The sequence below is a fragment of the Pipistrellus kuhlii genome, unplaced genomic scaffold (assembly GCF_014108245.1).
Source record: "Pipistrellus kuhlii isolate mPipKuh1 unplaced genomic scaffold, mPipKuh1.p scaffold_m20_p_2, whole genome shotgun sequence".
Lineage (NCBI taxonomy): Eukaryota > Metazoa > Chordata > Mammalia > Chiroptera > Vespertilionidae > Pipistrellus > Pipistrellus kuhlii.
In genome coordinates, this window is record NW_023425515.1 from 160,107,526 (window position 1) to 160,168,473 (window position 60,948).

Sequence of the window (60,948 nt, forward strand, 5' to 3'; positions counted from 1 at the left end):
TTCTGTGGCCAGGCTGAAGCAAGAGACTGGGGTATTCCTGGACCTTAAATTCCACAGAAACCAGTCAGTAGATACAAAATGGAACGAAGTTGAGCTGAAGTCCAGAGAGAAAATCCAGGTCAAGAGCCTAAAACAAAGACCCCCTGTAGGGCTTCCAGCAACATCTTGTTTCAGACCTTCAGACTCCCACTCTGTGGATCTCGTAGCCAAGAGCCGTGGCCAGGTGAATGCAGGTCTGACATCTCCAGCACGTGGTTTATTTCTGGTTTAGACCCAGGAGGGCTCTGAAATCCGGATGGCAGGCAGGAAGGGGGTGGAGGGCGGGGGGCACAGGGCAGGGGGCAGCCCCTCAGCTCTCCCCAGTCCCCCGGGCCCCTGGCTTCAGCTTCTCCAAGGTTCTGCTCACAGTGGCCAGGCTGCTTCGGACTCCTGGGGGAGAGACCAGGATGGGGCTGCCTGAGTAGACAGATCGCTGGGTCAGAGCTACCCAGAGGGACCTGAAGCAGAGTGGGATAGACTAGGGAGGGGGTGGGGGAGGCCCAGGAGGCAGTTTCAGCCCCCTTCATAGAGGTGTGGATGGCCAGAACAGCCCTTCAAGAGGACTGCAGCCTGGTGTGGGGTCAGAGGCAGGAACTGGGGCCTGACTGCCTGGGCTCAGTTCTAGCCCCACTACTTCCAAGCTCTGTCACTTAACTTTCCTGTGCCCATATATAAAGTGGGGCTAATTTCAGCACCTTCCTCATATGGTTGTTCTGAGAATGGGATGAATTAATATATGTAAAGTGATTGGAACAGTGTCTGGCATGGCACCTATGCTGAGCTGAGGCATCCTCCCGCTGGTGCCAGGCACTGAGGGCTGGGCCGTCTTAGAGAGTCCTGCCTGGAATTTTCCAGTGTGTGGAGATGGGGCAGGAGGAAGGTGCCCAGTTTCAGGTACCAGCTCTGAGAGTTGGATTCTACAGTGGGAGAGTGAGAAAATGAACTGGGGCATGGGATGGAGGCGGGGAGGAGGAGCAAGGTGCTGACTATCCCAGGTCCTGAGGACAAACAAGAGGAGCTAAGCTCAGCTGGGAGCAAGAAGGGTTTTGACTAAACCTATGGAAGAACTACCCAACTCTGCGGGCTCTCTGGGGCTGGGGAGACCCCTTCTGCATGCCCCTCAAGGTTTCTCGTGGTTCCCACAGAGCTGCTCAGCCAGAGGGGAGAGGTGGAAGAAGGATTCTGGAATTTCTGGTACTTACCCTCTTTATTGCCATTGGCGTTGGATCTTCCCTCCCCCTGGTCTGGCGCTGGATGGGGGTGGACTCTCAGGTTCCCTGTAGGATGAGACCACCCCAAGTTCCCTGGTCAATAGGCCAGTTTTGGAAAGAGAAGTCCTTCCTGTTGTCTAATCTCCATTCCTGCTGCTGTTTTTGCTCCATTCTGTTCTTTTAGATCTTCTACACTCTCTGGGCTGGTGTGGATGGGGTGGAGATGGGGAAAGGGCCTTGAAGGAGAAGATAGTAGAGAACTGGGGATATATAAAGCCCCACAGGATTGATGGAGATGGGAGGGTGTATCTGGGGAGGTAAGATGAAGTGGGGGTTATATAAGGGTGCTGAGGTCTTGAGGGAGAAAGATGGTTTATGGTGGCTCAGGGATGAAGTGGGGAGATCTGGAGATTTTGGAGGTTTGGGGGAGATGGAAAGTCTATCAGGGGAGATGGGAGTTTTAGGTGCTCTGAGCTACTTTAGGCATTTTTACAGCAGGCTAGAATCTGCTGTACTATAGTCATAGCAATGCCTGTACCACATACCCAAACACCCCAAACACACACACACACACACACACACACACACAAGCAGGAGCAGTCACACATGTGGGGTCTGTTCCCTGCACAGTGGGCCACAGACTTACATACAAAGGGTCTCGCACAGACTTTGGCAGAGACTGCTGGGGACGGGGAGAGGACTCACCTAAGTTGGGCAGGAGGTGTTCCAGGTTGAACCGAGCCTTCAGGAAGGGGTAGGCCAACATCAGGAGCCCTGAAAAGAGAGACACAGGGGTTCTGTGATGGGGAGGGACCTGGGCGGGTGGGAGCTGCATGAAGCTGTGGGCAGGCTGTGAGCCCAGGGTGGTTTACCAGGGTGATACTGGACTGGCATGGAGGAGTGTGCAGGTTGGGGCTGTGGGTGTGTCAACATGAGCCTGTGAGTATGTGCACGGGGCCGTTTTCTAACAGTGGATCCCAGGAGGAGCAGAGAGCAGTGCCTATCTGGGGAAGGGGCTACAGGCCGCACCCAACCACTGGAAATAGGCTCAGCTGCCACAACCACCACCAAATCCCCCAGGGTAGGCTGGAAGGCTCCTCAGTATGCTCATTTCCACCCAGACCTGAAGAAGGGGTAGCAGAAGAACCCTGCCATTCCCACTTTATCCCCAGACCAAGTGTCCATGACCCTTGGCTGGAGTTTGCAGACATAGATGTCCAGAGCCCACAAGCCTAGGGCTTCTGGTTCTGTTTGGCCCAGGGTGGTGGAGTGGGGGTAAGAGATGGTATTCAGCGTCACTGTGGGCACATCAGTGGGACTGGCCCGGATAGACAGATGAACAGATGCCTGGACAGACAGATGTGCTGCTGAGACATACGGAGGAAAAAAGGAAACCCTTTGTCTGAGCTACATTCTGTCTTGGCTCAAGGAGGGTTCACTGGGAACTCTGTCTCCTTTTATCTGCTCCCATCAACCCACCAGTAGGCTCATGAATCCTACCATAAGCCCAAGCGCCCAGGCCTGAGACTGGAGAGCCATAGGGGGGTGGCCAGAGAGGAATGGGGCACAGCTCCTTTCCTGGAAGTCCATGGAGGGAACCTCCCCCCAACCTTCCTCTCCCTCCCTGTACCCTCCCCCCCCCCCAAAGCTTGCCTTGCTCTAGCTTCCACCCTCTCCTGTTGTCCCAGCTCTTCCCTTCGCTTCCTGTTCACCTGCCCATGCCCATGCCCCTCTCTGAGCCCAGCACCTGCTCACCCAGACCAGCAGCGCCAATAAAGATACCACCCAGAGCAGCCACAGCTTTGGTCACGGAGACACCGATGATGATGCTGCCGGCCACCAGGCCAAGGGCCACGCATGCCAGCTGCAGGCAGTGGAAGTCTCTGCTGCTGACGGGGATGTCCATGCAGGCCTACCCAGGGCACTGAGGTCAGCCGACAGGGCCTGTTCCCAGCAAAGTCCTGGAGGTCTTGGTCCTCTTGGCTGTCCCTTGTCGGAGCTCCACTTTCAGGGTGGGAGTTTCTGGGCAGTAAGATCCTGGGCTTGTCACCCTTAGATTTATCTGCAACCCTATCCCACAGCTCTCCTCGGTGTTCCCCACCTTGACCTACGGTCTCTTCCAGGTCACGCCAGCTTATTGTTCCTCCTCTAAAGGCCTCTGAAGCTGGGGGCCATTTTGGGGACTCCTGCCTGGCCACCCTCAGTGCTGGCTGCCTGAGTTCTGGAGAGCGGGGCCTGCCCCATGAGGTCCTCCACTGCCAGCCTCCGCCTGGGAGAGCTCAGCCCAAGCTCCCCTGCCCAGGTCATCCTGCCCCAGCTCCCAGGAGCTGCTCAGCTGCCACTGAGCCTTGGCCCATTAAAGTTTAAAGAAGTAGGGAGGGGGTGGGTCCAGGGGCCAGGTTCCTCTGAGATGCAGGCAGCAGGGAGGTGCTGAGTTATTCATGAGGTTGCAATGTGAGCTGCTGCCTGGGTCCCAGTGGCCTCTAGGGCAGTCAGCCCAGGTTCCACTGCTGGTCCCTGACAGGGCAGGATGAGCTACTGGCTTCATGTGGGATTCAGGAGTCAGGGGTGTGAGGAGACTCCCTGGCCACAAACTCAGGGCTCACTCTGCTGTCCCTTTGGCTTGGAGGTGTGTTTGGGACTCAGAGACAGAGCGAGGGAAGGAGACCTGGAGGAGACTCAAGAGACAGGAACAGCAACTAGGACAGAAGGAGGAGGAGAAGTGTCCCTTCCAACCCACTCTGTATGCCTGCCCTCCCTCCCTTCCCCCCTCCACCCCATCCTGCAACCTCTGGTTGTAGGCAGGCCTGAGGAGTCCTAGCTTATCCCCCCCCCCTTCCCCTTCTCCTCAATTAGGCTTGGTACTCACTCCCCTTTAGTTTTCAGTGGGCTGAGAGAGTGAGCCCTTCTAGCCTCCTGGGAACCCTGGCCGGGAGCTGACAGGGGACAGCTGTGGTGGGGGCCCCGGGGGCTAGGGCTGGGAGAGGAATTTGGATTGGAATCAGCTCAGGAGGGGGCTAGTGTCCGTGGCCTGAGTCAGGAGACTGGGACATGGATGGCGCCATCCGACCTCTGGCCCGAGTTCCTCTGTCCAGCCTATCTGACCTACTGGCAGGATCCACCAATTTGAGGTCAGGCAGCGCTCACCCAGCCCAGGCAGCCCAGCCCTGTCACCCCTACCCCACTCCAGTTCTAGCCCTCATCATGGATGGTATTCTGTGGCCCTATATGGACCAGAGGCTCCCTGGTCCCAGAATATGGCCCTAACCTTAGCCTTGGACCTACATACCTGGGCATAGTACCCAGGTTTCATCCCAGCCCACTGGTTTCTCTTCCCATCTCTCCCACCACACTTGTAGTCTACCACAGCTGGGCCCATGGTCTCTGTCTCCAAGGCTGCCTCCGGCCCTAGTCCCTTCCCTTCTCCTCGGCTGCCCTCCTGCTGAGTATCCGCCTGGCTCCTGCAGTCTAGTGAATACCTCCTCATCCTTAGGGACCCTGCTCAGCCAGCCCCCACTCTATGAAGCCATTTCTGACACTGCCTGAGTGGATGGGCTGCCTGTCACTGCTGCCATGTCCCAAAGTGCCCACCATCAGTCCTCATTCTCTCTGTGACCCTCTGCAGCCTGTGAGCCCTTGAGGGCAGTTGCAGAGAATGAGCTCCACAGAATGCCACAGCCAGAGGACACCAGAGCTCAGGGAAGGCATGGACCCTCACAACCACCTCAAGTGGGCATAGAGGAGGGCTGAGGGCACTATAGGACCTCTGTCTCTAACACGGGCTCTCCTTGGTGGGGGTGGGGGGCTTAAGAAGGCCAGAGTCACCTGACTGAGCTACAGCCCCGGGAAGGCATGCTCGAGAGATGATGGAGAGAGGCCTGGGTGGGGACAGGTATGAACTCAAATTGGTGTAGAGAGGAGAGGTGCCTGCAGAGCACCCATGGGCTCCCTGGGCCATGATCCTGGCTCACAGGGAGAAAGCCCCTGGAGGTGGACATTGCTCAGCCTCAGCCATTACTGCCAGTATCCCCTGTGCCTCTCACCAGGACGAGGTCTGATTATTCCTCTAATTAGGCATCAAATGACAGACCATGTTTCTGTTACACGTAATTGATCCCCCACTGACTAGTTTCAGAAGGAGCCGCAAAATAATTGTCCATGAAAACGTTCCTGAGATGAGGAGCATTGGGAATCTGAACATCCTCCACAGAGCCCTCGCCTCCATAATGTGTTTGCATAGCCCCGATGGGCAGGACCTGTGCTGGCTCCCCTCATGCTGTAAGGCTGAGGGGAGCTGCCAGGTCCATCAGCAAGACAGGGGCTCTGAGGCCATGTCTCCCATCTGGAATTGTGGGACGTGGGCCAGCCACGCCTCTGCCTAAGTCCTGCTTTGCTCATCTTGTGAATGGGAAGGGGGATGGCAGAGGCTGAAGACAGGGATGCCTGTGCGTCACGAGTTTCCGATTCCAGAACATTCTGACCTCTAAACACTGGAGACCAAATAACAAATTAGAGTTTTTAAATCCCTCAGGGCCCAGACAGGAGGAGGAAATATGGAGGAGAGACACACTGAGCCATTATCAGTTCCGACATCACAGAGAGCCCTGGCCAGTAGCTCAGTTGGTGAGCGCATCATCTCGATACACCAAGACTGTGGGGTTGACTCCTGGTCAGGGCACATCCAAGAATTAACTAATGAATGCATGAATACGTGGAACAACAAATGGATGTTTCCCTTTAGTAACGCTCTGAGATCCAGACCTACCAAAAGATGCTGGCTGCTTTGAAGACAGCTTCTAGGTGTTTTTCATTGAGTTTTGTTACATGTCTGTCCCCAACTCAAATCCCATTTCTCAAGGGTCAGCATTTCCCATAGAAAAAACATATACCTTTCCTCAGCTTCCCTATTAGGGCTGCAGAAAGAGGCACTGTGAGCTCTTTTAGGGTTTGTAAGCTGAAAGATCAGTCCAGCCTGCACCTTTCCCCTCATCACAGAAGAGCGTCATTAAGGGACTTTTCTGATGCCTGCTCCTCCATTGATTACACATGTAGAGAGGAAGGCTTGCCAGTTCTCATCTCCAAACAGGCTGTATCATCTCTGAAATGCATATCTGTCCTTGGACAATATGCTTACTACAACAGGTAAGTAACATGGAAGTGCAAGGCACTAGAGCCGGACCACTCACCATGCCCCACCCCACAAGCTTCAGAGCCCTCTTCCCTGAAGCCTGGGTCCTCGAGACCCACATTCGGTGTGGTGAGGCCATGGGTCACCACTCAGTTCCATCACAGTCTTCTGGTGAGACAAGCCCTGGAGGGAGCCTGCCTTGAACTTCCCTTCCAGACCCAAAGGTGGTGTAGGGGTGGGAAGAGTGGGCAAAAATGCCCGGGTTTCGTTTAGTTCTGTTTATTTTCCTGGAGGGGTGAGGACCCTGGAAAAGAGCATGATTAATTCACTGTTCCCCTGGGGGACGGGCAGCTTTCCGGGCTGTTTGGAAGCTGAAGTTGGGAAGCAGCTTCCAAGGCAACAGCTACCATGGCAACGACAGTGCCAGCCATGAGGGAACCTTGCTCCTCCATTTCTTCCAGACCTAAGTAGCTGGAACAGTTGGCACAGGACCCAGGCATTGCTATTCTTGGAGCTGAGTTAGGTGAGGGGCAGCCAAGAGGGAGGGAGGAGGGCCCTAGAGCTCAGGCAGGTGGGGACCTGGCGAGAGAAACAACTGGTCCCTGTGCCCGGGCCCCAGATGGAGCTCATACAGGAGTGGTTTGGGCTAGGAAATCGGGCCTATGCTGAGCCTTGGCCTAACCTTATGCTGAGGCCTGAGGTCTGGCACACGCCACTGTCTGGAACCAGCTCTCTCCTAAGGTCCAACCTAAGTGTGAATCCTAGAGCCTGGGAACCAGCTGCCATAGTTTTAGGCCTCAAAGCCTCCCCCAGTGTGCCTGCCACATCTGCCTCTGCCAGCAGAGCCAGGCACATGGCCTGGTCCTCAGAAAGAGTAAAGCCCTTCCTATGGTTGCCTAGCAACCTTCCTAGTTGCTTGGTGAACAGAGGCAGAGGAAGGACTAGAATTCAGGGCCTTGTCACCTGCCGCTGCCCCTTGGGAACAGGAACCTCAGAGGGGAAGAGCAGCCTGTCAGCAGAGGATCCCCTAAAGGGCAGGTTACCCGGCTCAGGTGGAAAGCCCAGACCCAGCTCCACCCACAGCCTAGGAAGGGGGGGAAGCTCGTCTCCGTCCCTGGGACCCAGCTGAGTAATTTTGCAACCAGAGGTAATAATAATAATAATAACCAAAACGATCATAGCTAACAATTGTTGAGTACTAGCATTTTCTGTGTGTGCCCGAAATGGCCTAAATGCTCTACATTTGTTAATTTGTAATTCACAACAGCCTGCCCAATTTTTGGTGAAAGAAACTGAGACCCTCAGAAATGAAACAACTTACCCAAGACCTAAAGCTAGTAAGTGGCAGAGCTGGGATTGAACCCTGCAGCCCAGTTCTGGGTCCCAAGTCTCTCTGGAAAGAATTCCAGTTCCACCTTCTTAGCTGTACAGCCCTGGGAAAGCGATATTTTCCCTTTTTCTGCTTGGTTTTTCATAAGTAGGGTAAAATAATAGTACCTTTCCGAATAGGACTACTGTGAGAATTAAATGTGATAATGCCTTAAGCTTCTCAGAGAGAACTTGCACATTAAAGTTAGCAAACCAGAGTAGGCACAGTAGCATTTACAGAGAGGAGTGGAGGATGGGGGGCCAGCAGGTGGTCTGGGGTGGGAGGTGGGTGGTGAGGGTACAGCTTGGGCACAAGCTCAGCAGCAGGAGGGACCAGCTGGAGCTGCGTGCAGGGCAGGGTGGGGCTGGGCGCAGGGAGTGTGTGATCCAGGAAACCCCTGGAAGTCACCTCCCTGCTGGGCCAACCTGAAGGACTGACCAGGTTGGGGCTGGAGTCCAGAAACAAAACTCATACCCTGACCCTGAATCCTGAGGCATTGGGAGACTTGGAGCGAAAAGACTCAGATGGTGCAGCCTGATTTCTTAGCCCAACCTACTCTGAGCAGATGGAGATGGGATGTGAAGGTGGTGATGGTCCTGCAGAGAGAAGACTGCCAGTAGATGTGTTGTCATCCCTTGGAGGCACTCACAGGACAGGGCAGCTGTGGCTGGGCCCATCACCACAGCTGCCCTAGTGAAGAGCCCCTAGTCCCCACTCCAGCTCTACTCTGCCAGTCCACTGTCCTGACACTCAGCTCTCCCTCCTGTCACCTCCTTGGGGACTTATAAAGGCCCTGCCTTAGTCCTTTCCAGCCTGGCTCTGAGATTACAGGGGACACGCACACAAGAGCCCTCTGCGTGGTGAACACGCAGGCTGTGGATGGGAGGCGCCATTTTTCTTGGTTGCCAACTCGGCACACAATGGGTCTTCAAGAAGGGCTGCTTTAGACAGAGGGGAACTTTGCTCCCACCCGGGAGGTGGGCCGAGCTGTGTGGAGGGTGCATCGGTGAAAGCATGCTTTGAAGCCAGCCTGCCAACAGCACCTTTTCCTTGATGGGGAGACCCTGAAAGACAGAGGCTATTTCTTACTCATTGCTGGGTCATGGCACAGACTAGGAGATGGACAAATGTTTGATGACCCTCATTTCCTCACCTGAAAAGGAAAAGCAATCGTGTCTCCTTCACCTTGTTTTGTGAATCCAATGCAGTCCGTTCTCCTCCTCAGGTTTGCAGGTGAAGAAAGGATTACCAGGAAGGCCACAGCTTCAATTTAAAAGTTTTATTCAAACAAGCACAATGTATAACAGCATCATGGTGTAGTATAAATGTCTGCCTGAGATATGCATATCAACTTTCTTTAGTTAACTCAGCAGCTCAGCTCATCTGATGCCAGGTTCACCTTCACACTCCCTGGCAGGCAGCAAGCACCACATCACTCAGACCGGGCAGCTGGGCTGCCTCAGGCCCCAGACCTGTGCTACCTTCCACATCAGGCCTGAGAGGCAGCAGCAGACTTGGACTCTAAGTCACTTAAAACCAATTAAAATAATAGAAAACAGCTGGTTAAAACCTTTCACACGCATGGGCATTCAGGAAAAGAAGAGCCCCCGCGTACTCTAGTTAGTCCATGGGCTTGCAAGTGGGAGTTTTAACTCCCATCTTTACTGGAAGACAAGGTTAAAAAAAAAAAAAAACTTTTTAAAAATGAAATAATACTGACTTTAGCAGCAATCCCAAACAAGGAAGAGGATGATAAATGAGGGACACATTTCGGTCACGGCAAAGAAAGATTATGTGCTTCTCTGTGCTACAGACTGGAAGACTGATCTGGCTCCGGGATGCAGAGCCTCTCTGCCCTTCCCTGAATTGAGAGGACGGCTTTGCTCAGCCCAGGGGGAGGACATCCGGAGGACAGAGGAAGGTGGAAGGACAGACAGAGTGGGGGGTGACTGCGCAGGGAGGGAAGGGCCTCTGTCAACTGATGTTTCTTGAGACTGCCTCCCTGAAGGCTGCAGCCCCAGCCGCCACGCTGCCCATTCTGGAGAGCGGCTGGCAGGCTGATCCAGGATCTGCAGGCGGGTGAGCAGGTGGGCTGGAGCCCAGCAGAGATGTTCCTGCCTCAGGCGATTATGCAAAGTGACAAGTGATTGCTTTCCTTTTCAAAGACAACCCCTTTGGAAAAAGCCTTTTCCTTGAGGTCTCTGGGGAAGATGGGGGGTTGGGTGGGAACCTCAGGGCCTCTGTGGATGAGAAAGTGGCTCCAGCCCCACAGCAGGTCCCTCAGTGGACTCTGCAGACTTTGGCCTCACAGGTTTCCATGAGGCAACACCTGGACAGGCCTAAGGTCTGAAGGTGTGACTGGAGTCAGTTGAGAGCTGTGGGGGTGGGGCATGGCCCCTCGTCCGTACTTCGGCCTGCCTGGGTCAGGGCTCTCCGCCGGGCCAGGCGTGACTTGGAGGGTGGAGAAAGCCTCACGGAGCAGAGGCCTTCGGCCAGGGCCTTGGACTCCTCTGCCAGTTCATTCTCCTCGTGCTGAGACAGCTGGCGGTTAAGGGCGATGGCCTCGGCTGCAAAGAGCGTCAAGTCCATTGTGCTGCTATTTCTGCAGGGACAGAAGGAAAAGCAGAGAAACGAGGGAGGCAGGACTCAATGGCCTCAGCCAGGCCAGCTCCCTGACATCCCCGCCCACTGCTGAAGTCCACACTTCTACCGGGTTTTCCTGAGCGGGCATAAGACTGCTTTCTGCAAAATCGTTCTTACATGGTCTGGAATCTGACTTCACTGAGGCTGGAATGGCTTTAAGTCTCAATTACCGTCCTTGGACTTGAGGGACAAATGCCCCATTCTTTCCACACACCCTCCTCCACAGCTGTGCACAGAGCTCTCCCAGTGAGGGCTGGGCACATGGAATCCACCCATGTGTATCCTTCTCCCGTCAGGGCAGGGAACTCCAAGAGCAGGGCCTGGCCCTTTGTGTCTGTCCCTAGCAGCCAGCTCAGGGCTGGCACATACAGGCACTTGGGGTGTGCTGAATGAAACTGCTAAAGTGGATCTGAGGTTTGGGGCCTCAGAGCATCTGGATACAGCTCCAAAGAATCAGGTAGGACAAGCTGGGCAGTACATTCTAGCTCAAGGGAACTGAGAATATAAAAGTGTAAGACTTCCCTGTGAAACTCCCAGAAACTGGCAGCGAGGTTGGTTCCTGGAGGGATTCCCACAATGCTTTATCCCTGGCCCTTTGGGAACAGGGCAGTGCTCACCAAGAATGTGATTATGTGTTAAAAGGCACTAACATCAAACAGATCCGGGTTCAAAGTTGAACTCCCAAGGCCTTCGATAAGTTAACTTCATCTTTCTATGCCTTAGTTTTCTAAACTATAAGATGGGATAATAGGAATACCTCTCTTTGTACCACATCTGGCATGTGGTATTTATTATACATGGCCATTATTACTGTCTAGTAGTATTTATATCACAATCAATCCTACTGCCTTACAGTATCCAGATTCCTGCTACTTTCACCAAACCACGTGTGGCAGAAGGAAACCTTGTAATAACCCACAGATAAGGTCTGCTTTAGGGGCTGCAAATGGTGATTTCTAGTTAGGGTTCAAGTGTTTGTTTATGCAAAACAGGGTTTTCTCCTGCACAGCACAGGGAGGAGCTATGCTGGAGGACTGGGGGAGCCATCCGGGTGGAGGAAGAGAAGGGGTGAGACATTTACTGCTGGGGGTAAAGAAAGGAAGAGAAGTAGGGAGAAGGCAGGCCAGGAGCCTCTTCAGGTGGATGCCTGAGCCTAGCGATGGGCTCCCCACCCCCACCTCCATCCCATGTGGCTGAGAGCATGAGGAAGTCAAAGCCAAAGAAGGAAGAGTGTTGAGTGTGTGGGAGCATTTACCTCTGGAGGACTTGCGGCGTGGGGAGTCCCCTTTCTGGAGCTTGCTAGAATGGGAAGGATAGATTGTGGGTAAGTGCTGCTCCCTCCTTCAAAAGCTGCCCCACCCATGTTTCCACAGGCTCTGGCCCAGCACAGGGACTTGGCCAGGCCTGCCAAGGAGAGAACAAGCAGGGAACAGCCCGCAGCTCAGTGGCCTCTGCATGGAGAGCCCTCTTTGTCTGGCAAAGTCCTCACCATTTTCCAAGGCCCAGCTTTAAGCCCCTTCCCCTGTGAGACATTCCCCCTTCCCTGCCACGGCCTGTCCTAAGCAGAGGTGGGTCATTGTCCACTGGTGCCCCAAGTGTCTGCCACACTGCCCTGCCATTCAATCCCCTGTTTCCCTCTCCCCACTGGAACATGAAGACAGGGACTGGGTCTAACTCATTCCACTATTGCAAGTGTCTGATGTGGCGAGTACTCAGTAAACACAGCAACTCCTGAGTGGCTGGGAATTAGCCACTGAGAGACACTGGGATTGGGTCCCACCTGTAACATGGGGCTGTCGGAGCCACTGAGGCCGAGATATAATGACTCCCAGGAGGTCTGGCAGACCTCTGGGAGGAGGACAGAAGTCAGGCCCCATCAATAACTAAGGATGGTTAAAAATGATTTCTAGTAGAAACTTTGGATAGTTTGGTGAAAATGTCACCATTTGCCTTTGGAAAAGATGCACCCAGACCCCAGGATCTCAAAGGGACCATATGTGCCCCTCATGCAGCCATAGCAAGCAGGCAGCAAGGCCCTGCTCCTGAGTGCTCTCAGCTAGTGGTCTTCGTACAAGGGGGTGGCACTGTAGGCACCCATTACACCACGCTGCTTCCTGGGCTGGATGCCTCTGCCGAATTCCCCAAAGGCCTCTGTTTGTTCCAGGGAAGCATGGGCCAGCGTGGGCCTCAGTCTGTGACCAAGTGTATGACCAGTTCGGGTGGGACTCAGTCTGGGGCTGGGTTAGGAATCAGTTCATGCTGTGTGCACAGGAATTGAAACTGCTGTACAGTCTCCCTCCAGCTGAAGTTTGAGAGCTTCCTTGTGGCCACACTGCAGCCTGAGGAGGTGGCACGATGCCCCTCCCTGGGTCACTCACCCCCTGCACCCATGGGTGCTGCAGAACTTGGGCGGCGCTCAGTCTCTGCTTCGCATCTCGAACCAGGAGCTTGGAGATGAGGTCTTTGGCCTCACTGGAGATGTGTGCCCAGTCCTTGTCAGGAAATTCATACTTTCCTTCCTGGATGCTCTCAAACAGCTTGTTCTAGGTGAAGAAGATTCCTCTTGAGGTGATACAGGCCAGGCCTGATCACTTTGTGCGCAACTGACTTCAGTTGAAGCCACAGACTCCCTATCCTCTCCCCTAAATCATCAAATGACACAGAATGCCCTTGGCAGGCAGATGGCTATGCTACTTGGCAGGCTGGTGGGTGATGTGTGAGAAATATCAACCATAGAACAAAGCCTGGATCCCCTGGCCCTTAACACAGGGTCCTCCAGGAATGGGCTCCTGGCAACCTCTAAGTTTTCATCTCTCACCACAATCTGCCTTACATGCTACTGTCTTCCCTCTACACATTCAAGCCTCTGTGTCTTTGTAAACCTCCGTGTCTTTGCTTGTGCTGTTCTTCTACTTGTATATCTTGCCCCCTTTCCCCTGAGGCCACACATACTAGCTTTCCTTGCAGACTCAGCTGAGGTATGATCTTCTCTAATTGGCTGGGCTAACTGCCCAGGTATCTCTATTTCACCTGGTGGATGCCCTTGGACAAAAGAGGGCAGGGGCACTATGTACCCCTTTCCAGATCAGGAGCAATCCCCAAACCCAGTCTCACTTGGCATCCCGCAACCCTGCGGGCCCCCAACCCCGCTCTGCAGTGGGTCCTGGGACTGCACTCACCTGGCACACCCTGCAGACCTCTCCCCGGTCCCAGCCACAGTCGGCCCCACAGTGACCTACAAAGGGGGGGTAGCCACTCAGCATGATGTAGAGGACCACGCCCAGGCTCCACAGGTCACAGCGCTTGTCATAAAACGTGGCCTCGTCCGTGAAGACCTCCACCACCTCCGGGGCCATGTATTCTGCAGAGCCACACTGTGGGGGCCAGGGTTGGGGAGAGGGAAGTGACAGAGAAGAAAGAGGCTTAGTCACAGGGAGAGGGGATGGCAAAGAGCAGAATGTAATGGGACTTGAGCAAAAGGAGGGAGCTGCAGATCTGTGAGGAAAGCCAGCCAGAGAGCTCGCCTGATGCCACCAACGCACTTAGAAAAGCTAGGCCAACTGAACATTGGGAAACTGAGTCCTATCATCCCCGTGATCCATGTGACCAGTTCCAGGTCACCTTATCTTTTCTGTTCCTTCTCCAGCAAGCAGAGACCCCTGGCCAAGAAGCTCCAGGAATCGCTCCCTGCCTCAGCTCTCTGTATCCAGTCACTTAATAAGCAGGTGCTTCAATGCACGGCTCTGGGGGAGATCTGTGGAGATCGATTCCATGCAGCAAGAATTTCTTACAAGCGAAGTCCTGCCTAGCTTCCCTGCAAGCTCAGAGCAAGCATGCCCAAGGATTTAGAATTAAGAGACCATCATAGCTAGGAGAACTCTTAGAACAAATCCAGTCTCCCTGCTTCTCCCATTTACAGATGGAAAAAACCAAGCCTTACAATGTGACAGGAAGTTGTTTAAGCACATCAGTGGCAAAGCCTGGAACCAGGATTCCTTCCTCACATCCCTGCATAGAAACTGCTGATAAAAATAAATAATGCTTTTTGTCCCCCTCTTCATTATTTCAGGTTCACCAGGAAACCTCCCCCCCCCCCCCAAACACCTCCAATACACATTCTAATTTGATGGCAAGATGGTAAGTGAAAAAAGGACATTTTCTCTGTTATTGGCAATTAGAGTTAATGCCTTTGAGAACAAAGTAGTTCAGTGTTGTAAAAGCTAATAAACAAACATTGCTAATAATGTTGCTCAGAATAAGACATGGGCATAGTCAAATGCATGTCTTTAATAAAGATTATTAGGAAAATTCATTTACAAGCAAGCAAATCTCCAAAGGATTATAATTACAGAATATCGAGTATGTACAGAGATGTTGTGGGAAGAAGTAGCTCCCAGCAGCACCATCTGGGCATGAAGTGTGAAGTGAGAGAAGCAACAGAACAACTTAGCCGTGTGAGCCTGCATGCAGAGAGCCCGGGACCTCAGCTCTTGCCACAGAGAAGCCACACTCCCCATCCACCATCGCTAGGTGATGCGCCACGACTTTGGCAGAAGGAAGGGGACTCTCAGAGCTTTCATTGAGAGAGCCAAAGGGCTGGCCTGGGGGTGGTGTCTGTCTTTACCTGGGCCGGGATCCAGGGCTCAGCCTATTCTTATAGATGTAATTTGTCTCCTCATTGGCAGAGGACCCACCCCAAGCTAAAAGCTCTAATGTCAGTTTCATTAGCAGTTAAGCACTGGGCAGGGAGGACGGCATCAGGACAAGCAGTGAGCCAGGTGACAACGCAGGCAGCAGGAAGAGGTACAGACATGCTCGCTTTCCTTCCTTAGCCCCCTGTTCTGGACTCCAGAGCTCTGGGTCAGGGGCACTCCAAATGTACAGAAGCTCAGAAGGAGGTGGCACAGAGTGCCCAGTGATACATACCGGAGTGGTCAGCTCTGGTGTAGTTATGGGGGTGCAGGAGTTATTCAATTTCACCCCACTGCCCAAGTCAAAGTCACAGATTTTCACTGGAGACACCTAAAAAGGAAAACAGAGCGTGAAGGTTATAAATATAAGAAACCAATGGCCGTGACGAGACCAACGTGACTATGTGGGTGCACAGTTATGTGGCTGCCACCCTGCAGCCCAGCTTTACCTGTCAAGTCATGCTTACTCTCCTCGGGTTAATTGGGCATCACCTGAGGATTCATCCTACGGTGTCCTCTTCCCCATGCCCTTGCCTATTTCCTGACTAAGAGAAAATGCCTGCACAGCATGGTCAGGCTACTATGAATTGAGTATAAGACAAGAAGCAAACCTATGGAATCCTGCTGACGAACAAAAAGTCAGAGAAGTCAGTATGTATTCCTGACACACTCCTTGCAGACCATTCGGTGGAGGGCAAAGGAATTATGAGTAAAATAACCCTTGACCATCTCAGGTGGCTTAGGGTGACCAACTTGTCTTTGCTTGCTTGGGACTTTGTCGGTTTAAGCACTGTAAGTCCTCCTTCAGGCCAGAGCAAACCACGATGGCTGGCCTGAGACAGTCATCTCTGGAGCCACGCAGGAGGGTGGTTTGTGTGCACACAGGAGAATGGTCTGTGTGGTGGAAGCAGCACAGAATCAAATGTGCTGGTTCTGGGAGTCTCAGATCACACATTTACCTCCTGGGGGAGCCTGGACAAGTCCCAATTGCTCCTTTCCTTCTTTCCTCCCTCTCTTCATTTTCCCCTCCATCCCCTTTCAATCTATCTCATGAGATTTTATAAATATAAAATAGTTAAAAAAAATATTTAGTATATCCACACAGTGCTGGCACACTGTAAGCACACAAATGTTAACTATAACAATTATTAATAATCATAATGATAATAATGATAAATTATATCAATGCCAGAGTCACTGACAGGAAGACACAAGATCGTATTGGAGCTAAAACATTATTATTCCCCACAAAAGTTGTAAGTACTAAGTGTTTACTCAGCCATTCCTCATGTATGAGCTATCCCTTAATTCAGACCAAGACACATGTGTTCATGCATACACACACATACACACAGAGAGAACTATAAATGTGGGCCATCGAAACCATCAGGGCCTAATCCCTTCGTAGCAAACACAGAATCTGTCAAATTCATACATGCTTATGGAAATGCAAACACTTCCATTTACTAGTAAATTGAGTTGACAGAAAGTTTAAAATAGATGGCATTTGTTCAACAACAGGTATAAATGTTTACTTTCTAATGGGCAACAAAAAAAAGAAACAGAAACTCTTTTCAAGAACCTGCTTCCTGCCCTGACTGGTTTGGCTCAGTGGATAGAGCATCGGCCTGCGGACTTAAGGGTTCTAGGTTCAATTCCAGTCAAGGGCATGTACCTTGGTTGCGGGCACATCCCCAGTGGGTAGTGTGCAGGAGGCAGCTGATCGATGTTTCTCTCTCATCGATGTTTCTATCCCTCTCCCTTCCTCTCTGTAAGATATAAATAAAAAAATATATTTTTTAAAAAAAAGAACCTGCTTCCTAATTATCACCTCTAGTGACATCTATACCATGATAGGAACAATATTTATAGGCAGAGATTTGCTTCATGTAAGATTAAGTTATTGTTTATGACTCCCATCAACTGCTCTAAAGGTATGTCCATTGGACTAGAAAACATTCATTTTTGGTAGGTCTCCTATATTTTACAAACTCTCAGGATTAAAGCCAATCACATTGCTGAAACAGCAAAGAAGGGACAAGGAATAAGCCTGGAAACTGCTAATCAAAATTGAAAGCAAGATGGCTCCCCCACATCAGTGTAAACACTGTAACATCCTAAGTACCTTTTCTGAAGATTCACACAATATATTTTCTGGCTTCAGATCTCGGTGAGCAATGCCTGAAATGACAAAGAGCAAGGAAATGGTTAACATATGCACATAATTATCAAACATTCCACACACAATTAATTTTTTCCAAATGCTGCTGTTCGCAGATTAATTCCCAATTATGGTACATTAAAAAGTCAACGAGCTGCAGGAGGCAGAAGTAACCAGAGACAAACCAAAAGCACCGTTGAGTCTGCAAGTCGGTTTGAAGCAGAAGCTTTAGAAGTCGGGCAGGATGAGAAGGGCTAAATCAATCCCAGCCAGCCTACCTCTCAGCACTGTGGGGACAACCAGGAATAAGAAGCCCAACACGACGCAGAGCAAAGAGCTCTGCAAACAGCCATGTTTGGAACAGCAATGCAGAAATAATGAGTGCCTTGTTTAAGAGCATCTCTGGGGGCTGAGACTACTCTACCTCATTTCTTCTTGTGTGGCCGATTTAAAAAAAAGATCCCTTCAGTGGGACCTCCTTAATGTTCAGAGGATCAAGTGTTAGTGAACAATCTCCCAAAGCTTGCCCAATTCCCTTCTCTCCTGCTCCGCATATCCAAGACAGTCCTGCCAGAGCATGGCAGGCCTGATTGGGCCTATGAGTGTTCTTCAGATAAGCCTCTTCCCCCCTGCTTTTCAGCCAGCCCTCCTAAAGGAGACTGCAGATGGTAGCTGAGCACATGAGGGGTTAAAGTCTATTGACTGGGCCAAGAAGGCACCTAGGAGGAAACCACCTTTAACCAAAGACAGGGACAAAGAACCATCTCACAGGGAGGGCTAAGGAATTCTAGTGGTAGACCCAGAAACCTCCCCCCTCTCTTTCCTCCTGCAGAATGTATGTATGAGGCAGAGACAGGAGGGCTGCAAGGCTGAGCCAATGCCTAACAGCTACTACTTGGAAGGACTGGAGAGCAGCAGAGGATTGTAGGGTAACAGGAAGAAGCAGAGTCCGCTTTACTGAAACTCCCTGGGTCATCCATCTCTCAGACTCCCTGGCAGGTGACAGAGGCCCAGCCCACCGGAGGCTCTTCATGAAAGGAAAGACCCAAGCTCCAGCAGGCTCAATGACTTCATCAGTCACCTAATTGAATGAGAACCCAGAGCAACCCAGTCCAGGCTGCACAAATTGAGTCGGGCTGCAGCTCTCCTCACTAAAAGTGAAAGATATTTTCCATTACAGCAAGTGCTCCCACAGAAGGATCATGAGCCACGCATGGAGCCTTGCTCTCCAAATAGGTGCTGATGGCCGCAGCGTTCCCCAGCCTGAGAACTGAGGGCCATGTGTAATAATAGGTCTGCCTCTGTGAGCGTACCAGCCATCCAGCTACTCCAGCTCATTTCCCAGAGGTTAAGCTGCAGTGTGTCCAGTATTTAAGAGCATGGAGCTTGTTTCCGGGATGACCCATTCTTGTTCAATTCATCTTCCCGGTGTGAAGTTATTTAGAAAACAGCCAAGTTCAGCTGGAAATCGTTTTTCATTCCCTCCAACTTCTAGGCACATGGGCAGCTGGCCAGCTAGATGCTAACAAGCATTTCAGAACTCTTCAGACACCACAAGCCTCTGTTCCCTTTAGTGCATTTTTGTAAAAAATAAATAAATAAATAAATAAATAATAAAAGCCCCTTTACTCCCCTCTAAGGTATGGATCTTGTAAAAAGCGTGACCCAGTTTTGCAATCTATGGAGGCAGCTTGGGGAGCAGTTGTAAATCTCTGTCAGGCAGGTGTTACCTACATGCATCCCAGCTTTCAGAAACAGAACCACTGCCATTCATCATGCTGCGGAAAGCACAGGCCCCCCTCTCCCCCCCTTCTAGGAATTTTCATCCCATGTACAAGTCAGGCCCCCAACATGGTGTGGCCTGGGTGCAGATCTCCCCCAGCCACTGGAGGAAGTGGAGTAGAATCAACGAACCAGAACCTCCGCACCAGCCTGCACTCTGCTGCCAGCACAAGGTGGGGTGCGTGAGCAGGATGCCTACAGTGGTCCTGCGCACTCACAGCCAAGCTGGCCCACATCCACAGAAGTGAAGGGAGCAGAGCAAAGTCACAAATTATTCCCATCAGGTAGAATGCTTTAAGGCAGTGGTCAGCAAACTCATTAGTCAACAGAACCAAATATCAGCAGTACAACAATTGAAATTCTTTTGAGAGCCAAATTTTTTAAACTTAAACTTCTTCTGCCGAAACCGGTTTGGCTCAGTGGTAGAGCGTCGGTCTGTGGACTGAAAGGTGCCGGGTTCGATTTGGGTTAAGGGCATGTACGTTGGCTGCGGGCACATCTCCGGTAGGGGATGTGTAGGAGGCGGCTGGTTGATGTTTCTCTCTCATCGACGTTTCTGGCTCTCTGTCTCTCTCCCTTTCTCTCTGTAAAAAATCAATAAAATATATTAAAAAACAAAAACAAAAAAAAACCTTAAACTTCTTCTAACGCCACTTCTTCAAAATAGACTTGCCCAGGCCGTGGTATTTTGTGGAAGAGCCACACTCAAGGGGCCAAAGAGCCACATGTGGCTTGCGAGCCGCAGTTTGCCGACCACGGCTTTAAGGGAATATTAGGAATAACAATGCTTTCTGCCTAGTGGGGGATAAGGATGGAGGAAATAATATTATTGAAGAACCATGTACTATGTGCCAGGCACTATTCTCCATATTGTATATGTAGACACACATAGGACACACTCAATTATGTAAGTACAGATGAAAGGCTTAAAATAGTGCCCAGCACATAACAAGTCCTATCTAAGTGTTAACTACTGTTGGTGATACAATTCTCTTTTAATTCTCACCATAATTCTGTGGAGTAGGCATTATTCTAGCTGGTAAAAAGGTAAAGCCAGAATTCATTATTTCTATGGCACTGCAGTTTGGCAAATTAAAAAATGTATGTTATAATTAAATATATTTATGGAAATGGAAAAACACCCAATTTTCAAAAACATTTAATTTACTAAAAAAAAAAAAAAAAAAAACTTAGATAATTAATCCTAATAAGGATTGTAAACCAAAGTGTAATTCAAACACTAGCAGCCCTGCCTTTTACCACTGTGAGGTTCAACAGATACCTCAAACTTACCATGTTAATAGAAAAATGTATTTTCCAGTTATTGTGAACAAGATATAAAATTACAAATATACTATCATGCCAATATAGGTGGTATATTTTAAAAGACTAGAAGGAATAACACCCACATATTTATACTAGAGAGGTGGTATGATGCATGGTTTGCATTCTTCATTTGAAAAGGGAAAGAAAATTATCCACATCCACACACCCACATATACCTATTCAACATGATTTTAGTGTTCTCTTCCCTACTTTCTTCCATAATCCTTATCATTCTGAACAGGCCCTCATCTATCCACCACCCACATCAGAAGTCTGGAGGCACCTGGTTTCCCCCTCACCCTCATGGGTAGGCTGCCAGCTGCACCAGCTCTTGGCCCAGCCCCTCTGCCTGGCCTGCCTTGCTCCCTTGGTCCCTAGAGACTGGCTAGCCCAACCCACCACCACAGCAAAGGCTCGGCTTACCTTTGGTGTGCAGGAAGTCAAGGGCAGCAGCCACATCCTGTACCACGCGGCTGGCCTCTCGCTCATTGAAGTGCTTCCGCTTCTGGATGTGGGCCAGGATGGAGCCTGGGAAGCAGAGGAACATAGGGAAATGCCTTTTCAGGCTTTACTGAGTACAACCTGTCAAAGGCCTAGTGTCCACAGGTTTGAGTGGGGGACATAGGCTTATTCAATGCTGAATGTCTAGCACCAAGTGTGGTTCCTGGCACAGAGGAAGTACTAGCACAAAACTGCACTGAATAGAATCCGTTCCGATTGCTAACTTCTGTATCTGTCTATGATGAGTACAGAAGAGAGTGAGAACAACTATTTAAATGACCAAAATATGTAAATGCCATTTGGCTTCTGGAATAAAAAAGAACTACAAGTGAATCCACCTGGGATAGGGGGCCTCTCTGTAGGAATTTTTCCTCCTTTGCCTCTAATTTTAGATCCAAAGGACAGCATAGTCTACAAACAGAAATGCCACACCCTCACCAGATATGCAAAGATCTAAAAAAAAAAAGAGAAAAAAACTGCTTTCCCCTGAACTTTATTATTATTATTATTATTATTATTATTATTTTATTGGCAACTTGTTTGAAAAGTCTCTGAGTTTCATGATGGACGATCATTACCTCAGGCCTTAATTAGAAGTCTAAACATATACTTAATAGCAAAGTACCTCCTTGCAATTTCTCAAAGACCAAGTAAATTTTGTTGGCTAACACTTATTGAGTAGTTGCTATGTGCCAAGCACTGTGTAATGCTCTTTAAATAGATTACCTTAGCCTCACCACAACTGTACAAAATATATAAAATACAGTTATCCCCATTTTATAGATAGGAAACCTAAACACAAGAATGGTTAAGCAATTTGTTCGAGATCATACACCAATAAGTGGTAGCATCAGGACTTAAGCCCAGTAAGTCTGGCCCCAGAACCTGTGCAGACTTCCCCTCAGGAAGACCTGTAGCCCAAATGCTGGGCAGATGGGTTACCCTGAGCCAATCACACTCTTTACCCATTGGGTCTGATCTCAGTAGAGTTGCACTCTGAGTGATATGTACAGATGACCCCGGCGGCATCGAGTATTAAATCATGTAATTCAAAGTCCTAGTGCTGTTGGGTGGGGCGGGGCAGATACAGGCACTAGCATATACATATAGCTTGGCTCCAATGTGGTTTATGCTCACTACTGGAAGCCAGTATTTCTGGACTGAAGGTGTTGTCCTAAAAGTGGTACATGTTTACTTATTCTGTTTTTGGCACGGACATGAGATTAAAGATCTTTCACTTGCCAGATGAAACAATCAAGGGATCTTAACATGTTAGGAAACATTCCAAGAAAACCAGCTCCTGGCTAGATCTCATGTTTTCCTTGCTGCAGTGGAGTCTCTTGTTTCCAAACTTGTTAAAAAGGAAGGTGGAGTGTAACATACTTCTCAGCTAGCCCCCATCATAGCCAATTGTTTTAATAAAATTAACTGCTGATAATTATTAAACCGTTAGTACCTACCAGGTGCTGAGCTAAGCATTTCACATGAATCATCTCATTTAACCTTCACAGCATCCCAAAGAGGTGGGTGCTGTCATTATCCCTATTTTACAGAAGAAAGAATACTGTTTTGGAAGGTTAAGTGGCTTGCCCAAGGTAAGTGATGGAGCTAGACTGAAACTTAGCTTGGCTGGTTTCTAAAGCACGGTCTTTTAACCATCAAACCCCTCCACATAGTCCTCTACTCAGTGCCAGACACCCTCCCTAACCTTCACCTTGCAAATGTGTCCAAGGTTGGGTAAGTGATGGGGAGGTCAAGCGCTTCTCTTTCTCTGAAAAGCAACTTCAGCATGCATGCCGGTGACTGTGTGTATAGATGATGGCAGTAGTGGTGGTAGTCAAGAACAGCATCATTCTAACTGAAGGTTGGCACATTCTTGGGCCTCTTCTCTATCCTTGGTCTGTATCCTAAACAATGGAACCCTCCTCTCCCCTGGTGAGCCTTTCTGGACTTCACAATGTATGTAGGAGCTTCCACCCACAATTAATTCTGTTAAATAGTGAATGTGTCAAATCATGGATTGATAAATTGATGACTACATATATCTATTTATGAGCCCTATTATAATGAGAAGGCATTTATAGAATGCCCACACAGGTGACATTCTAGGCTCTGCAAAATGCTAATTATCATCCTTCCCTCCGGCCTCCCTTCTCCCAAATCAAGGGCAGTTTTAAGTCCTTCATCCTTTTTATTAGCTTGACTCGTTTTAGAAGTCTCTGGGATTCATGATGGATGATCACCACCCTGGGTCTTAATCAGAAGTCCAAACACATACTCAACAGTAAGTACCTCCTTGCAATTTCTCAAAGACCAAGTAAAACCTTGTGTCATCTTCAAAGAATTCAATCAGCTCCAAAATGTTCCTTAAGTAGGGAAAAATAGGAGGAAAAGGAAAAAATGGTATTATATATTAAAGTCCATTTACAAATATACAATGAAAAAATATATACAACACCCTGTAACAGGGCAGAAATCAACCTGAAATCAGAATGCTTATTAAAGACCCGTGTTTGAGAAGCAGCCAATGGTGTTAGCAAGGCTCAGGTCACCTTATCTTTCCATAATGTTTAGTCTCTGGTGTTTTCACGAAGTCTGTGCTGTCAAACCCCAACCCTAAAACCCACTAGGTAGAGTTATAAAAAAGTCCTGGTCACATTAAACTGAATAAAATCTGCAGCCGACTGGAAGCAATTGCGGCTAATAACACTGAATAGTAGGTGTGTGTCCTGGAGGCAAGCAGCAAATAATTACTTGCCCTCCCTCTTGCCCATAAATCACGGGGCAGTATTTACATTGCCTGGAGAAAATGGAAACATCTGTCAAATAGACTTGGGGCCTAACGGAGGCACCACTAGACCCTAACTGCTAAGCGCTGCTTAATGAAACACCGTGTTCCCGGCCACCGTAGCACTTGTGGCCTTCCCCGGTGAGCACTCCTGTCTGCCTGAGCATTACTGTGCTCCGCCAACAAGGTCGTCTTGTAACTCAGTAGGGAAGCCACCAGCCTGGATATTGAAGGTGTTGGGGCTTTTTTTCCCCCCTTTAAAGAACGAAATAAACCAAGTAGAGTCTCTAATGCTGAACTCAGAAGCTGCAGGCTGAAAATAAAAAATCTGTCCCTCATAAAAAAATGCTGACCACTTTGGGAGACACCAGGCTTTTACTAGTGTGAAGGCGTCCAAATAAGATGGCCAAAATGGCCTAATGTGAAAGAAGATTGTAGAGGCAGTGCCTGGAGTTAAATCAACAGCAGCCCCCATCCTCCAAGCTTAATGACAAAGCCATCAATACCGGGCCATTGGCTCCCTGCTGACCCTACCGTGAAGAGAAAGAAAGGGGAAAGCGAAGTCTTGGAGGTGACCCTGATTTAAAGCCACGGCGGGAGAGCCATTCATTTGGGGCTGAGGGTGAGCAGGCTCAGACAGGGTTGGAGAGCACCTTGGCTCAGCTGTCAAGCACAGAGGTTTAGACCGGGTTTCACGACCCTCGGTATTAGCTGCATATATGTAACTACCATACAAACAGAAAACAGCAAATATTCTTAATAGTTCTCATCATCCTCATCCATTAATCACAGCAGGTTCCTAAAAGTTTCCACTAGGCAGCTTAGTTTCCACAGGCACTTGAAAGAAATAAAACTCGATTTTTGTCCCAGGCACTAATTCAGATTGCTCACTCGTCTAATTGGCCTAATTGCTGATATTTATAGCATTTCAGCCTAAACAGGAGATAGCTTCTTTGCTGTTGTTATTTATTCTCTCTATTTTTTTCTAAACGTTGGAAGACAAAAGGAGCCATATGCAGTTGTGGGGGGGGAGGGAGTGAGCTCAGGTCAGGAGTGGTAAGAAAGAACCCTTTTCTGCGGTCACACATCCCCCCAGAGAAGCAGCAACAAGCCCAACACTATACTCACTTGTTTCCTTGACACTGATACAGCGTCTCCACCTCTCGAAATACCCTACTCCGACTGTGCCCTGCTTGTTTTTCAATGATCTATGGGAAGAACAACATCTGTCAAATACTCACACCTGAACTCAAAACACCACTCAGCAGGAGCCCCTCTGGCAGAACAGATGGCCAAATTTAGCCCAAGTCAGTTACAAGCACAAGTCTGGAGTAGGACTTGGCAGTATAGGCCCTGTGGCCTTGCCAGCAAAGCTGCAGACTGGCCCGAGGGCTTTCCAGCCTGGCTGGGCTGTTTGACTCTGGCCAAGCACAACTCCACAGAAGCCTCTGAGGGCTGTCCCCAGCTGCCTAGGGGAGACTGAGGCAGCCAGCAAGACAAAGAGCTATCTCTATCCAGCTCTTATTCCAAGGATATCTCTTTTTGCTTTTCCGGTAAGAATTTATAAACTTTAATGAAGGATCTCCTAGTGCTGGAGGAAGAGCAAGGGGCAACGAAGGGCCCAGGTCAATGCCAGCTCTGCAGTTCATCTGAGAACTTACCTTTGATAAAAAGTCATTTGGGTACATAATCTCTTAACTCTTACAACAAAATCCCAAATGACAGAAAGAAGTAAAACATTGTGCCCACAGCTCTGAGAGGTGGCAGGGCTGGAATTCAAGCCTAGAGCTGCCTCCGAAGCCCTTGCTAGCCTATATATCTGCCTGTATCCTATACATCTTCTCTCAAGAAAACCCAGAGGCCTTATATGATACTGTGGGATGCTCTTCTCCTCACGTGTATTTGGAGACGCTTGGCAAGTACTGACTGAAGGGATGCGTGAGCCAACAGATGAGCAGGTAGTTTACACAGGGAGTGGCTGACTCTGAACATGTCTTCGGACCCATCCAGAGTCCCAAACTGCAGCTCTGCAGAGCTCACTCTGCTTCACAGTCCCACATGATGAGCGGGCAGCTGATGATGACATCCTGTTCCTTCATTCCATGGATGCTGAGTAGAACACCACAAACTTCTCCAATATGTTGTAGCACACACATCCATGACCAATGCAATTTTCTAAATAAGTCCATGTCTGTTAGCAAACCTCTGGGCCCGTTTTCTGCACAGAGAGGTGTAGTGCTGGGGCATAGAAGCTACTCAGCTAATTCGTTCACCAAATATTTCAGATCAAAGTCAGGAAGAACTTTCGAGCAGGCAAACTATCTAGCAATGGCATAATTTTTTTCTGAGGAAGAAATGTACTCCTACTACTAGAGATGGGGAAGCAGAACATGGTATAGCTATTTGAGGAGTTACAGAGGATATTCAGCACTAGATTATCTTGAAATTTCATTCCCACCTTGAGACTCTAGTGTTTATCAGTTGGATGCTGATAGGGAAAGCCCTAATAAAACCAAATATTGCCAAAACTGGTTTGGCTCAATGGATAGAGCATTGGCTTGGGGACTGAAAGGTCCCGGGTTTGGTTCCGGTCAAGGGCATGTACCTTGGTTGCGGGCATATCCCCAGTAGGTGGTGTGCAAGAGGCAGCTGATCGATGACTCTCTCTCATCGATGTTTCTGACTCTCTATCTCTCTCCCTTCCTCTCTGTACAAAATCAATAAAATATATTAAAAACAAAAAACAAAAAACAAACAAACAACCAAATATTGTGCAGCCATGTGGGGAGAAGCAGCCCATCTCTAGGGAGTTTTCAAGAAACACGAGAGACATGGACAAAACTGCTGAAATCCGAGAATTGCCAAGCCAGGGTCCATCTTTGCCCAAAGATGCCAGGGGACATGGAGGAAGAGCCTGGTTTTCCTCTTATGAGCCAACTTTGAAGAAATTGGTCTGTCATCCATAAATATATTCAGACATTTGAATATCAATTGACATTTGCAGTTTTTACCACCCTTAATGAATATTATTTTTTTTTTAATTACTTGTAATTTATACTGATCTGTTTCCAAAAAGGATTGGCAGTACTTTTGTTACCATATGAAACAATACTGCAACAAAAAGGAACATGGCTTAGCAGAAGTTTCCCCTTAATAAATCCACAGGTGGGACTATGGCCAATTGGTTAAAAAACACACATCTTGCAAAAACTGGTTTGGCTCAGTGGATAGAGCGTTGGCCTGCAGACTGGAAGGTCCCAGGTTCAATTCCGGTCAAGGGCATGTACCTTGGTTGCGGGCACATCCTGGTGGGGGCTGTGCAGGAGGCAGCTGGTCGATGTTTCTCTCTCATTGATGTTTCTAGTTCTCTATCCCTTTCCATTCCTCTCTGTAAAAAATCAATAATATATATATATATATATATATATATATATATATATATATATATATATATATATATATATATTTAAAAACCACACGTCTTCCAGGAGTCAATTTGACTGAGTCTTCCCATATGAGGCACCGCTTAGGCCTGGTGGCTCAGGTGGATGATTTGAAATAAGTCTGAATTGCCTCCTTGGAGTCAATAAGACCTTGTTTCTAGATCAGTAGTTTTCAAACTTTGGTGGATATTAGAATCACTTGGAAACTTGTTAAAAATACAAAGACCCTGATGCAGGGTCTTTGAGAGCCACTGCTCTCAATCAGTCTCTTCTTCCATTTGAGGTCAGCAAGTGAAAGCACAGAGGGGTGAAGTGAGCCATTCCAAGATCACAAAGCTAGCAGCCACCTCTCCTGTCCCATAGCTGAGTGCTCCTTCCTCATAATCATGATACTCTACATCTGTGGTCGGCAAACAGTGGCTTGTGAAACACATGCAGCTTTTTGGGTCCTTAAGTGTGGCTCTTCCACAAAATACCCTGGCCTGGGTGAGTCTATTTTGAAGAAGTGGTGTTAGAAGAAGTTTAAGTTTAAAAAATTTGGCTCTCAAAAGAAATTTCAATTGTTGTACTGTTGATATTTGGCTCTGTTCACTAATGAATTTGCTGACCAATGCTCTACATCATTTGTAGAGCATTTTGTCATTTGTAAAATGTTTCTACTAACACCAGTTCATTTTTATTTTCATATTTATAAATTGAAAGAAAGAGCAGGTATTATTATCTTCATTTTGGAGATGTGGAAACTGAGGTTCAAGGATTTTCAGTGATTTTACCAAGGTCAAATAGTAGTAGTTTGTCAAAACAGAGATTCATGTGGTTGTCTGATTCCAAATCTGTTTGTTTACTCCCTGAAGCTAATTTCATTTGTCAGATTAATAAGAAGCATTCATACTATGAGGTAGGTATTATTTCAAGCCCTTTGCACATACTATTGAAATAACTTATTTAATCCTCACAAAAATAATATATAGGTTCTATAATTACATCTATTTTACAGATGAGGAAATTGAAGCATGGATAGGTTTAGTAACTTGTCTAATGGTACACAGCAAGTAGAGAAACCAACATTTGAATTCAGCGAATACAGCTTTGGAGCCCCAAATCTTACTGAGCCACCACATTGGGGCATATGAAATTTATTTGGTTTAGCACTGACTATGTACAAAATAAAGCCTGGCATCCAGATGAGACACTCACTTTGACAGCATACTCTTGGCCATTCTGCAGGCTCACGGCTCCTTGAACTTTGGCATAGGCTCCCTCTCCAAGCAATTCAGAGGTCAGCTTGTACACATCTAGAGATGAAATGGATGAGAGATGAGTCACCCTTTGCAAGTTAAGATGGAAAGAAGAGCTCTGTCACTCAGCTTCCTTGGGCTGACAACACAGGCATACAGTGATCGTCATAGTACGGTGACGAGGAAGACCATTAGCTTTCCTGGCCATTTCAGAACTCAGTTTCTCAACAACCAGATCATGTAGAAGACACCTGTTCCCCATTTGATGAAGTCAGTGAAAGGGTTTCAATTCACACACATATCTCCCGAGTACCTACTATCTGTCAGACAGCATATTAAATTCATAATAGGGACAAAGCAAGGAATAAAATACAGTTCCTGCTCTTTAAGAATCACAGTTCAATGGGGGAGGCAGACATGTACACAAATGACCCCAGAATAAACTAGACAGTGGGAAATACTATCAGAGAGAGGACAAGACATGGTAAAAAGGAACCAGGGAAGGGAAAGTTTATATCTATCTGTTCAGAGAATCTGGGGCATCCTCATAGAAGGATGAATTTGAATCAACACTATGTATTCATTTACTCATTTGCTAAGTATCTACTATGTGCCCAGCTCTGTGCTAGGCATTGGTGATACAAAGGGGAATAAATCATTGTTTTATTTTATACCACACAAAAAGGACCCTCATTGGAGGTTTTTGAAAAGTTTCCAGAAGTCACCCACAGGAAATAGGAGACACATAAATGTAAACGGAAGCCTCGAGGTTTTTAGGGTGCTGAGTCAGAGTGGTTCTCACAGAGTAATAGGCTTGGGTTGAAAGAACATTTAGGTGGCCTGCCCAAGCTCACAAATAGCACAGGCTCTTTGAGCCCTTCCAAAAGAAACTACAGCTCCATCATAGTCTCTACTGAGCTGGCCTCCTTCTCCCTTAGCCTCCATTCTTCGGCTTCTTCCTCTTGAGGAAGCCTAACGCTTAAACCCACAGACTGCGTAGAATACTTTTTAACCATGAAATTAGATTTTATCACTCTGAGTCATGAGAAGCCCTACAATTGCACAAGCCATCCTTGAATAACAGGAACTACTCATATTCATTGAAAGAGCAAGACCTGTTGATTTGGAAATTATTCTAAAAATCATGCCAAACACACACACACACACACACACACACACACACACATCTACTGACTGGGTTAAAGACAAACAGACTCATAGATACAGAGAACAGACCGACAGCTATCAGAGGGGAGGGGCGTTAGGGGGCTGGAAAAAGGTGAAGGTATTAAACAGAAAACAAACAAACTCACAGTATGGTGATTATAAGAGAGAAAGGTGTGGGGGGAAGTATAAGATGGTATAGGGGAGATAAATACTGAAGGAAACAGACTTGACTTTGGATGGTGAACACAATACAATATATAGATGATATATTATAGAGCTGTACACTTGAACCTATATAATTTTATTATCCAGTGTCACCCCAATAAATGCAATAAAAAATTTTAAAAAATACACTCTGTTGTTTGTAAGTATTTTAAATAACACGCTTTACTCACAATGGACACTTTAGTATTAGCCTTTTACACATGTCCGAATAGGTTGGTGGTTGGAAGTCCAATATTCCTGACTCATAAAGGGCTGGTCACTAGAACTACTCTATAAAACAATCAACTCATTAGTGTATCTGCAATACTGTAAAGAGGGACCATGAGGGGAAGCTATTTCAGGTTTCACAAAAGAAACAGAATAGATGAAGGGGCATGTCACTACTAGGAGTAGCTACTGATCCTTTCAATTCTTTGCAGAAATGTTCAGTGATTCACTCCATCCCACCACATGCCCAGTGGTAACAGGACAAGCATTGCGCCTGGTGCCTCACACAGGATTCAAAATTTTTGATCATCAACACTGTGTCCTTTGAACACAACAGTCACTCTTAAAATGGTGTCAAACTCAGCACAAGTAGCTGCAATCTCTTGGAGTCAAGTTCTCTGCTTACCGAAGATTGAAATTTCATTTGCAGCCATGGCCCTCTCTTCCTCTTCTTACATGGTTGTTCTACCTCTCAACAGCCCTTCTAGGAACAGCTGAGGGGAAGATCACATCTGGAAGGGGCTGAAACACACCAGCCAATCTCACTGCATGTACAACTCTGACAGATTGGTCTTCCTGTTCCTTGACCATTTGGAGGAAGCCTGTGCCTCATCCAAGGGCTTTTCTCATCTCTGCTCTCTCCCTTTCTGTCACTCCTTGTATACTCTTGCACTCCTTCTTTCATCGCTATCATACACATAACCATGAGCTAGCTCTATGATAACACAGATCCTGTGATCTAGACCTTTAGGGAAGCTCCTCCCATGCTTGGGGAGCCACAGGCCCTGCTCTAAGAGAGTTGCATGACCAACCTTCAAACTTTCCCAGCAAGGAGTCAGTGGCCCGGGCCTTCCGCTTCTTCTTCTTCCTCTTGTCACTTTCTGCAATGGGAAGGGGTTCACTGCTGCCCATCTCTGCGAGAAAAGAGGAGATGCGAGGGAAATATCACTGTACTGATTAAGCTTTAAGTTTACCCAGAAGCAAAAACAAAACAAAACTGGGGGAGGGGGATGGCGCTGAGACCCAGGAGCTTTACACTGATGGTTTTTAAATATCTGTGAGGACTATTGATTTGTTTTGACCCAGGAGGCAAAACTAAAGGCAAAACCATTACAGCAGATCATTAACTGTGGAAAGAAACTCAGACAAACAGGCTAGATTAAAAGAGGATAGCAGAGGCCTGCTTTAACCAAGCTCATTAGCACATGGATTTAGATCTGCCACCAATCAAACTATAGTCCCCAAACAGAACAATGAATCCATAAGCAGAATCCCACCTGTGACATTCTCTAGCTTCAGAAAGACAGGAAGGAGGGTGAGGTTGGAAGAGGTACATGCAAAAAAAATCATATGATTAGTAACATCCCTATGTGGATGTGCACAGGAATTTAAAGGCCTTCAGTGGAGATTGCCTCTGTGAAGGTACAATAGGGCAGGGATAACTACGAGCACAGGTGAATGCCTATGGAGCCAGAACACACGCTTCCCTCTCTGTTCCTTATTTGAGGGGATACAGGTAGGGTCCATTCAGAAGTGTGCAGTTGACAGGTCTACACCAGGCTGCTGGATGAGGTCATTTATTGCAAAAGCATTATTATCTCTCCTTGGCAGGCACCTGGTGCCCCCCTGTTAAAGGGAAAATTTGGGAGGCAGATATTTGGACATTGGGCAGGAAAAAGTAGGGACAAAAAGAATAAGCAGGAGACTGAGAAGAAGAAAGAGAAAAGGAGGAATAATGAGCCAGTACCCAATCGTAGTACTGTTTCTAAGACACTCTAGTAAGGGCCTTCCCCTGGTAAAGATAAATTACTTACAGAACATGTCATGCCCCTGATCCAGAGTGGAGCCTTAATACTCTTTGCCTGCAGTTAGAAATAATAAGATTTCTCTGAAGTCTCAGGGTCTAAATCCCCACCAGGGTGATTAAACCTTTACATCCTTCTAAAATAGAGGCACTCGAGTGCTGATGGGGCATATGGTGTGAGAGCCTTTTAGACCAACCTTCAATAAACACAGGCTCTGGGTTGTTGGATTTTTTTTTTATTTTTTTTTTGAGATATTTTGAAATGGAAGCTAACTCTTGCCCATTGAAGGAAAAGGCCCACTCTCTTCTCAGAGGACCCTCCTGAACATGATCAGGGAAATGACTCAGGAAGATTGATGAGAGCCAATGCACGTCTTCTATGCACTGTTCTCAGAGGCGAATACATGACAGCCATGAGGAGAAAGCACACAGAACGACAACCCTTTTCAACATCACAATCCAGAAAGCACGTTAGGCAGCCAAGTGTCTGACAGCTCAATTTAGGTGCATTCTTCCTCCCACTTTTAGGATCTGGTGACAGATTTTCAATTATATTTTATAGAAGAGATAAACACAGGGATAATAGGAATCCATAGAGAATCTCAAAATATTACTCTAGCCAACAGCTTCAAACACAAGATTCCTCTTGTGTAACACACTATGAATTAAAAAAAATTAATCTTAAATATCTGCACCCAAATATCCACCCTTACCAATGTATATTAAAAAGAAAAGAGCTGCTCAACATAGTGAGAAATTCTACAGGAGCTCAGGGAGGGGGCACTGACCACTGTGACAATAGGCTGAGGAGGGACCACTGTCCCTCTTGCTCTGCCTTGTGTGCAGTCCAATGTCAATCCTGGCCCCCATTTATTTTCTCACCAGCACTGCAAACCAAGTGCAGATGGGGAAGATTTTAGAATCACTTCTCTTTCTCCTTCCCCTGCCCACACTCTGATGGAAGGCCCAAGGACAAGCAAAACAGCCAACAAGCAGGCAATGTAGAGGAGGAGCCAGAGGGCTGGTGGTATTATAATGCACAGGGGATGCTCAAACATTCTTACGATTCTAGCTAGAAAACCCTGTTAGCTGCAATTTATACTTGGTTCTTACCACAGCAGGGCTGAGGGAGCCTCTTGTGGAAGAAGCATACCTCTGAGCATGGCTGCACACTCAATATTAGATTTTTAGGGCTTCACACACAAAAGATAGAGTACCTGGACTATTCTGCATGGGTTTCATTGGAAGAGGGTACGCCAGAAGGGACAAATGGTTAAGACTTTCCTTAGAAACAGACCTTGTTGAAGGAGAGTTGTTTTTGAAACTAGGAAGAAAAAAACGTAGGAAGACAATGAAGTGAAAAAATGTGCTTAACTTCCCTGTTTACACTAAAGGAAAGGGGAAGGGAGAAGTGTTACAATCTTACCAAGGAGTTGATAGTTTCCTCTCTGGAGCCTGTCATAGTCTATTTTATCATCAACAGTACACTTGTAGGACCTGTGGGACCTTATTTAATATGCATGCAATCATTTAATAAAAGCTTCTTCAGAGGGCAAGATTCCACAACCAAGCAGATCCTTGGCTCAACTCCTTCTCTTGGCCTAAGGTTTCTTCCCAGCTATTAAAACCCATCCCAAAGGTCTCCATCCCTTTGAATGAATTAAGGTCTGTGCAAACTCTGTTAGGCACTATGCAAATAGATGGGATTACTGCACTGAACTGGAAATTCATTTTCTGCTCCCTAAACCCTGCTGGAAATTATTAGAGCACTGATTTTATGTGGCCTTGAGAGCTCCCCCAAGTTCCTAAAGGCCAGGACTGCCACCCTTCACCTTTGCATCTCCTTAAGTTAGACATACATCAGCCTTCAGAGAACATGCATTGAAATGAAAATGATATAAAATTATGCACATATGAGGTGTTAGGAATGTTACCCAGGCCCTTTAAGTATGAGTGCACATACTGAAAGAAGTATGTTTGTGGGTACATGTTTGTGCTTCAGACAACAGTTTCATGAATTCCCTGATAAACTTCCTCTCAAAAAGAGCACTGTGACCCAAAAGGTTTTTAACTTTCTAACCCTTGATACAGGATTGGGCAATGTGTCTGTTATTTCAGAGAAGAAAGTGAGCACTTCTTTTGTTTCTGGACTGAACCAGCTGGTGTGGAGGCTCCCAGCACTTCCACCTCCTCCTGCCCCTGCCTTCATCTTGGTTCACATTTGTATATTGGTCGTTCACATTTGTATATTGGTGGAGGTGGAGCTGGAAAGAAAGCACACTGCTGATAGGGAAGGTACATGGGCTTGGCATCAGAAGACCAAATTGAGAGTCCTGATTCAGATAGTACCAGACATAGTACCAAGACCAAGTTACTTCACCTCTTAGAATCTCAGTTTCCTCTTCTACAGAATAAGTTTAAAAATAATGCCCGCCTTTTCCAGCAACTCTGTGAGAATCCAATGATATACTTCTATAAATGTGCTTCAAAAAACATGTGTATGCCCTAGCTTGTTTGCCTTAGTGGATAGAGCACTGGCCTGTGGACTGAAGGGTCCTGAGTTTGATTTGGGTCAGGGCACATGCCTGAGTTGCAGGTTCCATCCCCAGTAGGGGGCGTGAAGGAAGCAGCGAATCAATGTTTCTCTCTCATCACTGATGTTTCTATCTCCCCCTTCCTCTCTGAAATCAATAACAATATATTTAAAAAAGTAAGAGTAGTAATGCAAGTTCTCCCTTCTTTGTAAAATCTGCTACTCTAGAAGTATTGATTGTACTCCTATAGTAACAGCTGTTAACCTGTTAACCGGGGAGTTCCCTTTTTAATTATGCAACCTGTAACAGGCACGAACTCTTTCACTAGGACGTGTCAGTACGTCACGCCCGGAGGACATAATTTCATATTATTATTATTTTTTATTTATACTTAATTAAAATAAATGAAATATATATTTTTTCATTTATATATATAAAGCACAAAAGGAAAATACAAAATTACAAATAGAAAATACCAACAAAAAAATGGAAACATCAAATTAAAAAATTATAAATTTTATAAACAATTATAAAGATTACAAAAAATATACATCATCCCTCTCAGGGCACAACATATATTTCAAGGACGTATTCATAAGTCCTACCCATTCCCGATATTGTTTATGTTTGACGTATTTATAGGTCCCGCTCGGTTAACAGGTTTTAAAGATACAGATCCAACAACCAACCTGGCTCCTGCATGGGGAGAGGGCCCGGAGAACTCACAGAGCAGATAAAGAGTCTCACCCAGTAGGGCTACAAAGTCAACAGGTGTTCCTGACATGAAAGTACTAACCTAGTGTTCTCCCCCAAGCTAGCCCTAAGGCCTACCTTCTGAAAGAACTGTCATTTCTCTATGAAGTCTTATGAGCCACAGTGCCCCCAGAGTCACCAGCTCTGCTCCATATTTTGGCAGAGCCTACAGAGAACTGACTAGCTCCTACATCTGGTATGTGACATCAGGTGATCCTTTTCCTACCAAACATGAGTCTTTGCTGGCTAACAGTTCGGCTAACTCAGCTCATGCTCCTCTCCCAACCATTCTAGAGTTCTTTTCAAGGTCTAGGATTCACTCCTCTTCACATTCTTTAATATGTACTTCCCTCAGTCACAAAGCTCTCTAGAGATGGAATGGCGGTGAGAGCAAGCTGATGAGTATAATGATCAACTCAGCAGTTTTCTCAGTTATCAGCTGGCTGAGGGCCCCCAAACAAATGGAAACTGAGAAAATGAAACTGAGGCAATGAAAGCAAGGGGGGTGGACACTCTTAAGGAACAGCCCAAGACTAAGAAATGTGAGGCAGAGGAGGAGGCAATCAGGAGGAGCCTGGGCAGACTGAGCCCATAACATTTACTTCTCTGAAACAGTATAACAGCAAGTAAAGTAAACATTACCACTACAAGTAGTTCTAGTACACACATGCTTATATGGTGCTTATCATATGCCAGATAATGTTCTAAGCAATTTATAAATACCACATTTTACAGGTATGAACTTAGGTAATCTTCACAACTCTATGAGGTAAGTATCATATTTGCACATTTCACAGCTGAAGAAACTGAGATACAAAGAGATGAAGTAATTTGTCTGGGGTCACATAGCTAGTAGTGGCAGAGCTAGGATTTAAATCTAGATAGTTTGGCTTAGAATTCAAACTTTAAACTATTATACTATATTTAAACCTTAATGCTGAAAAGCAGAAGAGGGTAGCCAGAGTTAGCCAGACATCAACAAGAATGCTTTTATTTAGAAACCTTAATGGTGTGCTATGAATCAGGTATGATCCTTTCATCAGGCTAAACAATATCATTTTATATGTGTGCTATGATGTCAGAAAAGTTGGTCATCACTGCTATAACTTACATTAAAAAAGTATATTATCACAACTTTATCATTATTGTATTAATCTGAAACCTAATTTATCAGAAGTTTCTTCTTGCTCAGAAATAGTTTTGTATTTTGTGTTTTGGCATATTATGTAGAAAGAACTACAAACCAGTCCAACCACATTATTTCATGGCAGTTCTTGTATTAGGTACAAGGTTACTCTTTTTCTGCCAGACCTATTAGTTGGCTGATTTGGTTTCTGATTATATCATTACTACGTAGGGGACAAGGTCAAGGAAGGGGTACATTCAGACAGAAGCTAGTCAAATTTAACACATGATGTTATTTATAACCTGTCAGGCATGATAGAACCCCAGGTTAGAATGTTATAAAGAACACTTCAAACAGTCATCATATATGTCACTTATAAGTTAAAAATAAAAAAACCTGAAAAGATACATCTGGAGTCATTTTAACCATGGTTACTTTGGGAGAATGAAATTGAATGGGTACAAAATTTTATTTTTTATACTTCTGTTGTTTTTATTTTGTTATGATATAGTTATTTTATAATGAAAAAATTAAAAAAATTTTACTTACTGCATGGTTTTCCTTACGAGCGTCTCTGCTATTATATTCTGATAGAAATGTGCTTCCCCCCTTTAAGAAACTGTCTTAGGCATGCCAAGCAGTCCAGCTAATCCTGGCTGCCTAACTGTATACTGAAATCTCTGACTGGCTCCTTCCTCTGGAAATAGATAATTTCAATCTAAAGCAATCTAAAAGTCTAAGTAAAATGGATAGCCAGTCTTACCTATAGGTTTGCCCAATTTTTGGAAAGCAAATCCTCTATAAACTTGAAATTCCAGATAAAATAATGCTTCTGACAGGGGGTTGCTGTTTTCCAGCTGCAGGAAGTGTTTCAATGGTCTCTACAGGTAGCACACATTCTTCAGTTCTCTGCTTCAGTTCAACTTCTGCCTCATCATGTCTGCCATGAAAATCTTTAAAAAAGCAGAAATAGAAAGGATATAAAAATGCTGGCTTTTTTTTTTTTTTTTTTTTTTTTGCCCTGGCCAATTTTTCTCAATGGGTAGAGCATCGGCTTGTGGACTGAAGGGTCCTGGATTTGATTCTGGTCAAGGGCACATACCTGGGTTGCGGGCTCAGTCCCCAATGGGTCAGTGATTCTCTCTCATTATTGATGTTTCTCTCTCTCTCTCTCCCTTTCCCTTCCTCTTTGAATCAATAAAAATATATTTTTTAAAATGCTGACTTCTTTAAAGGAACCAGAGAAGATAAAGGTCAACCTTAGTTTTCCCCAAACCTATACATTACACCAGTAAGTAGATATATACAAAGCAATCACAGATTTCTCTAGTCTTTACTATAAAATCAGACATTTGAGCATTTGAAAATGTTGAGATTAAGCATTTGAAGATTTAACAAGTGTCTGAGTAAAAGTTTTCAGATTCTGTTTCCACTGTGGAATTCTAGAACCAAAAAGACATAAAAAGAGTCTCACGTAGAAGGTAAAAGCTGACATTTCTCTGTTGTCCAAGTTTAGAAGCAGAAAGATAAATCTAGTAGATTCTGAGGGCAGCAGGTAGCATGAACAGGAACACGGTTTTATGCCAAATGAATAATTTTTGCTAGTTTTCTATGTGATGACTTCATTTTCTGTCCACTGCTATTTTTAATCGCATGGCTCTAGCTATCATGTGTCAAAATAGATTTGTGAATTTTTCTACAACATCAATGTGTCCTTCCCCCTTTTTCCAATGGAAAAGATCTGAAAAAGCAGTTTAAGTCTGAATTCTGAGAACTTGGTGCCAAAACTTCTAAAAAGATTTTCTAACTGGAAGCCAGATGTTTCGCCATTTCCTCAAATCATGTGTCCCAAACTGAACTCACCCTAACCCCACCCATCGCCTCCTTCCTTTTTCCCTTCTTCTCTATCAGATTATATCATCCTGCCAGTCGCCCAGCAACAGAACCTTTAAATGATTTCTGTTTCTTTCTTTCCCAATCTTATAAGCTCCAAATACTTATACTGTCAGGCTTTCCCTCAGCCTGTTATGTAGTAGCTCTTTGAAGAATAGCACCTATTCTTTCTTTGGGGCCCATCACAAATTACTGAAAATAGTCCCACAAATTACTTCAACCAGCATTTAATCAAACCCACAGTATACTATTAAAATACTTAGAGCCAGCTATACACATGCTTATGTGGCTCTCCCACTAGGCTACAAACTCCTCACACACACACACACACACACACACACACACACACACGACTCTGGTAAATATCTGAATTACTTCATCCACAAAATATATATTTATTGTCCAATATAGAATGTTAGCACATAGAGTAACCTTTCCTATTTGTGCCTTTTACTCCTGAACAAATCTCTGTGACCCAATGAAACTATTTCCAGGGCCCAGAGAAGCTCTCTCCTTGTAGGTCTCAACACTTCACAAGATGGCCTTAAACTTCAATGCTTTGCCTTTAGTCTTGTCACAATATTACTAAACTCTGTGTTCCTTTCTTCTTGTTGCCTATAGTAGGGATTGGCAAATTTGTTCTCTAAAGGAGCAGATAATAACTATTTTAGGCTTTGTGTCTAAATGGTCTCTGTCGCAACTATTTAATTTTGCCTTTATAGAGAAATAGCAGCCATAGACAACACATAAATGAATGATTGTGCCTATATGTCAATAAATATTTATGAAACTGAAACTTGAATTTTCTTTCTTTATTGTTGAGATTATTACAGATGTCTCCCTTCCCCCACCCCCTATTATTTCCCTCTACCTGGTTCCCGCCCCACCCAAGGCCTTCACCACCCTATTGTCTATGTCCATAGGTAATGCATATATACATATAAGATCTTTGGTTAATTTCTTCCCACACCCTGTTCGCTCCTTCTCTCTTGAGATTCGTTAGTCTGTTCCATGTTTCCATCCCTCTGATTCTATTTTATTCATCAATTTATTTTGTTCATTAGATTTCCTGCTTGTTTATTTTGATTTTTAGGTTCAACTGTTGATAGATATGTTTTTATTGCCATTTTATTGTTCTTATTTTTCCCTTTTCCCCCTTCCTTTTCTTCCTCTTTCTTAGAGAATACTCTTCAACATTTCATGTAATATTGGTTTGGTGGTGATGAACTCCTTTAGCTTTTTCTTGTCTGTGAAACTCTTTATCTGACCTTCAATTCTAAATGAAAGCTTAGCTGGGTAGAGTAATCTTGGTTGTAGGTCTTTCTTATTCATCACTTTGAATATTTTTTGCCATTTCTTTCTGGCCTGCAAAATTTCTGTTGAGAAATCAGCTGACGGTCATATGGGTGCTAACTAACTGCTTGGAACTTGAATTTTCATGCCACAAAATATTAATCTTCTTTTGATTCCTTCTCCCTCCCCCCAACCATTTAAAAACATAAAACACATTTTTACCTTGTGGTCTAAATGAAAACTGGTAGTGAACCAGAAATGGCCAATAGTCAAGTTTGCCAACCCATCTTATTTCCCTTCCTTACAATTCTGTTCCTCTACATACACATATACACCCACACACACACCTCTAGTAGTCTACAGTAAAAACCCTCAGAATTCCTTTATGGACTTTGTGTTATTCCGCTGTTTAGAGCCACAGTAGGAAGCTTTGATGGGCTTTCAAGCCATTAGGATCTAGATTCAGATTCTGGCCTTATCATATACTAATGAAGTAACCCTGGACATAATGCTCAACCCCTCTGTGCTTCACTCTCATCATCTATAAAATAGGGTCAATAACATCTACAACAGAGAGTTGCTGTAAGAATTAAATGAGCTAATATATATCCAGTTCACGGCATAATGCCTGGTATAGAGTAAGTGCTCAATAAATAGTAACTATTATTTAAACTTGGGATACGGCTTGCCAGATCAGTTGTGGCATTGCAAAGTCCTCTGTAAACCACAACTGGGCAGCATGAAGGAATAAACTGTTAGCAGAGCACAAAGGCAAAGAGAAAGTATTTGGAGGTTTTCAGATACATGATACAGGTTCCAAGTGCTTGGTTGGTTCTGATTCCTTCTGGCAACATTCTAAATTCCTTTGAGCCGTTTTTCCTCCCCAGCAAGAACGTCTGACTCTGGCAATGCCTGCATCTTCTTAATATTTCTTACCAAATACCCAGATGAGCCCTGAAATCCTCTCCTCATTCTTGTATTCTTCTTGGTATAGGGCTGGGTGGATCTTATATAGGTTGGACACCCAATTCTCTCTCAATTCTTCCTAAGTTTTCTACTGTATAGGGAAATTTCTCCAGAGCCAAGAACTAGTTTTTCTATAGAAATTTCAGAGCAAAACATCATCAACAACAAAAACACATCAAGTATACAAATAAGGGTTCCACCATATCACTTTCAAGACAGAAAACATCAAGGTGAGCAGATAAAACTAAGGCTTGTGGTATCTCTGTCCTTGGTCCAAAAAGCCAGATTTGAGCCTTTCACTTCCTTGCTCCAACACCTCCAATGAGTATCCACTGCTTCTGGAATCCTAAGCTCCTGTGCTGTCACTTAGGGCCTCCACAAACTTGCCCCAGACCATTCATCCTGCATTATGTCTTACTACTCCTCTATTCAAGTCTTGACCTACAGTCCAGGCAAAATAGACTGTTTCTATGGAACTACCCTCAACAATTTCCAGCTTCCCACACTTGTATAATACATAATTAAATCCCCTATAACATTTTATTGCACATCTCCCCCTAGACTGTGCATTAGGGACAGGGCAGAGACTATTTCTGATTTGTTTCTGGGTCCCCTATCCCTAGCACAGGGCCTAGCACACGGCAAACGCCCAATAAATTTGAATAAAAGAATGGAAACACCTGAAGCTACTCTTTCCTTAAAGTGTTTTAGTTGGACGCTTATTAGCAGACTAAGTATAGTCTGGGTTAGAGCCAAGAAGTAGAAAAACCGAAGAGAAAGAAAAGAAGCATGACCAATGAGATCCAAGCAACGGAAAATAGGTTTTAAGAGTAAGGTAAAAGAAACCAGGGCTGTTTAGCCTGGAGAAGAGAAGATGAGCCCTAACTCGATTTTGACTTTAAGTACACAAAAGGTTCTCATGAGAAAATCTTGACCTCATCCTCCCTTTATAATCAGAAGAAACATTTCCATATTCATGGAAAATGGAACAAGAAGAAATGGCTTAAGTTAATGCCAGGGGGGCTTAAGGAGGAGAGAAAGGATAACCAAATAGGCACCATTTTTCCAGAGATACTGTTATTGTTCTTTTTGGCAAGAGAATTGGAGTGTCTTGAATAGCACTTCTGTTGAAGGCTGTGTGCAAAAGGGAATCAATCTGCTGCTCTGTTTCTGTTTACCGTGGACAGAGGTGGGAAAGACACAGTCAGGTAAGATTTTCTAATGAGCCAAAGATATTTTATTGACCTTTTTCCTACAGGCACTTTTTTTCACGTCATGCCTTGCAATCCCGTGATGGAACAATCTAGCATTTCAACATTTCCTGATGGGGCAATGGAAAGAAAGAGGAAGCAACAATGTCACAGTAAGACAGGGATAATGCCCTAATATATACTCTCTATAAAAAACAATATCTAACTGAACATTAATAACAATTATTAATATTATTACTATTAAAGCTAATATCAATTGAACACCTAGTATGTGCCAGACACTGTGCTACTAATAAGTGCTTAACATAACTTATCTCAATCCTCATAATAACCCCATGGTATAGGTAATATTTGTATACCATTCTACAGAAAAATAAACTGAGACCCAAGAAGGTTAAATAACTTGCCCAAGTCACATAGCTAGCAAGTGATAGATCCAGGACTAAAACCCAGGTAATATGTCTCTAGAGGCAAAATGACTAATAAAACGAGGCATGCGGCCCCGCCAGCCGCAATTTTGACATGCTTGCTCCTACTAGTATATACTTAACTACTATCTCTCCCTATATACCTAACTACTATCTCTCTATATAAAAAAGATGAAAGGCTAGAATTTAAACTCTAGAGTCTCTGAATCTAGGTTCATATTCTCAGCTACTTCCTTATACTGCCCCAAGTCAGGAAGAACAATGAAATACATGAATGACATTAGCAAGAGAAGAGATTTCAGAAGTGAACCAAAATACCCCCATATTACAGAGAAAGAAGCTGACATTGAGAATTCACAGATTATAATGAGCAGAATCAGGACTTGAATGCCAGTCTTTTGACTCTAAGTGTAGTCCTCTTTCCTCTATTATAGATTCTCGTTTGAAAGTGAGAAAATGAAGAAAATTTTGTGCCAAATCAGTCCCTCCCTAGGCACTTTTGTAATGAACTGTTAATCTCACATTAGAAGCTATGCTTAAACTACAGGGTGCCAGAAGTCTCTATAAATGGATTCTAAGATCCTACTATCTAAGAATGGCAATACATTGATTTATGGTACTGCAGGAGATGCCATAATGCTCATATATTAAACCAATCAAGCAGCCCTAGACCAGGCATTTTCCATAGTAGGTCAGTAGTTCACAGTTTAAGCCTGAACTGAACTATGTCAACAGCCTCCTCATCAATGTCCCCATTCTGGGACCTGCTTTGCTCTAGTCTGGCCTCCATTCTGCAGTCACAATAAACAGAGTCCTGGTCATGGCCTGCAGAGCCAATGGAAAAAAAGAGCATGGGTCTTTGAATCTAATAAGTGTGGACCAAGTTCTGCCACCTACTAGCTATCTGACCTTGGGCAAGTCACTTCAATCTTTCTGAGATTTGGTTTCTTCATCTTTAAATTGGAGATAAATATCCCCATATTACAGGGTTGTGAGGATTAACTGAATTATAGTGTGTAAAGCATCTAACATATTGCAAGCCACAAAACAAAGCAGACACTTGGTAAATGTTAGTGCTTATCTCCCCACTCCCTTCTCTACATTTTGAGCACAAACCACCATTTCAGCTTATTTCCACTCCTCACCACCTTATCAACTCCATTTCTCTCCCCCCCCCCCCCACACACACACACACACACACTCATTTCCACCTCTAGGCCACTATTCAAATTGCTCCTTCTCACAGGAATTAAATTCCTTCAAGGCCCATCACAAATTTTCCACCTTTAGGAATCCTTCTCTAGACCCTCTTTATTCACATTGGGATTGATTTCTCCTTCTTCCAAACTCCCACTTTGTTTACATTTTTTACTACATTTACCATAGTCAGCCTGATTTCAGTTATTTATGTACTTATCTTTCTTCCCAGCTACACTAGAGGGAGAAGGCTCTAAGAAGAAAATTACTTATAGGACAGGAAATATGAGGTTTTTCCCGTGTATATTTCTCAATACCAGATTCTTCTACTTAGCAAGACCTCAATATTTATTTATTGAATTGAATCTTGCCACCCTTGACTGGGAATCTTTACAGAAAAGATCCTGGAGTGAGTTTACTCTAAAGCTCTTATATTTACTGCCTGATTTGAAAGACTTGCAATTTTTAATTCTAATGTTCCTAAACTAAGATCCACTGATAACCATGTCAGCATGCTTTATTCCTTTAGCCAATCTCTCAACACACTTTAGACTCCTCTCAAGAATCCCTCCAGGGTATAGACAGACATTGCTGGGAGGACGGCACACATTCACAGAGTAGGGTGATGTGGGTGATGTGGGAGCAAGCTCTTTGGTGAACTGTTCCCCCCAACTGGTTAGGAGATGACTACCATCAAAACCATATTAAAAACGAGAGTTGTGAATCCTAAAGTAGCTCTGGATGATTTCTACCAGCTTCAGTTTCAAAATCTATAAAATAGAGTTTAGAGATGATACATATAAAGCACTTAAAACAATACCTGCCACATAGTAAGCACTCAATAAATGTTAGATTAACAATGTAGTTAACTGGAAAAAAACAAAGAGCCAGGACTTCTCACTTCCAGCACTATTTCCACCACTGGCTGATTCCCTGTACAATCTTGATCAAGTCCTCTGCCCTCTAGGTCTTTCCCAATATCTGTAAAAGCAAAGAGATAGAACCAGATGATTCCCATGCTCCTTCTATCTTCAACGATGTATATTTTTCTATGAACAACAAAGAGCCTTCTGTTCCATATGCTGAAGCTATTGGCAAGGGAAAATATCAATGTGTAGCTGCTGGCTCCCAAATGGAAGGAACCAAGGACAGAGCAACCAATTGTAAATCACCTGTGCACTTTCCCATTTGTGAGCTATAGAGTATACACTGAGTGGTCAGATTATTATGATCTCTGAACACATAATAATCTGGCTACTCAGTGTGTGTGTGTGTGTGTGTGTGTGTGTGTGTGTGTGTGTGTGTATTCATGCACCTGGACTCTAATATCTGTATTAGAGTCCCGGTGCATGAATTCGTGCATGGGTGAGTCCAGCCAGCCTAGCCAGAGGGAGGAGACATGGGCGGTTGACCGGCCTGCCTGCTGGTCGAACTCCTGGTCGAGGGGACAATTTACATATTAGCCTTTTATTATATAGGATATACATTGAGTTGCCAGATTATTATGAGTTCAAAGATCTTAATAATCTGGCCACTCAGTGTATATCATACTCGGTGTATATCAGTGCAGGTCCCTGAACAAAACGTACTGCAAAGGCAAGACAAGAGCCTGAAAACAAGAGCAGCAAGGAAGAATCCTCTTTTGTGCAGAATACCTGCACTTTCTTGCCTTTGATGCCTGTAATTAGGGCATAATCAATCTACACCAGGGCTCTCCTTAGGCACATCTTCTCTTGAAGGAAAAACACCAGGGCCCACTCTGAACCTGAAAGCTCATAAAACAAAAACCAAAACAAGTAAATAAAATTTTTCACTGACTCATCCAACCACAAACACTGCAGAGGCCTACTATGTACCAGGCAGAGGAGGGATGAAACAGACATGGTCCCTTGCCACCAATGTACTCAGAGTACATATGGGGTGATATATCTGAAGGCAGACAGCAAACGGAGTTATAGTCGAGCTGTGGCCTCTGCTACAGAAGATGGGAAGGGGACAACTAATCCAGTAGGGGAATCAGAGAAGCTTCACTGACAGGTCACATGAGACATGGGCCTTGAAAGATGATAGGGAAGAAGGAACTGCAGGAAGAGGGAATACAAGCAAAGGAACATGCAGGGAGTGTTTGAGCACCAAAACGTAGTTTGTTTTGACTGGGTCACAGGGAGCAAGACAAGGGGAAACAGGAGAGAAGAGAGGTTTTGTAACAGATTATGGAGGAACTTGTGTATGAGGCTGAGGAGTCCAAATTCTATAGAGTAGGCAATGAAGTCCACCAAGGTTTCTGAGCAGAGATAAAAAATGATGAGAACATTGTCTCAGGAAGATCATATGGGCACCCATAAAGAGGATGCAAAAGTAATCAAGTTAGCAGATTACTATGAGACCACGTAACAGGAAACCACACTTCAGAAGCATGTGCAGGAATCCAACAGCTCCCATTCACAGAGGTCCTCTCTGCCATGGTCCAGCTTCATGCAATCTGCCCTCAGGAGGTGCTCACTTGCCAGGCCCTCTGGCCATCAAAATCTTCTGGAGAACTAGAGCAACAAGCCTCCCAATCAAAGTCAAGATCCCAATTATCCTTCTGGGTCACAGTAAGGGAAGAGCTGATGTGGGATAAGCTGGCACCAATCTTCAGCTGGCCCACCTCCACATAAAAACCCAACCCTTGCTCTCCACTTTACATCCCTTCCAGCCTATTTCTCTTTAGAGGGGCTGAACACACCTGGCCAAGGGCTAAGGAGCCAGTGAGGCAATATATATCAACCTCCCAGCATGGCACTTGGCACATGGGTAATGGTTTACAAGCATCTGTTCCTTTCCCATCCTACAAGGTCAGAGCCACCTATAAATCGCTTCAGGACCTGGGTCACCTCAACTCCCCCCCCACTCCCCCCAGGGCCTCCCTAAAGCACCCTAGTCCAAAATGACTGAACTCATATACATCACATCCATTTCATGACAGGGGCTATGCTGGGTGACACACGGAATTCTATTCAGCTTTCACGATGACCCTACTTTGCCCTTTCTATATAGGAGAAAGTAACGTTCTGAGAGGGGAAATGACTTGCCAGAGAACACACAGATAGAAGTTGCAGAGGTGAGATCCGAACCCAGGACCGCCTGACCCAGAGCCAGGCACTTCCAACACGTCATCCCTCTCAGTCACCATGCTGGCCCTGCTCCTGACCACCTGACAAGGTAGCCTGGAAAGTCCCTCCCTAAAGGGGAGAGATGGCACCCGACCCTGTGCCCTCTCCTCAAGGCACAGCCACCCGCACGTGTCAGGGGTTTTTCAATGAAAACAGTTAACTTTAAAAGAGCGTAGGACAAGAATATTAGAAATTCCTCACATGAAAAATTACTCATGATGTTGGACCGCCTGAGCCTTGAACCCAGTCATATAGCTAGCAGGACTCACTCTCTAATTGGCCCCAGACTGAGCTCCGACCCCTGCCACACCCCGGCCCCGACCCCAGGCACAGGCCGAGCCTGACCGGGACCCGCGCTGCACCCCGAGCTCCTCACAGACGGAACCCTGACAGGACCCTGAAAAAGCGTCCCCTGGGCTGACACTCGCAGCAGAGTCGGGTCGTGACCTCGGACAGTTCTGAAAGCCCTGATTTCTCCGTCCCAGGGCAGGAACTCACACACAGACACGCCCTCCCCAAACCTCGCTTCACTCGCAGGGATACCTCGCCGTCTGGTCTTCTTCTCGGCGGACTTGCCACGGAGCGGTCGCGCTCCCCCTGGCAGATCGTTCAGCTGAGGACGCGGAAAAGGCGGTACTAGACCCGAGGGGCGGGGCCGACCGCTGAGAAACGCGAAGAGGTGGGCCTGCGCCTGCGCACTGACGGCTGCGCCCAGGGAGAGGGTGGGGCGAGCTCGGCAAACTGCGCAGGCGCGACTGAGAGGGGCGGGGAGGTTGCGGGGGAAGTGGGTGGGGCTTAGCTCCTTTGATGCTCAAAACTTTTCTGAAGTTTGAGAAGCCTGGGAAGCGCCAGGAGGGAGGAGGCCCAGAAGCAGCAGGTGTCATTACCATTTACCGAGGGCTTCTGCATGCCAAGAAGAAATTTTAAAAATGTCTTTCACACATGGGGGATATGCTGCCTGTCTTTTCTAACATGAGAGCTAATTCTGTAAAGTTTCTTAAGAGGTTTGGGTGCCTATAATTTCACGATGGGAGTTTCTCCTTTAGTAAAGCATTCCCCCAGTAGTTCAAAATAAAAAGACTTAAAAGTTCATTTCTTGGAGAAAACTAACTGCAAACATATTTATATTTCAATCCACCCCTCCCCACTCTCCCAAGATGCAAGTGTGATGAGAGTGCTGACTTGGGTTTGATTCAGGTCCTGACTCTGTGTTTCCTCTGTTGTGAAATAGAAATAAAATCCCTTCTCTTCCTGTCTCAGGATTGTTATGAGCCTCTTGGACTTCCTTCCCATCATCCATCTGGAAAACATTAATTCCCTTCCCCCTTCTCAGCCCAGACTTCTCATCTGCATGATGGAAGGAGGTCTGGAACATTAGAGAACACTCAGGGCTTTGCTAGATTTTCCAGTGTAAGTGAAGGCTGGAGAAGGTTCTTCTCCCAAGCATCTGGATTCAGTCACTTTCAGAATCTCTCAGTCCAACCTGGAGGCCCCTGTATATCCTAATCTCCCCCATCATCACCTTCTGGGCCCATCAAGCTTCATGTGCTCAGAGGCCATGCTGGCCTGTTCCCCTCTGTTCCTTGAATGTCTCAATAACCAGCTGCTCCTGAGCCACTCAGGCCTATGTTCCAATCCAGGTGCTCAGAATCGCTATGTCCTCCATATGGCAACCAAGTTCAGTTAACAGAGAGGAGGGCTCTGGGAAACTCAGAGGAGTAAGGGCTCCCTCAAATCAGGTGGTGCTCCAGCCATGCTTGTGGCTCCCTTTAACACACACTACATACATCCCCCAGGGAAGGGGAAGTGGCAGCAGGAAACCTCAAAGAAAAGGCTGCAGTATTCATCAGGACTGAGGGTGGTGGGGGAGCCTTTAGAATGTTCTGCTCCAAGATAGGGGAGAATGGCTCACTTTCTTATTCCCTACTCCAAACAGTTTTGTGAATCCAGGAAAACAAAGGCTTCGACAGCCTGGCTGCCAAAACTGTCCCTTTGCCCCTAATACATTGCCTCTCCCAGGACTCTCTCATGCAAAGTTTTGCCCTTCCAATTGGGGAGGGGGTTTTTCTCTCTTCTGTCTCCTCCTTCCTTTCTATCTCTGTCTAGTCTTCTTTAAACACCCCTCTCTGAATTTCTCAAAACAGTTTTGTGATGGCTTATAAGGGGCAGGCCTTGGCCACACAGTTCTGAGATTAATTTATCCTCACTGCCATGGTGTATTTCAAAACAACTGTGATATCAAAACCTGAACTTTCCAGAAGTCCGAACTCTCCAGCAATTGAATAGGTAGTGAGTGGCCTGTCACAGGAGGTGTGCAAGCAGAGCCACCTTTTAGAATGCTAGACTTGGGCTTCCTCTGGTGAGCCAGAAGAAGGGGCAGCAGAGTGGAGGGCCTTACAGATCCTAGAGCAGTGAAAGGGGGGATATTGGCACCAAGAAGGAAGCGAGGCAGCTACCCAAAGACAAACTTGGTTCAACAAACTATTGTATATCAAGCACTTAGAACTGTACCTGACACATAATATTAGAAGGAGCTTAGTCAATTATTTCCTTGCTTCCATGCCTGGTCATGAAATAGATGGGAGAAATGGAGGTCTGAAGGGGCCTGCCATAGTCAGGGACTGGGCTGGGACTAGAACCCAGACCTCTGCCTCGCAGTAGAGCTGCTGCACGGAGCCAGGCTCCTTCTTAGGTAGAGGGAGAGCTCTGGGTGGGCCTTTGCTGACTCTTAAGAACCAAGGTGTTCTTCAACTCGTGTGGGCAGGTGAGGGTAAGGGGTAGTGGAATAAAAGCAAGACCTGAGCTGAGAGACTCAGGTGTCTCCTGGGGAGTAAGCTCAGGAGTTAGCCCCATGTCCAGCTGATCCCAACAGCATTTTCTTGAGAAGGGCTTCCTCTACTGTGATTAAGGCTAGCATTGTTTCTGCCCTGTTCCTTTACCCATTAGCTCCAATAAACCACCCACATTAAGGGCATGAGAACAGCCAGTGCCAGGTGAAACAAGAATCTCCCAAGAAGAGACTGAGCTCCCCAAAGGCAAGGGCCAGTCCTCCCCCCTCCTAGGGTACTAGCTTTGCCCAGGAATTCTAGGTTCAGCATTCTCAGAGCCCTGGGAAAACCTTGGTGTCTCCACCCTGGAGAGCTGGGCCAACATGACCATACCAGCCAACACTCCTTATGGCCAAGGACAAAAATCCCTCCCTGCCCCATTCTGGCCCAGTTCCTTCCACAGTCTGCCCAAGAGCCATGTGGCACCCAGACCACAGCTTCCCACCAGCACTGCTTTAGTTTGCCTCCTTTATTTTACCAAAAATAACAACAATAAAGTCTTCCCTCTGTTTCACAAAAATAGATTTCCCCCTTTCCCTTCCCACCCCTCCCACCCACTTCACCCCTTCTTCAATCAGCACTGGCCACAGCCTAGAATCTGTTTCCACCCACTGTCCCTGGGAGAATCTTTGACCACCCCTCCTCCCCCACCCGCCTCCTCACTCCAGAGTAGGGGTGTCGAACTCAATCAGAGAAGGGGCCAAAATCTAAAATCCAGCCTAAATCGCGGGCCGAATGGTTTACTGAACAGTCATAAACTGTCATTGTGATGGAAACGCAGCGGAGTGCAGTGATGACAGCGCGGTGCGGGCCACATTGCAAGGCCTGGCGGGACGGATTTGGCCCGCGGGCCTTGTGTTTGACACATGTGCTCTAGAGCCTTTGGCAAAGCTGCAAGGCCAGGGCTGCTTCCCTTGGGAACTTCTCTGGAGGCAGCAACCCGAGTCCAGTAGGCTGACTCCAGGAGCTCCGAATGCTTCCCCAGAGATCAGGCAGCTGCTGGGTCATGGAGAGGGGTATGAGTTTGGAGGTTTGGCTCAGCAGATGACTCTGACAGACCTGAGGGAAAGCAGGGCACATCAGGCTAGAAATCCTTGCTCAAAGCAGGAGTAGTTGTGTCCTGGAAAGGGGCTATCAAACCCTCATTCCATGTGCTTCTCATCTCTCTGTGTAGCAATGCACAGGCCCTGGGGTGGGAGTCGGGACCATGGCTTCTTCCCCAGCTCCACAAAGCCTTGCCTTGAGGCCTAGGACAGCTTCTCCTCCTGGCTTCAGTTTCCTCTTAGGTACGTGGAGGATTCTGTGAGTGAGACTAGATGCTCCTCAGGTCTTCTCTGGCTCTCCTTCTGGCCTCCCAATATGGAGGCTCTGGGAAGAGAGGGCCCTGTCCCTGCTTCAATTTCCCCACCTGTGAGTCTGCACACAGGGCTGGGCATGGGAGTGCTGAGAAATGGAGTACTGAATGAACATCAACATTCCAGTTTCTCTGTGACAGCTGTGCTCTGAGAGCCAACCAGCTGGAATGTCTCAGGATGGCTGAAAGGAGGCAAGTACTTGAAGGATGGGGTTTCTCCAAGCCTGGAAGACTACATTCACTTGCTCCGTAGTTCTTAATGTCCTGGGATTGTAAACAAGACTACAGAGTTTCCCAATTCAAGTTCTACTAGATCCTTGGGTTGGATTATTATCCTGTGCTGGGCTTCAGATGCTGGGAGCCAAGTGTACAGATTCTAGAAGTTAGATTGGAGCATGTGATTCCCAGTTTATGCACCAGAGGACCACTGTGGCCAGAGGGATCACCCCTTCCTCCTCAGTAGGCTGTCTATAATCAGGCCTTTCTGGAGGCAGAGGGCTAAGTGAAATAACAGCTGATGGGCATCTCTGGCTGAGCAACCAGAACCTGTGTCTGTGGTGGGCCAGCGATTTAGGTACCCAGCCAATGCTTCCCTTCCTATCTCCCCACAGATTCCCAGAATTCATGCTGATGGAAAAAAGTAGCCTAGATGTTTCAAAAAATAGAGCTACATACAACCACATTTTGTTCTTACACACCATCAGGCACATTAAGTGGGGACAGAGAATTATCATCTCTTCTACAGTGATCATAGTCTGATGGTCCCAATCCCTCCTCATCCCCTTCCTCTCTTGTTCCTGTTCCTTCCATTCAACCATTTGCCTAATATTTATGAGGTCCCACTATGTGACAGGGAGAGTAGGGTCTAAGGTGGCTGGCTCTCACAGACACTCCACAGTCAAAATCATACACACATACACACATACACACATACACATACACACACACACACACACACACACACACACACTTCTCACTCACACACAAGCTGCCCACTCTTGTACCTTTCTTGCCATCACCTCAACCACATCCACATTGCCCAGTTAGACTTGGGAACCACTACAAAAAGGTCAAATGTCAGAGTGGAAATCCTCCAGCCTACCCCATCCCTAGACTTCATGTCAGAGGTTTAGCTCCTCCTTTCCTCCTGCTTGCCCACATTTAAATTCTCCCTTTCTCCACTCACAAGCAGTCAGGGGACATATGGGCAGACTCCTGAGAACCAGAAGTCCAGGGGCTTTGGGTGTGTGGAGGGGTCCCAGGGCTTTCAGGTTCCTCTGCCACCAGACTCTTGAGGGTCCCCCTTTTCAGCCACTCTATATTCAGACGATCATCTGATGAGCAACAATGTCCAGGTCTAGGCTCAGTGACAGATCCGCTCTGTCATCTCCCTCTGCAGAGACACAAGGTGGGGGTGAGGGTGGGGGTGGAGTGGGGAACGAGAGTCAGTCAGAGCTCAACCTGCCAGGCAGCCCCCACCCAAACCCTAGGGCCTGGCTGCTCTTCTGCCTGAACCCAGCCCCTTCCCTCCTCCCACCCCAACTCCAGGCTGCAGTTCTGGGTTTGTAAACTGTAACTTGAACAGATTCTCTATTAAAATACAGAGTCACTGTTCAATGAATTGTCTTCCCCTAATTTATCCACTTGGATATTGGATTTTCTTAGTACATGTAAACTTTGGATCAGAAAACTCAGAAGCTAGCGCTGGTAGGGGAGGTTAGTGGGGCTTGGCCTCACCAGTGGCTCCAGCTCCCGCTGGTCCACCAGGCTGAACTCTCGGATGAAGTAGTAGAAGTGCTTGTAGCAGGTGTTGACATGTGCCTCGGCCCCCATGCTGAGGATGCTGTCGAAGTGGTGGATGTAGACATGGACAAAGACTCGAAAGAGGCGGGTCAGGATCTTGGTGCAGACCTGCTGGAAGTTCTTGGGAAAGGGAACTCCTAGGGGGGTGGAGAGGAGCAGAAGTGAGGGGGATCAGAATCCTGGTATGAAACCCTACCCAGCCCTGCCTGCCCTCCCACATACAGGTAGCTCTTGTTGAGGATGGCCTCTTCCCTAGCACACTTCCCTGTGGGAGACAAAGAGCAATCATGATTTGCTTTCCCCCATACTCCCCTTTTTAAGAAACACAAATCTGATTTGCTTCTGTTCTGCTGAAATGCAAATTATCTTCGACCTTTGCCCATGACTCTGAGCAGGACTCTGCCACCTTGTAGGGGGTCACTGAACAACCCTCCTTAGAGTATGATGAAAGAAAGTAATGCCCCAACTCTCCCCAGAAATATATGCATCTGTAGGTGCTCTCACCAGACACCTTTGGATAAAATTCCAAGGGGAGCTCATCAACATCTGGGGTCCATTTTTAAAAACATGAGCCTTTAGAATTAAGTCCTAACTTCCCAGCATGGAGCCTGCTCAGGGCCTTTCAGGATCCTGAGCTCCCTCTCCAACCCCACCCTGACTCCTTCCTCTTTGCATCAGCTGCCTCCCACAGTGCAGTCCCAGACTCCTAATCCTGAGAATTGCTAAGGCTTCAAGAACTAGTTCAGATTATCTCTCATTCCTTCAGATCTTCAAAAACACTTACTCTTCCATCTGTGACCCAGGCCATGTGCTGGGTCCTTCGACCCTTTTGCCTGGTGTGATAATGGGTATGATAGCCATCCTAGATATGATCAAATGGAGGTGCATGAAGTTGGAGCCACTTGCCCGAGGCCACATAACTATTAATTAGTACTGACTGGAGTCAGGATTCAAACCCTGTCTGCACTGCACTGTAGCTTCCCTCTGAGATAAATGCCACAAACTCTGCTCAAGAAGAGCTTTAGGGGCTAAAACCGGTTTGGCTCAGTGGATAGAGCATCAGCCTGCAGACTGAAAGGTTCCAAGTTCAATTCAGGTTAAGGGGATGTACCTTGATTGTGGGCATATCCCCATTAGGGGGTTTGCAGGAGGCAGCTGATCGATGTTTCTAACTCTCTTTTCCTCTCTGTAAAAAATCAATAATATATATATTTAAAAATGAAGAAGAAGAAGAAGAAGAAGAAGAAGAAGAAGAAGAAGAAGAAGAAGAAGAAGAAGAAGAAGGAGAAGAGCTCTAGGGATTGGCAGTGTGACCTAGTGGTTGAGCATTGACCTATGAACCAAGAGGTCAAGGTTTGGTCCCCAGTCAGGGCACATGCCCAGGTTGTGGGATCAATTCCTAGTAGGGGACATGCGGGAGGCAGCTGATCAATGATTCTCTCTCATCATTGATTATCCTTTCTTTCTCTCTCTCCATTCCTCTCTAAAATTGATTAAAAATATATATATATTAAAAGGAAAAAAAAATCTCTAAAACCCGTGAAAAAGACAGTTTCCTATAGTCCCCATGCTCAGGGTGGAAAGCTTGGTGGCCATGTGCTCTTCTCTGCCATCCCAGGGGTTAAGGCTAGAAGGGAATAAGAGCCCAGACACAGGCCTATGCTTGCTTACCACTCCATTGATCCCTTCTTTCCTCACTGTTCTCAGCAAGGTTTGAGCCCTGCCTCTCTGTGAGCTCTTCTAGGCCCAGCCCAGGTTCCTCAGACTGGTCCTGCCTATCTAGACTTGGGGCCCAGGCTCCAAGAGACCTGAGCTGCAGTTCTGAATGCTCCTGATTCAGGGCACTGCCCCTCTCTTGGCTTCGGTTTCCTCCTGTGTGAAATGAAGATACCCACTGTTGGGCATGATAGTGCAGGAAATGACAGGCCACCAGCTGGGGAGGGGCCTAGGACATTGAATTGTGACTCAATGCTCAGCATTCAGACTTCTCTCCTCTGGGCTTGACCACCCCGCCCCACCCATCTCTGATTCCCAAAGCCGTGAGGCCAGGTGGGGCTGCTGTGATGAACACAGTGTCATGCTAACACCCCTTCTTGATGCCCTTGGGTGGGGAAGCAGGGCCAGGGTGACATCACTCATCTCCCTTACCCACCCTTATCCGCCCAGGCTGCCCAGCTGAGATAAGAAAAGTCTCCAAGGCTTGGAGCTCTGCCCTTAGAGCTCTCTGAGGTGGAAGTACCGCCAGACACACTCAGTCCCTACTCCCTCCCCTTCTGGGGACCCGAGTCAGAGGGAACTCCCATGAGGCTGCAAGTCAGATCAACCCAAGGAGGGTAACCTGCTAGGAGCACCTTGAGGCACCTCTTCCGGAAGGTTCTGAGGATCATAGTGGTTTCACAAGTGTGGTTCCTGGAGGGGCACTCTAACGTTAGATAAGAAGAACCCCAGCCAAAACCAGTGTGGCTCAGTGGATAGAGCATCGGCCTGTGGACTGAAAGGTCCTAGATTCGATTCTGGTCAAGGGCATGTGCCTTGGTTACGGGCACATCCCCAGTAGGGGGTGTGCAAGAGGCAGCTGATTGATGATTCTCTCTCATCGATGTATCTAACTCTCTATCCCTCTCTGTAAAAAATCAATAAAATATACTGAAGAAGAAGAAGAAGAAGAAGAAGAAGAAGAAGAAGAAGAAGCAGCAGCAGCAGCAGCAGCAGCAGCAGCAGCAGCGGCGGAAACCACCGCCCAAATTGGGAGTCAGGCTGTCTAAAATTGAGATGTCTGATCTTGACAAGCAGACACTGAACCTCTCAGAGCCTGTTTCCTCTTTTACAAAATGGGGATGAAAATTACACACACACACACACACACACACACACACACCACAGAATTACTACCGTGTTTCCCTGAAAATAAGACATCCTCCGAAAATAAGACCTACTTACAGGTTTCCTTCTGAGTGAAATATAAGGCATCCCTTGAAAATAAGGCCCCCCCTAGGCTAAACATGAGAGATTTGGTCCACTGATTCTGAAAGAAATGGAGTCACAAGAAATTCACCAGGAAATTCAGGAATAGGATTGTTATGATGATGGTCCAGAAGATGATGACATTATTGTTATTGAATAAATAGTAAATTCTTGATACTGTAGGATTCACAGTTTGTCTGGTTTGTGTTGACAACTACAGTACTACCGTACCGTATACAGGTAATAAATTTCCTTTATTTTCATTTAACAATAAATGTGTACCGTATTCTTCTTCATGGAAAAATAAGACATCCCCTGAAAATAAGATCTAGCGCATCTTTGGGAGCAAAAATTGATATAAGACACTGTCTTATTTTCGGGGAAACAGGGTATATCCAACTAAATTCCGCATCTGTGAAATGGGCTCCGGCGGTTCCCTCCCTCCCTGGCCAGGCCTGACCAGGCGGCACTCACCAACGCGAGTGGGAAAGACATCCTCATCATTGATGAGGCCCTCGATCCAGTCCATAAGTAAGGCCATGTAGCGCGGTGCCGGGAGCTTGGCTGGCCGCCGGTACTGCCGCTCGTCCTGCCAGCGGTACTCGTAGCGGGGCCCTCCGGCCATCACCGGGCAGCTGGTCTCGCTGCAGCGCTCAGCCATGGTGCCATAGATGAGGTTGATGCGGTTAAAGAAGTCCACCACGTGCACAGCGATCCAGTCGTCAATGTTCTCGCCCGGCGGCAGCCTCACCACACTGCGCAGGTCCAGGCCGGACTTCAGCGACGCCTGTGCCTTCTTGTACAGCTCAAAGCGCTGTGTGCCTGGCTCGAAGCGCTTCCGCGGCCGGAAAGTCTTGTCCTTGGCGAACACCTGCTTTAGGCACAGGGCCATGGCCACCAGGCTGGGCTGAGGGACAGGTGTCCAGGGGAAGGACCTGCGGATGCCCTGGCAGAGCCAAGGGCATGGAAGAGCATGGTGGTCAGGTCCTTGCCAAATGTGCTTTGACTTCCCAGCACAGCATTCCCCCTCACCTCTCAGCTTCTGGCCCACCTCAGCAGCCTCTTCCGGATTCTAAATCTTCCTCTCCCCCTCCGTCCAGCACCCTGCCCTGTTCCAGGCTGCCCTCTCTCCCCTGTCAAGTGCCACAGGCCTGCCTTCTTATTCTGCTTCCTCTCCACATGCATTGCATCTCACAGAGGGCTGGGCCTCAGATCCAAGCAGGTGCTTCTGACACTTGCTGTTGACCAGTAGAGAGGTGGCAGAGGCTTCCTGCTGGCCCTGGGCCAGATGACCTCGGGGGGCCCAGAGGCCACCTGGTGAAGCATGGGAGAGCCTGGCGGCATTGTGCTGGGGGCAGGAGGAACCCTCCCCCTCCCTCTTTCAGCTTCCTCTGGGATATCTTATAGTTCATCCGGCTGGCCGGCAGGCTACCAGCCACAGGGGATTCCCAGAGAGCAGAAGGGACTTTTCTACCAAAAATGTCCTTTCCTTTTATTACCCTGAAAGAGGAAAAGCCCTTGTATGGCCAGCTGGGTGGCCTGTGAGTGGCTGGAGGAGAGGGGGAGGTAGCAGGTCTAGAAGTACACCACCTCCTCCAACAGCAGTTGGAGATCCTTCCCTCCAAGCCAGCCTCCCCTTGCGGAAACCCCAACAGGCCCCTCCCTCCTGCACCTGCTACATAGTAGACATTCCTAGAGCACCCACTATGTGCCTGGAACTAGAAAGTAGGAATGCAGTCAGATCCACCAAGTTGGGTCCATCTAAAATTCATATGACTTTGCCTTGCCTTTTAGAACTGAAGAATTCCAGATTCAGAACAGATCTTGGGGACAGCAATCAGAGCCCCAAGCTTGCAGGCAGAAGTCCTGGGCTATAGGCCCAGCACCACCCTGACTGTAGTAGGTAGGCATGGACTTGGCCCATGCAACTTCCTGGGTCACTCCGATATAGTCCATGTTACTGTGACTCTCCAGGTAGGCTCTTCCTCTGGGAGTGTGTGAGGTCTTGGGAAATGCAGACTTAGGTTCCTACTGAGACAACTTTAGCCACAAACTGAGCATTGACCCTGACCCCAGACTGAGCACTAGATTTAGTATAGGCCAAGCACTGAGCTCTGGCTCCAGGGTTGAACTCTGACCTGACCTTGAGCCTGGTCAGTGAGAGTGCTGACTCCAATCCTAGACTGAGACTTGAATATAGCCACAAACAAAACCTCAGTGCTGACACTGGAGCATTTTTCCTTTCTCTAGTAATACTGGGACAGGACTGGGGAAGGAGGATGGGGGAAAAGGTGACGCTGGATGTAACCAAGGGCACAGTAAATATGGGTTGGGAGAAGTGTCTTGTCCGGCAATAAGTCAAGCTAGAGGAGGAGTTCGGAAAAGGGGTTCTTTGTTGTAACCACAACAGGCAGGCAAAGAAGAGGACAGTCAAATAAAATAAGAGGAACTTGGAGAATCCATCCCCTGTCCCCACCTTCTCACCCAAAGAAGTCCCAGGCATGGGGCATAAGCTTCCTGACCCAAGAGCAAGTGACTTCCATGCTTCACTCATTACCTGCATTCTAAACTCTGCTTGGGCAGGTGCTTCCAAATTTCTCACACTGCAATCAAGGGGGTTCCTGGGCTCTTTGCCTTCGGCCAGTTCCCTTTACTGACTGTTACCAACAGACCCTCAGACTGGCATTCAACACCTTACCCTGCCTTTCCTGCCCCACTTCCCCACCAACTACCCTGGGCTTCTTGCTGATCCCTGGATATGATCCTCAGTCCTGCCTCTGAATCTTCACACCCTGCCACCCCCACGCCCACCTAGGTCAGGGCCTGGCACATGGTCAATGCTCAGGTTTTAAGGAAAGCTTAAACTCAAGAATCTTAGGGTTTTCAGAGGGAAGGCAGGCGTGGATGGGTGGGAAGAGATTAACCAAATTACTTATATACATATATCCATAACCCATGGACACAGACAATAGTGTGGTGAAGACCTGGGGCTAGGGGAAGGGATGGGCTAGAATAGGTCAATAGGGGGGAGAGGGGAGAGGTGCATTTGTATAACTTTCAATATTAAAGATAAGTTATAATAAAAAATTTAAAAAAAAAAAAGAATCTTAGGGTTGAAATAGCCCTGAGAAATCAACTGATCCAACCCACTTCTTATACAGACGGGGAGTTTGAGGCCCAGAAAGAGGTCTTGAGAGCCTTCATTCACATAGCAAGTTATAGGCAGAGGCTCTCCAAGGGCAGAACTGGGAACTGGGATAAGGTGGGGCTCAGCCCAAGTTAAGCATAAAAGACCATTTTCCTACATGGGCTGCACTAGCTGGTCCCTGGCCTGGTGGAGATCAGGGGAAAGGAGGGGAGTGGAGGGAGAGGGGAAGCATCTTCCCAGCAATTAGATCAATCTCATTCCTGTTCCAACACGCTGAGCCTCCCCACTGCCCCACAGCAACTTGGGTGTGCTGACCAGGGGTCTAGAGTCTCATCTTACTGCTGTAGAATTTCAAGGCCGGGGTCTTCCCCCAGGAAAATGTAAGCCTGCCCTCTCTCCATGCCACTAGATTCTCTTCACTTCCCACTCCAATAACCTTCCTGAGTTTCTACCCCTCTCAGAACCTTTGATCCCTCCCTGAATCAAAACGATTGCCCCCTCTTAGCCCTATTTTCTAATTCTGCGACCTTTTACCCCTCAAGTGGTCAGTGAGGGCTCACAGCCTGGGTGGGCATCTGGGCTTCCCAAAGGAAGACCACAGAGGAACACTTCCTGTTTCTGACACAGCCCCCTGCCAGGGCCACACCTACCATTCCTGAGGCTGAACCTAGAACCCAGCCTAGAACTGTGGGAAAGGCGTGTGGGGCGCTGGGGGCTCCCTGCAGGGTGGATATCCGAGAGAGAAGTCGAGGTGGGGTTCCGTGCTCTGTACAGAGTCTGCACAGACTGCAAACGCACAGCCACCGAAGCCCACCCTTTGGCCACCGTTCTCCTGCCACCTCTCTCCCCAGCCCAACAGCCAGAATAGCCCGGTCCTAGGACCCAGAGGGGCAGGCCAAACATTTCCGCTCCCGAAGACACGCCCCCTCAAATACTGGCACCCCCAAATCCCGACTTTCCACTTTCACTGCTCGGATCCTGAACCGAGGGACTGTGGCCAGCCTGCCTTCGGGCAGAGATCCCGACGGCGCCACGCCCGGACAGCGGGAGAAATGAAAGTGGAAACGAGGCTGGTCTGTGTCCCCGGCGGGGGCGCGCGGGCGCAGGGATCACTCACGGGTCCGCCTCGTTGGGTTAGCGCTAGTCCTCGTCCGGCCCCGGGGACAACCCCAGCGCGCTGGGCTGGTGCTCGCCCTCCGCGGTCCTCTCGCCTGTCCAACCGCCTGCCCGGCCGGGCTTCGGTCGCCCTATCGCCCCCGAGGCCACGCCAGCTCCTCCCCGGGCCTCCGGCCCGCGCGCTGTGGCCGGCCCAGGGGCGGGGAAGGGGCGGGGAAGTGGGGACCCTCCCCCCGCAGTGCACACACTCATTGTCGCCTTTCCGGAAAGTTTGTATCGCGTGCTCCCAACTTCTCCTCGTAGGGCAAACTTAGTGTCTGCTTAGGAGGCAGCCTCAGCTTTCTCCGCTGTAAAATGGGGACAAGTTCAGCTTTCGCGTGAGCAGAAACAAAGGCGCTGCGAGATATGGTAGTTTTCTCGCTCTCCCCAAATCACGTGCGTTTCACTTGTGCCTGAACTCATAAGGGATCAGTTCTGCCCTATACACTTCCACACCCTCAGCTCTTTGTATATTGCCTGGCACACAGCAGGCACATAATTCCCATTGAATGAATGAATGAATGAATGAATGAATGCCTCAGGACTCATGAGTGAGTCCCTCACTGAAAGGACTTGCCCTGAAGATGCTCAGATCACAGATTTTCGCACAAACACACACACACACACACACACACACACACACACACACACACACACACACCAGGGCTGGGGTTCTTGCTCAGACTGGGCTGGTTCTCCTCACTCCTCACCTGAAATCACTCCATTTCCCACTGCCGGACATTTGTTCTAGCTGTTCAACAGAATGTAATGTCTTATTTCACTCCTTCTTTTCAACCAAATCCAAACCCTTCAGACTTGACTGTTTTTCCTACTTTTCTTCCTGGGTTCCCTGAGGGCAGACAGCTATCCCACACCAGCATCCAATCACAAGTGGGCTCCGGGATGAGGGACCAGGTGGCTGTCTTGGGATAGCAGGGAAGGTTGGAGGCCTAGAATGGGAGGGCCAAGACAGAAAGATAGGCTGCAGAAGGCTTGCTGTGGGGAGTTGGGGGGCGGGGCAGGGTTGAGCGGGTAAGAGCAGGGGAGAGCTGGTGGCGGGAGGAAGCATATACTGTGGCACAGATGCTTTCTGGGCTCTCCTGTGTTTGGATCTTCTGCTTGTTCCATGGGTGGCATGAGAACACACTGGATCATGAGGAATCCCAGTCCATAGAACTGAAGATTCTTTCTTTTGTTGAGCACCAACTTTTGTCCCAGCCAAAAGTCATTTGCGATATCTCTGGCTGGGGTTTCCTAGGTCCTTAACTCTATCTCAAACCCCTACAAATATTTGCATGCTCTAAGTTTATGCAGAAGAGATTAAAATCTAGTCCTTGTTCGATGCCCTATTTAACCCCCTGTATTAAGCATGACTGTGCTGAGAGCAGGGCATCAGGTAAGGAAGCTGCTCCAGTTC

At 47.1% G+C, this 60,948-nt stretch overlaps 3 protein-coding genes across 10 annotated transcripts in view; all 3 read right to left on the reverse strand.

Annotated features, from left to right (window-relative positions):
• KNCN (kinocilin) overlaps window positions 1-3,591 on the reverse strand; it is a 5,315-nt gene extending 1,724 nt beyond the window's left edge. Inside the window, exons 1-4 of the mRNA XM_036444892.2 lie at window positions 3,006-3,591; window positions 1,956-2,024; window positions 1,242-1,316; window positions 1-429 (exon numbers count right to left, since the gene is read on the reverse strand). The exon at window positions 1-429 is cut by the window's left edge and continues 1,724 nt beyond it. Of these exons, the coding sequence (XP_036300785.1) occupies window positions 350-429; window positions 1,242-1,316; window positions 1,956-2,024; window positions 3,006-3,156 (375 nt within the window). The 5' untranslated portion in view covers window positions 3,157-3,591 and the 3' untranslated portion in view covers window positions 1-349. The remainder of the gene's footprint in view (window positions 430-1,241; window positions 1,317-1,955; window positions 2,025-3,005) is intronic.
• Window positions 3,592-9,013: 5,422 nt separating this feature from the next.
• Window positions 9,014-46,920, reverse strand: MKNK1 (MAPK interacting serine/threonine kinase 1). 6 transcript variants are annotated; one of them, XR_006742182.1, is made up of 13 exons: window positions 32,512-32,610; window positions 30,732-30,833; window positions 28,280-28,377; window positions 24,768-24,847; window positions 23,144-23,217; window positions 20,774-20,878; window positions 17,207-17,262; window positions 15,317-15,412; window positions 13,570-13,764; window positions 12,769-12,933; window positions 11,646-11,689; window positions 10,663-10,885; window positions 10,211-10,349 (listed from the first exon to the last, which is right to left on the reverse strand). XR_006742182.1 is itself a non-coding variant. In XM_036444889.2 (12 exons), the coding sequence occupies exons 2-12, from the start codon at window positions 30,829-30,831 to the stop codon at window positions 10,112-10,114; spliced, it is 1,251 nt and encodes a 416-aa protein (XP_036300782.1). In that variant the 5' UTR covers window positions 30,832-30,833; window positions 46,823-46,920; the 3' UTR covers window positions 9,014-10,111. The 6 variants fall into 6 exon arrangements, 5 of the variants coding, with proteins under 5 accessions (XP_036300782.1, XP_045440524.1, XP_036300779.1 ...); XM_036444889.2 differs by lacking the exons at window positions 10,663-10,885; window positions 32,512-32,610 and adding an exon at window positions 46,823-46,920 and having other exon boundaries at window positions 9,014-10,349; XM_045584568.1 differs by lacking the exons at window positions 10,663-10,885; window positions 32,512-32,610 and adding an exon at window positions 36,900-37,039 and having other exon boundaries at window positions 9,014-10,349.
• Window positions 28,187-59,687, reverse strand: MOB3C (MOB kinase activator 3C). 3 transcript variants are annotated; one of them, XM_045584570.1, is made up of 6 exons: window positions 59,494-59,623; window positions 55,703-56,174; window positions 52,199-52,401; window positions 51,648-51,854; window positions 36,900-37,089; window positions 28,187-28,377 (listed from the first exon to the last, which is right to left on the reverse strand). In XM_045584570.1, exons 2-4 carry the CDS (start codon window positions 56,118-56,120, stop codon window positions 51,825-51,827), a joined length of 651 nt encoding a protein of 216 aa, XP_045440526.1. In that variant the 5' UTR covers window positions 56,121-56,174; window positions 59,494-59,623; the 3' UTR covers window positions 28,187-28,377; window positions 36,900-37,089; window positions 51,648-51,824. The 3 variants fall into 3 exon arrangements, with proteins under 3 accessions (XP_045440526.1, XP_036300784.1, XP_045440525.1); XM_036444891.2 differs by lacking the exons at window positions 28,187-28,377; window positions 36,900-37,089 and adding an exon at window positions 49,559-49,762 and having other exon boundaries at window positions 49,974-51,854; window positions 59,494-59,687; XM_045584569.1 differs by lacking the exons at window positions 28,187-28,377; window positions 36,900-37,089 and adding an exon at window positions 49,559-49,762 and having other exon boundaries at window positions 49,974-51,854; window positions 55,703-56,163; window positions 59,494-59,629.
• Window positions 59,688-60,948: the final 1,261 nt, after the last annotated feature.

Excerpts from the sequence above, each read along its gene's own strand:
- MKNK1 (XM_036444884.2), bottom strand. The coding sequence starts at position 32,593 with ATGGGGGCCAGGATTGACATTGGACTGCACACAAGGCAGAGCAAGAGG. Across the intron at positions 23,218-24,767 it reads TATCAGTGTCAAGGAAACAA|GAACATTTTGGAGCTGATTG; the intron begins GTGAGTATAGTG and ends TCCCTACTTAAG. Across the intron at positions 12,934-13,569 it reads AGGTCTGCAGGGTGTGCCAG|AACAAGCTGTTTGAGAGCAT; the intron begins GTGAGTGCAGTC and ends TTCTTCACCTAG.
- MOB3C (XM_045584570.1), bottom strand. The coding sequence starts at position 56,120 with ATGGCCCTGTGCCTAAAGCAGGTGTTCGCCAAGGACAAGACTTTCCGG. Across the intron at positions 52,402-55,702 it reads TGTCTTTCCCACTCGCGTTG|GAGTTCCCTTTCCCAAGAAC; the intron begins GTGAGTGCCGCC and ends CCACCCCCCTAG. Across the intron at positions 51,855-52,198 it reads AGCGGGAGCTGGAGCCACTG|AGGGAGATGACAGAGCGGAT; the intron begins GTGAGGCCAAGC and ends GTGTCTCTGCAG.